This window comes from Brassica napus, chromosome A5, assembly GCF_020379485.1.
Source record: "Brassica napus cultivar Da-Ae chromosome A5, Da-Ae, whole genome shotgun sequence".
Classification (NCBI taxonomy): domain Eukaryota; kingdom Viridiplantae; phylum Streptophyta; class Magnoliopsida; order Brassicales; family Brassicaceae; genus Brassica; species Brassica napus.
The window spans coordinates 11471224-11543312 of NC_063438.1; the positions used below are offsets into that span (position 1 = coordinate 11471224).

Consider the following 72089-nt stretch of genomic DNA (forward strand, 5'->3'; position numbering starts at 1 on the left):
ATGTCTTGTTTTTATCACATTCTTCTTTGGATCTCGACAACTTGTAATCCTATATGTAGGGCCTATGAGCCACGAAATAAGACAACATTTTTCTCCTTTTATTGAGTTTATCTCCTTTGTTCTTTGTAGAACACTTCTTGTTTCTTGGTATGGTTAGCTCCAAATAAACTTCTCTATTTCGTTGGACTTGCGCGTAATATCAAGCAACGTATAGAAACCCTTCTTTTGTTGGACTTGTGCGTCATATCAAGCAACAACTGAAGTTTGATAGTATCAAGAGACTTTCCGCCCCTCTAGTGTCCCCATTTAATCCATCAGTTCTCCCTTTTGGTGAGTTCATATCCCTTAAGTCCGATTGAGTGATCCTTCCCTAATTTAGGGCGTATCACAATGCAACGATCCTCTCTCTCATTCCTAAATCAGAAGAGGCGCAGACTATGAAGGACTATCGACCAATTGCCTGTTGCAATCTGATCTACAAAGTCATCTTTAAAGTCTTAGCTAGACGACTCAATTTTTTTTCAGAAGCCTAATCAAACTGCTTTTATCGAAGGGAGGCTGCTATAAACCATAGTTAAAAGTGGGTGAAATCCATGGTCTATCAGGTAATGAACTCACTTTTATGGTTGTCTATAATCCCAAGTTCATGGTTCTAGTTAGCTACTCTAGAACATAAGCAGTTAGATCAATTCTGTGAAGGATCTTATTAAATCACCCTAGCAGTTTTATGTATCAATAATTCATCAAAACCTTAATAAACCCTAAATCTAACCTGATGATTACTCAGACGTAATTAAGCAAAGCATAAAGATTGACTGAATAAATTGCATAAATATATAGAGTCAGAAATACTGGAGTTCCAATACAAATCTTTGAAGGAGTCTTTGATCTTCTCTCCAAAATATACTAAATATAAAACTAGTTTCTAAAGCGTGCTGCTTTGTCTAAGCAATGGAAAAGTCTATAAATATTAAGTATAAAGTCAGCTAAGAGCAATATTGTAATATGTGAGACTTTTGGTCTTAAGTCAGTCTTGAATCAAGTCAGGCCCCTCTACTCGCATGGGCGTCGAGCGACACCAAAGAAGAGGTGTCGAGCGACCCCAAGGAAGATGTATCGATTGATGCTTCTTCTAAATCTTGGCTCTGATTTCTGACTTTTTGAACATTTACGAGTTTCTTCATCTATAAGCACTGAAATGCTCCATAATCTCCACATTGTTCTAATAATGTTTGGATCTGAAAAGATTCTAAAATATACTCCAAACATAAAATTAAGACTCTAAAAAAAGACTGATACTATAATTAAAAACTGGTAAAATCTATCGTACATCGCATTTTCACAGAACTCCAATGAAAACCGTGAATTCAGGTTGTTCAAACTCCCTTTAGGGCATGTGTATTTGCTCAACAAACGAGATTTATTGGAGCCATTTGTGCTCCCTTTTGCTTTTTAGTTTTGTCCACTTAGCAAACTTTACCATCATCAAGGACTGGTTCATTAACATTTTGATATCGTATTGGCTCTCTGTCTTACCTCTCATTCTACAGTGCACCAAAGCTTCAATCATTGTGACCATAGTGAAGATTGCTAGAAAAATTTCAACAGCTTCATTAAGTTGGTCACTTTCTTGGCCTCAATTGCTGTGTACTAGGCAATCTATCTCTTGGCATATGTAATAGAATTACTGCAGTTATATGTTACATTGGTGAAAAGAGAAGTTTTAGGCAGCAACCTTATGACATATCCCAAGCCTCTATTTTAGTCATCCACTTCAAAATCTCTTCTCAATATCCACTTTACAGTATATGAACTCTCAGAAACAATGGTTTATGTTTTCATTTGATTGGTTGTATATGATCCCAACTTCTTCTTTTTTTGTGATCCCATCAACAGCTAATTCATCCCGAGATTTAGTAAGTAGATAATATGTGTTGTACCCCCCCCCCCCCCCCCCCCCATTAACCTCTGAAAGATACACATCTACACGTTCTGTTAAGATATATATCGCAACCAAACAAAAAATTCACTTGGTGTAAATTCGTTTGATGAAAAGTACAAAGATTTAAGTAGTAATTGTAGTGTTTGTCGGAATTAAATTTGAAGTGCCCAAGCTAATCAAAAGATATAAGACATAGGAAATTCATCTTATCTAGTTGTTATATATATAAGTTTAAGTTTAATGAGATTATGAGTTATCTATCTCTATATAAGAAGATGCTAGGGTGTGACATAGCTTATGAGTTTAGAGATTGATTTTTGAAAGCTTAAGTTTTGAGTTATTTTCTTAAGCTAAGTTAATAAAGAAACATTTTTTTTTTTACAATATTCGAGTTCATACACTTGAGTTAGAACAATAGTGTTTAGCAAATTCAAGTTCTAGTATATAGAAAAGTAGGCTGCAATTTGCAAACAATTAAAAACCCAAACCAAGATCAAGTGATGACTGCGAGAAGTGCAAAGTCTTTTTATAGAGAATTTGTTACATTGGTTGTTCTATTTCGGTCTGGTTATCCAGACTACCTCAAGTTTGAGTAATAAAATAGTCGTTCGTTGTCAAAAAAATACAATCATTGTTTTCTTAATCAAATACAAACAATTAGTTAAATTTGATCTTATTGAAATAACTTTCACATAGATTCACGAATCTCTTAAAATTTCACTCTCATAATAGACACTCGAAGTAAATGTTCGCATTAGATAGATCATTCTTGGTCAAACCAATAGTTAACACTTAACAGACACATATCAGGCTAATCTCTCTCTCTCTCATATTTTTTTTTCCTCTAGTCGAAAACCAGGTATACCCAAAGATTCCAAAAATATGTAGATAGAGATTTGACCTTTAGAGGGGCCATGTTAGGTTGCAGAAGTGAGGCCAGCTCTGTGAATCAGATGTTTTAACATGTTAGGAATGTTAATGAGGATGATGGAGAAGACAAGGCATGTTAGAGGGATCATGTTGTCCCACTTACACTTTAATACAATCGCATGGTAAAATTTCTTCACATTACCTCACGTTAATCGTTATACGGCTGTACTTTTTTTTTTTCTCTTCTTATTTTATATTTTGGGCTGTTAACCAATTTTAATTTTATTGTTTTTTTTGAATTTTTATAGATCTTATTGATATCTCATCATTTTAATAAGTTTTAGATTCATCTTTTAGCTTATTTTGATCATTTTAGGTTGCATTTAGGTCTTTGTGTTGCATTTGCATACTCATTTGCATATCATAGGGGTTGGAATCATCATTTGGAAGTTTGGGGCGAAATTCAAGGGTTAAATTTCACATTTTGGACGTTTTGGGCCACTGTAATGAATAACAAGAATCCAGGGACCAAGGCTGCAAATTCAGTATATTCGCTTTGGTCAAATTGTACAATCCAAAATTCCAGGGGTTAATTCGTGTGGACTTTTCTGCATATCTAATAGTTTTGGGGTTGGATCGTAAATAGCCAAAAGAAGAAGGACTAGATGTGCAAAAAGTCTCAAATCCACCATTGTTGCTTCGTGAATCCTCCGTTACGAGCAGACGACGAGCAAGACGGTGGAGGCGGATACCACGGCCTGGAGATCCGATCACAGCAAGGAGGCGACGACCTGTACATGAGAGCTTTCCGATGAGGAGTATCAACGGTGATGCCGTGCCAAGGTTTTTGGAGACCCAAGGCGAATTAAAAAAATTTACATGATATTTTTTTAAAAAAATATAGTTTTGTTTAAATCGAATTATATAAAATGTTTTTTTTTGAATATATATATATATATATATTACCTAAACATTTTCTAAATTTTCTGCACTAGACTTTTATAAACTAAAAAAATAAAATAATGATAAAAGTAGGAATTCATAATATAAAAACAAAATACAAATTTTGGATTGAAATATTGGTCGCTGTTAAAAAGATAAATCTTAGCATTTAGTTTAAATACAATAAACTATATATTCAAAATATTATAATTTTTAATCAAATTCTATAAATATAAAAAATAAATCTAACTCATAACATATACAAAGAAGACAAATGTAGATCAAATATTTGCATTTAATTAGAAATAAAATCTTTATAGTTTTATATACAATATAGTAAAATTGATCATAAACTGCCATGTAAAAATATTTTTTTTTTGTAATTAGGGGCCCTAAAAGTTTTACAAAATTTGGGGGCCCTAGGCAAATACCTTTTTTAATAGCTTGTAAGCACGGCTCTGGGTGAAGCTCGATCACGAGAAGCGACGAAGAAGACAGAGTCCAGCTCAAGCGACCTCAGCGGCTTGATGTAGCGGTGTTGCTTGGCCGCTCGCTCTGCATCACCTCCCTGTCCAATATCGACTTGATGGAGCGGTCAAAGGTAACTGCTGTGGTCTCGGAGCGGTTTTGTGGAGCGGGAGAAAGAAGCCGCTCGGTAAATCCATTTGCGAAATTAAATTATTGACCGGTTTAGTCCGGTTTGACTTTGGTTTGTGGGGTCAAACCAGCTCGAGTTTTACCACTCTATAAATAGATTTAGACCTAAAAATCTTAGACTTATCTCATTTTCTCTCAAGACTTTGTCTAAACTTGTAAAAGCTTAAATCTTTTTATAATCTAAGAAAGTAATTCATCTTATATTTGTGTTTCTCTTGCTCATTAACATGATTAGCCTTGATCCTTACATGGGTTTAAGGTTTCTCATGGAGATTAGTGAGTAGTGATCTTGTGATTCATGGGTTAGATAGATTAGGGTGATTAGGTGGAAATTTTAGGATTTTTATGTCTAGATTAACATTGTTCTATGCTTGCTAAGTGCACTTAATGATAGATTAGACTTGATCACTCTCATCTAGACCTTAAGTTATTTTACGCCCAAAAGGTGTTTGTTAAAATGCTTGAATGAGCTTAGTATTGTCTTTTACATGCTTGGCCAACGACAGTTGATGTCCAAGATGTTTAAGTGGTTAGTAGACTTGTGATTCATGCATGCTTGATTGCGTTAGCCAACGACAGTTGATGTTTAATTCATGATTAGCATAGGGGTTTTTGCCACAACAGTGCATTAATCTATATTGAATGAGATCTAGACCTATAGACTTGTTGATTGTTTTGTTTGAACATCCTAGATTGAACCTTGATCACCTTATATCAATTATCATTGCCCATGGATCAATCCTTAGCATTTGAAAGTTCTTGCACTTATTTCTTGATTGGATTTGAGATCACCTTGTTTATATTTATAGGATATTAGCTTGTTACAAATCATCCATTTTCTTGTTTGCTTAGATTAGGAAAGTTTGTGTATTCTTGGTGTTATAGATCACTAGTTCCTTGTGGATTCGATCCTAAAATGCTACAATGACATATCATTCGACTGTGGTATTGTTGGCACATTAGGTTAATTGGTGTGTGCTTAAACGCGTAATCACTTATACAATGCACACAACTTATGTGAAGATTATTGATAGGCCTATTTAGCTCAGTATACAAATTGTGGGCGGTAATTGCAGAAGTGTGCATTTTTTAAAAATAATTAGCGAACCATGTCATTTATGCCCTGACTTGCTAATTCTGTCCTCGAGCTAAAACTTCTTCATTGCGTACGTGTTACCTGCTACCGGGACTGATGCCAAAAAAATTAAGTTCTATTGATACTGTAAGAAAACGCAAACTACATTTTGAAACCGGATAGATTGATGGTAATTGATGATATAAGAGCTTGAAACCGGATATAGCTTTAATAATTGAAGAGAGAAGAGTTGTAAGATATTTTACTAATTATTTGTCCGAAATGGGATTCAAAGCAAGATATTTTAGAAAATGTTGGTCGCTGTTCTGAACGTAAGGTGGGGAGTGCTCGACGCCATAGGACCATGGTTTCCTGTTCAGCTGCGTCCGTTCCCTGTCAAATAACGAAACTTGGATGTTAGATTTACCATATTAACGAAGCCAAGAGGTAGAGGGAAACATATATTTGTGACTATGTTGTAATGATTGTAGGATTACATTTTTTTCTCCGGATTTTAATATTAATAACTGGATATTTGAAAGTAGTGTGCATATCTACATTATTGAATCCTTACTTCAATATCTTCACGTGCTAGTGGAGTGAGTTGATGGTTGTTTTCACCCAGCCGACCACCCCTTGGTAGGGAAGAATTTTCTTCGTGACAAAGGGCGCCCGAAACCTGAAATTGCATTAACGAGACATAATTAACTGGTTACAAATATAGGATACTGGATCTCATAAGATGAGTCTCTGAGATACCGGATCTCATCTTCGTTCAGAGCATTAAGGATGGTGTTGATTGATCGGGAAGACTGGTAAGTCAGAACCCTAATGCCCACTGGTTCCTCTCCATCCACGAACATCATCTGAGGTAAATCGACTTATGTTTCATCTACTATGTTTTCTGGAAAATCGACTAATCTTGAAGCGACCATTACGGATTGGTAAAAGATATTTTGTAGACAGAACCAAGAAATCAGATGTTGGTTCAGAACGAGACGATATACTAGGAAACAAATTTATATCAAACTTCTTTGGGTTTTTGCAGTCAAGAGAAAAAGTTTTTGAACATTCCGATGCTTTGCATTATTATCACTCTCTCTCTCTCTCTCTCTGCAACCGTCTCTTCAGATTCTTTAATTTTCCAATTGTATTTCTTTTTTATACGACCAAGGACACTTTCGGTATTACTGAAAAATGCACAGTGCCTTATCCACTTACCTAATATACTTTTATATTTTTGCTATCTAGTGCAAAAACCCTTATTGATATATTCGTTTGTAGTACGGTTTTCTTCTAACAAAAGATTTTTAGCGGAAACCGTAATCCTACAACCCGAAAACAATATATAATATTGATATCATCATGTGGTTTTTGTTTCTGTTTAATTTTTGTCACATGTTTTACTGTTGTAGGGGTTAACTAAGTTCTGTTGATATGGCTGTCAATAACCAAACATTTGTAACATGATTGTACTTAACCAAAACAATCTGTTTAATTTGGTTTGATTATTAGCCAAAAAAAATTGGTTTGATTGAAAACAAAATTAACCAAGAACAAAAAAGCAACCCAAAACGGTTATTTTTTCTAAAATTATATCAAAATATAGACATGTAATTATAATTTATACTGAAATATATTTTTTGACGATAAATATTAAACCCAAGTCTATTAAAAAAACAGACTAACTCTTGGGTGAGAGGTGCAACCTACTCGAGACCCTCTTCTAGGTATTCATACGAACGGATCCGCAGCTGTAATGAACAAAATAATGTGACTTAGTTTTCGCAGCACGAAGATCGAACCCGAAATATTTTTCCGTTTAGAGCCCGTCCTCTACCACTAGACGACAGAGTCCCAATCCTTATACTGAAATATGCACATGACAAAATCCTGTTTCCATCTAGATTTGGTTATTTCATGCATTTCGCAAAACCAGTAAAAATAACATTAAAAAATCTAAAATTTTCGACTCGAGATATATATTTCAACACTGTTTCTTTGGGGTTATTTATAAATATTCCAAAAGTTTTGGTAATCAATGAACTCGTATAGTGTCCGAAGGACAATATGATAAGAGTGTAGATAGCATTACTATGAGAGTTAGAGATCCGTTACTAGATAGTTTAATGTTTTATCAGCTACACCTTTTGATGAATTATTTACATTGTCATCCTGTGGTTTATATTCGTTAGTTAAATTAAATAAAATTTGCTATATTATCATTTTGTACAATAGTATATTGATTCAATTATGGTTATGTTCCCTTTATTTTCAAAGATAGTCTTTTCTCAGTTTCTAAACTTGTTAAGAAAGTAATAAGACTCTGAATACCCAAAACAAAATCAAAAATCCAAAACACAAAACCCTAGCCGCCTCCTCCTTGTAGTCAACCTAATCTCAATACTTCACCGGTATCATCCTGTCGTGCCGGTGCCGGTGGCTCCTCTCTCTCTAATTTTGTGCTTTGCTTTTGTTTATCTCGCAAGCCTCTTCTCCTTCTCATGTCAATATGTTTGCTTGCTCTGCTATCTCGACGATGACGTCTCTTTTCGGTGTATAGGAGGCATTCGAAAGGTAATGGAGTAACTACGAGACATGCGTGAAGGCATCAGCGGCTTCAAATCCTTTTTCTAGGTTTTCACTGGATTTGGTGTTTGGTTTTGGAGTTTGTAGACCCATCCCGTCTTTGTAGAGATTCTCTTTGGTTGGTTTGGATCTGTCACTAGTACTTGCTTCAAGGGCCTTGTAGATTTGTACACATCCGAATCATCACTCGGCTGTGGATTTGGCAAATAAGAGAAGCTTTGTTTCTTCGGTTCTCGATGATGGATCGCGTAAAAAGTCACCGGCTCTTTTGGTCATTAAGTGTCGGAGATCTATTTAGTGGTGGCACATTTTAAGTGTGGATCCATCCCAGCATCATCGATCAGGCTGTGGTCCTTCTAGCTGATGGGCAAAACTCTTTTGTTTCTCTTTTGCAGGTATTAGAGTGGCAGCTAAGTCCCATCTGCCAATTGCTCTGTGTGTGTGGTTCTTGGAATCAAAGATAAGGGAGACATGACATCCGTATTTTCAAATTGATTGTTTCAACGTTCCTTGCCGTTTGTTTTCATATTACTGAAAGTTAAGAATCACTTCTCGGCTTTCAAGAACGAGTCATGGAGTGAGTATTTCAGTATGGTTGGTCATTCAAAGCTGAAGTACCCTTCGCGTGGACATTTCAATTGTTGTGCCATCCCAGGAACATCTTCGGACATCGGGTATGTGGTGTTGGGTTCAACAATTTTCTTATATTAGCAGATTGGTGTCAATGTCGAAAGAGAAGACTTATCTTTTCTGGATCATTTTCCACGATTTTCCTTCATTACAAGCTATGCTCTTCTCAAGCTGCTAGTGTGGATCAGGACATGTAAAGCAACAGTGTGAAGTAAATTCAACTTTGGACAGGGCAATTTTCCTTGATTCTCAGGTTTTCCGGCCTAGAATAGGATAGGTAAGATCATTGTGGTCATTTATGCTTATATTTTTCTTATCTTTCGTTTGTAATTTGCAAGTATGTTTCATCTCCATGTTTAATAAAAATCTAGTGTTAAAAAAAACTTGTGAAAAAAAAAAAAAAAAAACAACTATGTTAATTCGTAAATTGATACTTTTTTATCATCAAGATGCATATTCAATTACGACTCTGCAAATCACTTAGTTAACTTTGTGTCCATATCAACGAATTTATAAAAAAAATTAGTTAAAAAATAGGACTCTAAACAAATATAAACTCAAAACTGAAATTATTGTTATCTAAACTATTAACTAATAAAATATGTATCAAAAACTTTACAAGATTATTTATATAAACAATTAAAAATCTAAAAAAATCATCATTTTGAATATGGAGAATACAAATAAACCGGAATTGTAAACCGATATCCAAAAAAAAATTTCATGTATGATACAATAAAAGAAAGACTTCTTTTTTTTGGCAAAAGAAAAAGTTCTTTTTGGAAAATTTGGCTGTATAACACCAAAAAAATCTTAATTCATCATCTAACCTTTTTTCTATAAATCTTTCTATCTCTCTCTTCCTTTTTTCTATAAATCTAATATCTCTTTTTTATTTTGACTATTCCACAAATAAAACCCTTCTGTTTTCTATGAACAACTTAGATTAAAAGAATGATATTAAAAGAAAGACTTATTAAATAAAAATGGGCACCATGACTTGGATTAGATCATTGCAGGGATTCATTACATCCGAATCAGAACTGATCATTGGATAAAAATTCACTAAACTCTAATTTAGAGGGGAAAAAAAGCCACGACCACGTAATCTAATGTAAGATAAGGAGAAAGAACAGACACATGGCGGGCTCTAATACAAAGCTATACACATTGAAGGAAAAAAGAAGAAGAAGAAGAGAAATTCGAATTCCATCTGTTCAACGTAATGTAAATTACGCTGAAAGATGAATGAGAGTTTCTCATTTTTCGTTGTGAGAAATCCAATCAAGAAGAGAGATTGTTTGAAGAGTTTGACTTGTCAAGAATTGACCACATGACGAGGACATCTTCATAACCACAAGCCATGACGTCTCCTTGAAGCTCCTTCACCGATCGTCTCTCGTGTTCTTCTCTTGCCTTGGCGTTTGCGTGGCGGTTGTGTGGCGTTTGCTGCGGTTGGTTAAAGAACGTTGCCGCTTTCTTGAATGGCGTTGCGATTGTTTTCTTCCATGAAGTCATTTTCTTTCCAAAATAAAAAGATAAAATTGGTTTAACTGGTAATTGCTTATTTGCTTTCCTTTTGGAGATGGATTGGAGAGGAAAGGATTCTATATATTTATACACCACAGGTGAACACAAAACAGTTTCTCTCTTATAAATATTTTAAGAATTGTTATAATAAAATAAAAAATTAGTAAACGAATTAAAAGTAAATGATAATAATATCTTGCTTTTTGTTTTGTCACAGATAATAATATGTTGCTAAAAAATAAGTAAATAATATTGGAGAGAGAGAGTTGTCAAAAAAGCAAGATCCGTGTTAAGAGCATTCCCATAAACCCATCAATTCGATTTCTTATCCTCCCCACGTGATCTTTCTCTCCTTTGCTCACAAACTTACACAATTTTACATTTTGTCTCACCTTAACATTCATTTCGAACAGATAACCAAGAACTAGAGTAGTTTTAATTAATTATGGTTTGTAAAAGTTAATAATCCATTAATTAGGTTTGGTCGTTTTCGAAATGGGTAGTTTGGGTATTGATATGAACCGTAAGTTAGTTTATGTTTTTGTTCATGATTTTCTGTCATAAATATAAACTATTTTCATAATGTAATACTAAGATCTAAGCTATAATGTAATAAGCCATTCATGAATTAGTTTATGTTTAATCCATGATCTTCTGTCATAAAAAAAAAGAAGAAGAAAATATTAGCATAATTATAAGGTATAAATTATATTCCAGACTTTCTATTTTGTAACTATAAAAACGTTGTAATGAGTTTTACCAAAACAAAAACGTTGTAAAGAGTTAGATTATATCCTACCTTCACCTGCTAGACTTTTCTCACTCAAAAACAAACAACTAAGTAATTTCAAAGTAGATAACCAAAGCAGTAAACTAGACAAAATCAAGATTGGTTCTTCTAATAATTAAGCTTAGTAATAACACAAAAGTTTCTTGAGCTGATTTCTTATGTTGAAGATCGTCTTGATTGGTTTGTGGTGAAACATAAACGCTATTTCTGACCGTAAGAGCATCTCCAACCCATAACACTATTTTAGTGTCAAAACCACACTATTTTAGTGTAGTTTCAACACTAAAAACAAATTCATCTCCAACCACAACACTAAACTTCACACTAAAAGCTATTTTATAATATTATATTTATATAATTTATTTAAATTTTCGTTTTTAATAATATAATTTATTAATAAAATAAGTAAATAGTGTTTTAATAGAGTGAATAGTGTTTTAGTTGAGTGAATAGTGTTTTTAGTGTGGTGAATAGTGTCACACCAAATTTGGTGTAAAATTATAGTGTTACACTAAAATAGTGTGATTTTTAGTGTTGGGTTGGAGAAGATTTTAGTGTAAAATTCACACTAAAATAGTGTTTTGCAGTTGGATTGGAGATGGCCTAAACCATTAGTAGATATTTTTATATTCCATGGTACTATGCTAGATATTTTTTTAAGCCTGAGTGGTAGATATGACTACGCACATGACACATGAACAATGATGAGTAAAAGTCAAGAATTTGCCTTTCCGGTTTCGAGTACTGACGACAAACATAAACCACTTACATCAACTTTCTATGGGGTCTCTCTTTCTACTTATGTTTTTACCCAAATCTCCTTTTTCTTCACCGATCATTGCGCTACTTCTTGATATTTTTCTCCTATGCACCCAACTCTCACACAAATGCAGACACATGTACACATAAAAATGTGGTTAGTCAATCTTATGCATATGAATAATCATATATCAATACCAAAAAATAATCGACATGTGAAGATTTGAGACTAGAGACACCGTCGCACCGACACGATATAATTAATTACTAGTATTAAAATACCGCCTAAACTGTTAGCTTAATTAATATCTACTAAAACTAAAATATATGGATTCATCCAAGAGCTCTGGAGACTAAATGGTGTTAGAGTTAAGGGTGACTTTGATAACAGCATATGTTAGTATCTACTTAAGGAGAAAGATGCCAAATCGTCATCTAATGAAGATAAATAGAAAAAGAACAAAACTCAAAGAAAGAAAAAGCAAGTCTTTTGTCTTACGTATAATAGGTTTTTTTGGTTCATTGGCTAACTGAATACTCATGTTCTTCATATTTAATCGATATTAGACCCTGATCCGCACGCCAGCGCGGATATGAATTTTTGGTTTTTAGTTTTTTATTTAACTAAGTGATGTATTTATGATATTTGATGTATTATATTTACCAAGTAAATAATTTTTTGGTATCTTAAACCATCTATTTATGACGAATATTCGATATCATATAAAGAAATATAACAAACAGATGTAATTAGAGAATTGTAGACGATATATAAAAACAATAGTTATTAATGTAAAATATGAAAAAATATTATATTATGACTTAGTATGGCATAAAAGATTATAAATTAACTATACATGTTTAAAGAAAATACAATGATTTTTAAACTTCTACGAAAAATTTAACATATAAAAAAGGGTGATGAATTATTCATCAAATTCTAAATAATTTCATAATTTTATTAATAATAAATTATTTATAGTCTCTGTTTTTCGTCAAGATAATTATTAAATGTCCATAACATTAATATGTTAAAAGGCCATATTATGAAAGCCCATATTGTAACCGTTTTTTTTTCCGGGAAGTGTAACAAAAAAAATTAAATTTAACTCTTCATTTTGTTTACGTTCTATGTCGGTAAAAGATTAAAAAAATCTCTCTATCTTTTTCAATGTTCAATTTGAAGCTTATTATGCGAAAATCATATGCAAATATAGGCAGTTGGTTGGAATCTCTATATCTTTATATTCTTACAAATTTTAAATTTATTGTTTTCTCTTCTGCAAGCAAATCAATTACCGAAGTAATATATCAATTGGTTGTAATCATATATATTCTTATAATTAGTGTAATTATGGTTACAGTTTCTATATTTAATAGGTACATTAAAGATATGACATTAGAAATATCATGTTTTGATTAATAAAAGATATTGGATTTTGAGTTTGTATTTATTGATTTGTTTTTTATAAAGCTTAGAAAATCAATAGGATGATTGGTTGGTTGATACATCCTATAAGTAAAACAAAAACTATAGGTGGTTTGAATATTGTACATCGATCGATGCATAATGTAAGTTGACTATATAAAATTTGAGCATGATCATTTCAAACTAAAGTATAGGAAGGTTATATGCATTTGTTATATTGTAGTTAATATATTTTAAATATTACATACGTCAAGTGATTTACGTTTTCGTAAAAATAAATTCAAGTTCATTATTGGGCCGTACTCGTCCGTAATAAGCTACGTTAAATATAATGTATTTTTAGGTTCATTTAATGTCATTAAGTTTAAATTTGATTAAAGAAAACTCATTAATTTAACTGAAAAAGACAAGCATTAAAATATGTAGGTTTATTTAATGACGTTAAGTTTAAATTTAATTAAGAAAAAATCATTAGTTTAACTGGAAAAAACAAGTACTAAAATAGGTAGTTTAATTTAATTCTCAAGGACATGAAAGTGTAAATAAGTTAGAAAATTTAAGGGTATTTTTAATGGGTAATTCTCTTATAATAATATATAGATGATTAATCTCAGTTTAGTTTCATAGTGGTGATGTATGTTCGTTTGAACGACAAATTCTAAAGTTTTTGATACAGAAAATATTAGTTTCTATCACTGTTTCCCATTCCGTACTATCCGGAAAAAAAATATTTTGAATGTGATTTGTGTTATTTTCCTTCGTCTAAATGTAAAAAAAAAAAAAAACTGACGTTAACAATAAGAAATGTATTTTTATTAACCAAACGACTATTAAAATCTAAAAATTTGAAATATGATGCAAATTGGCAAATGATTAGGTGATAAAAATGGCGGAGCCAGAGATGGGTAAATGTGTATGATTTACAGGACCAATGTATTAGGAGTTTGAGGTGGGCAGAGTAATGCGCAGAGTAATACCATGTGATCTCCACATGCCTTCTCTCTTTCTCCACCTCCATCTTTATCAACTATTTTCTTCTCTTTTTTGGTTATTTGTTGTGTTTCCGTCGTATTCGTTTTCTTTGATCATATCCTGCTTGACATTTATACAGTCTAGATAACATACTCTAGTTTTCATTGGTACGACTAAACGAACGGAATACAATGATTTATAACTTTTTGTAGTTTCACAATCTTTCTTTTTCATTTTATTGATGTTATTGTTCCATTTAATGCGAAGTGTTCTTAATTAGTGGCATAACGTAAATCTACGTAGCAAAACCAACACTATTCATCACCTTTGTGGCGGTTGACTTCTCTGCTCAACAATGAAACTGATAGGCTATAACCACTGTGATCCAAAAATTTAAAGAAAAAACTGTAATTTATTTTAACAGTGTATCATTTCGCTAGTTCACCAATCCATGTTTTGAAGTGTTGTCTGGGATTTTGTGGCCGAATGGTAAGAGAAAGGGAAAGAGAAAGAGTTAGGGAAGCAAATATGTTTTAATCCACTTGATGCGCGAACTAAATCACATTATTCATGGGACACCACTCTTTAAGATTAGTCTGATCTCTCCATAAATTTGAAATATCTCCAAGTTAATCAAAAAAATGTTTTATAGTGCTAAAAAAATAAAAATTACTAAATCTTTCAGATTTTGAAAAATCAGGCTTTTAACTATAACAGTTTTTCGTAGTTGTAGAAATTCCAAAACTTACGTTCATAGTTTTCTAATCTTAAAATTATATTAAATATTAAATTTAACAACTATATTTGGTACATGAGTATTTTTAAATCGGACTACAGAAAAACTAACTTCATTCTACTACTAATAGTGATAAACATAAGGTTACTGTTCATCTGGGCACTGTTCATCCGGTGATATACAACACCACCTGCGGGGTGACAGAGATGATCGAAGTGCTCATACTTAAAGTTGACGAGAATGAGATGTTAAGAGACGAAGAAGGTCGCACTCGCAACAACGCATGACAATTGATTAATGCTCAGGGTGATGTGATTTCTGATGTGATTGTTGCTGCTGAGATGAATGACTTTGACCTGAGCCGAGCATGGTATGATTGGGTAAGTCAAGACCCCTTCGAGGGTCTTCTTCACCAAGATCCCAAAAACCACATCGAAGAGCTTGAGGATCTCGTGTCAAGGAGTGAGCAGAATGAAGTGTCTGAATAGCACATGCTCTGCAAGATCTTCCCCTATTTATCTATGGGGATGCATTCAGCTGGTTCAGTCAACTACATCCATGATCTCTAACCAGCTGGAAGGACATTGAAAGAGCCTTCCTTTACAAAATTCTTGATGATGCTGAAGCAACTCGAGAAAAGGAGAAGAATGATAAGTAGGACATGCTTGTTGAAAGTTTACATACAAAGAGGGAAGATCAGATTCCGAGACAGTTGCTCCACTACATTATTGTAGAGGGTGATAAACAACACAGATCTGAAGAGCTGAGCAGAGCAGAAGAAGCTGAGACTAGTGATCCGAGTTCAGCATCGATCACCACCACTACCTCAACATTGATCGACACCAACACCGCAACATCGATCGATGATATGTGGTGTTTTAGACATCTTGTATATATGCTTTTCAATTAGCTTTCAAGTCTTTATTGAGTCTTCCTAGTCCTTTACGAGTCATTACAGGTCTGGAGTTGTATTGGATGGGCGATGGCTGGAACACAAGAGGCAGAAAAGAGTGCAATTTGGTGATTTTCACGCAGAACAGTCTTGATGGTTGTTCCCGATCGCGCAGAACACCCCGAGTGTCTGTTCCAGCGGCAAAGATTTTTAAGGAAGTTTTCAAGTATTTCGGGATTTTACCTAGGGCTTCCTCCTTTTTCTCCTTGGCCGCCAGAGACCTGCAAATATATCTTTTCTTATTCTTTTAGACATTCTACGTTAGTTTTTGGAGAAGAAACCAGATTGGAGCTTTTGGAGATTTGTGATTTGATACTTTGTAAAGGGAGAATTCTATCTCTCTCGATTTAGAGAAGATCCTCATGAACCTTATTTTTGTTTTATCTACACATGTTTTCTTCATCTGTTATCTCTGTGATTTCTCTGTTCATGTCTGAGTAGTCGCTTGTTAGGTTTAGGGTGTTAGGGATCATGGATCAATGAGCTAGACACAAATAGGATTGTTATTCTTTGATATCTCTATCTATTGTTATGCTTACTGCTTATGTTAAACTGGCAATTTAGCATCTGATATATAGGTTTAATCTAATCATCAAAAGTGTTTTAGGTTGCTAGAAAAAGCATAGATAGGCGATTTGTCCTTAGCCAACGAAAGCTGATGCTAAGGCAAATCGTGAACCAATTGAATCTGAACTTAATGCTTGTCATCATTCTCTGATCCAAACGACAGTTTAGGCATTAGGATTGCTTGATAAATTGGTAGACACCACGACAGTGGGTTTATCTATTCTTGTTGTTCAAGTTCTAGATTGGCTCTTATTGCCTTCCTGAATAGTTGTGTAGCTCATGTTCTAAGTATTCCAATGAATCACCCTGAACCTAGCTCTTTTAATCATCTGAAATCTTTAATTAATCTTGTTACTTGCTTGATATTGATCCTATAGAAATAAAGTGTAAATTGGTCCTCTGGAAATGAATCTCAAATATTACATCTACACTATTAGCTTGCAGCAGTAAAGACACAATTTTAGTGTATCAACCGACCACAACACCTCAGCAACGACCGACACAGACTTTTGTCATCGATAGATACCACTTGAAATCCTTGAAAGATCAAGTTTTCCTCAGGACATCGCAGACTCGGCACAAAAGAGTACCGATGTATCAAGTTGTTATCCTGCCCCAGATGTAGAATAAGAGATCACCATGGAAGATTTCTTGGAGCTAGAAGAATTCTTGGAGTTAAAGGATGGAGAAAAGCTTGGAGATTTGGATTCGAGTAGGGAAGTCACTATGGGAGACTTCTTGGAGCTGGAGGAATGGCTTTAAGATATGGATACAAAATTCAAAGAAGAAGCTTGATGACGATCAGCATACTTCGAGAGGAGATCTGGAAACTTCACCAAAGGCTAGCATCGATCGACAACAACCTGATGAGATCGATCAAAAACAACCCCACATCATCGATCAACTCCCACCCTATATCATCGATCGACACTCAGCAGATAGCATCGATCTACACCCACACTCCATCATCGATCGACACCCACTCGAGATCATCGATCGACACCCACTCGAGATCATCGATCGACACCCATCGTTGGAAGAACTGCCAGGATACATGATTGAAATAGGACCGATTGAGGAGTGAGTGCACAAATCTGAGACCTCACACCTTGTTGTCCCCGAACATCTAAGACCACCTATCTGCACATAAGAAGCTGTTAGGATTCGCAAAAGAGTGAAGAGGATACATGATCCTGTGAGGATTATGGTTCCATGCGATGTATTTGAAGCTGAATCTCCTATTCCACCTAATAGAAGTATGAAGTTCAGTTCTTACATTGAGGTACTTGATGATCCTCTAAATGCAGAAGCTTCTCAGAGAGGATTGATATTTAGAAGTGAAGTCGATACAGGCCCCACAAAATCAGTATCAAACGATATCAATAAGTCGGGATCGATCGACACTACCACTTCACCATCGATCGACACTACTACTTCATCATCGATCGACAGTGGACGCGTATCAAAGCAGAAGGAGTTTGATGTGTGTGAAAATATTTTTGATGGATTTAACACCACGCGATCAGACAAGTTTGAGGGAAAGAAGAGGAGGAATTGGAAGAAGAGAAAAAGGATCAAGGACCTCAGTTATCATTGATTCCTCACTTATCAGATGGTGTCAGGAAATCCAGAGTGCACAGCAGATGCCTCTCAAAGCCATTTGCAAAGCTTCGAGCAATCCTTACGGCTGAGATAATAGACAAACGAGAAGAGTCTATGGAGGAGGCTTTCACAAAATAATGATAAAGCTTCCGAGACTTGTTTGGAGCGAGTTATCATTCTCATCCGGGCTGAATCAGATCTCCAGAAGTCAAGCTAAATGACTATAATAAAGCGCTGAGTAGGAGACAACCCTTTATTTGGTAATTTTATTCACTTTAGGTTAAAAAAATGAATAGTAACGACGACGCTGTAGCAGCGCCGAACGACACTGTAGCAAGAACATCGAACAGCACTGTAGCAAGAAAATCGAATGGCATGTAGCAAGAAAATCAAGCGACACTGTAGCAGAAACTTTGACTGACACTTTAGCAGAAAATTAGAAGTTACTGTAGTTGAGATACTGTAGCAGGGTACTGTATCAAAGTCACTATTCATAAAAAAAAATAAAAAATTTTGAATTGGTTTTATTAGTTATCTATTACTGACTTTTAGTGTTTTTTTATGTTAGGTAAAAACAAAAGATCCGAGGAAGACGAGTTTGCATAAGAATCGACTTTGACTAGCTAGCATCGATCAACTAAGCATCACAAGTATCGATCGCCACTTAACTGTGTTGATCGATACTCACATCAATGGCAAATCCGAGTAGATGATTCTTCAGCACATCAACCAATGAGACCAGCTTGATATCGATCGACAACGCTTCAGTAACAACGATTAATTGTCACTTCAGTGTGTCGATCGACACTGACATCATCGAGCAGGTTATCGTTCTTAGTTGTTAAATTGTGTACTTATGTTTATGTTATCAACATAACTCTGACTGAATTTAATCAATTTATACTGGGGACAGTGTAGTCTAAGTCTGGAGGGAGGTTTACTGATATTGGTTTATTCATGAGTCTTATTAAAATGTTTTCAAAAATAAGATTTTATTGAGTCAAGAAAGGGACAATGAACTTATTGATTTTGCTTGTTATCTAACCACACCATTCTAGACTTACTAGTTGCAGATAGCACTAAAGATACTAAATTGGATCAACATGTCAACTATGGTACACTTGCTGAGAATGTTTGAAGGAACCAAAGCTGACCTCCAACCTAACTGAACTCAACTTGCTTGTCTTGGGGCTTGGTATACATGGGATCAGATTCTTCAAACAAGTCTGGAAGGTAAAAGCCTTGTGTAGATATGTCACCCTCTCTCTCTCTCTATTTCAAAATTTAGATTAGACCAAATATATATATATATATATATATATATATAATTATAGATGATAATTTAGGAAAAGAATTCGAACATGACTTGGTGGCTACAACCATTAAGGCTTGATTTATAAGAATTCTATAGGTAAATGATTCGAACAGGACTTGGTGACTACAACCATTATGGCTTGATTCACAAAGAATCCTAGGATATAGGTCAAAAAGAAGTGAAAAGGATTTGGTAGCTAAAACCATTAAAGCTTGATTCTTGGTCAATGATCCTTTGATAAAAGCAGACTTTGATTCAGAGAGAAACTAGTAGAGAGAGAGGAAATGAACTCCCATTTACCTGCAGATCCAGATACTTGTTTGAGCATCCTTGCATCCTGTGATCGATACTCCCAAGGTAAAGCCTACACTTTTATTTATTCAAAAATGAGGTTGGTAGAGGGGATTGTTAGACATGATTTGCTAAATTGTTGACTAGGTAAATTTGGTTGCTGGACTAGGATATGGTATAATGTGCTTCTGAGATTAGGATTTTCTAAGTTAATGATTCTGAGTTTTTAATCTGTGTGTCCCTCCTATTTTCAAACCTCTTTCAGAGAGATTGTATGTATGTTTTGCTTGAGGACAAACAAAAGGATAAGTCTGAGGGAATTGAATTGATAGGCCATGGATTTTATCCACTTTTAGCCATGGCTTATAAGTGTTTTAATATATATTTAATATGATATAGAGTCTATTTAGAGTATTTACAGGTTCAGGGACAATTTAGAGGAATGTGGTGATTATGGTATCTTTTGGAGCCTTTTGAGTGCAGAATTGCACAGACGCGTCAGATATCTAGCTATGGATAGAGACTTTCCCACCATTATATTGAGCCTATCGTTTGACACAAGATATAGCTTTGAGTTATCTTTCCAAGGCCACCGGTTTGAGGTCAATTAACATCCTATACCAGAAGTTATGCATGTTTTACTGAAGAGTGGTCAGTCTGCCTCGCGAGAGGAAGCTGTCGAGGAGATGAAGAACTGTTGATCGACGGTGCACCCTTTGTGTCGATCGACAGTGATGCCATAATACGGCCGAGAATATTTTATGACCGACTGAAGCCCAGAAGCATCCACAAATTACCAGAATACTCTTAGATGACCTAAACCCCTATTTATGTATTTTCTAAGCCATTGTTGATGGCTATGCTTTCTATTATTCATAGAGAGACGAGAGGAACTCCTTGAGAGTCCTATTGGAACTCCATTGGTTTTGGTTTTAATATCTATTGCAATTTTTTATCTATTCATCTATGATTTTTGTGATAATTATCATGTTTGAGTAGATCCACCTGTTAGGTTTAGGGTTCTATATGGTTGTGATAAATTAGCCCCAAAATAGGATTGTTAGAGAATTGATACCAGTGATTAGAAGTATTCTTAATGCATGATTCTAGAGTAATTAACTAGATCGTGAACTTAGGACATAGGATACTGCGAGAGTAGATCTTTGTCTAATAATATTATGATTGAGTTAGGTTTGTTAGAAATACATGATAGCTGATTGACCATCCTTAGTGGTAATCAACTAGCCACAACCATCAATCAACATCAACACTCGACCGATAGTGTTATAAAGTGAGCGGTTGAGTCCTAGCGTATCAGCTCGCCTAGCATCTTATCTATTACTCCCTCTGTTCGATGTTTTACAAAATTTTGATGTTCTAATATATAAGATGTTTTCATTTTCCTAGGTAACTTTTACTGTATTAAAAACTGTGTACCCAATTCATTTATAGTTTTAATCATACTTTATAGACAAAAAGTAGTTTTCTTAATATGTATGTTTCTATCTAAACATCTTATATTTAGGAACAGAGGGAGTATAATTCATGTGCCTAAACCCTAAATCTAGCAACCATCCTTCCAGCAAACAACTCTCAGTGTCATAAGAACAACTACCTTGTTCGCCCCTGCAATTTACAATATTTATTGCATTAATAAACTATTAGCCTAGCTTAATCATATAACTATTAGATCTATTGTGTTCCCTATCTCCCTCTGAATTCGATCCCTAAGTACTACAATTCAACCTCTTATTTGAGAGATTATAAATCATTCGTTAGGGTAATTTGAGTGATATCAGTTTCCAGAAGCACGAAATGTCAACAAAAGTGGTGATATCATGGGTGTTGATATGTTCTTGGTGGATGAGAAAGTTATTTTACTTAAGTAAAACTCTGATATTTTTGCACCGAATGTAAAACTTCATATTTGTAATTGATGATTTTTTTATTGTGTCTCAGTCAACCCTCATCCAGGGATATATAAGCAGACATCGGTTGAACATCTTTCAACAAATCAGTAAAGAAGGTGCGGTTTATGAGCTCAGTCTCTTCGAGGTCACAGGGAGTAATCAGAACTTCAAAGCCTCGACGGCCCGTTTATAAAAAGATCACAGAGAAGACCACTTTTGTTGAGATGGCAGATAGCATTAACCGGGAGCGTAATGCATATGTCCTGACCTCGGAGCCACATGTGCACCCTTAGCTCATCTCATCCATTTTTTGTACTTCTAATATATTTAAGTTACTGATTCTGATGAAATGCAACCACATGCATGCAAGTTTCTCTACTCTGCGGAAGTGGACAATGACTGTACGAACAGGTGGTGCTAAATCTCATGTTTTTAGGTTATCCACACTAAACAGAGCATCCCTCATACCCTTTAACCAACCATATCTAATCACTCATATTATGTGACTTATGCAGGTTCCGTATGCAAATGTCTATCTCTGATGTCTCTGAATGTGTTGTGTATGTGGATTTCAATGGGTTTGTCACCAAGATGACAAATGTCACAGCTGCAGAGGTTGCACAGCTAATGGTAACATTCCCAAACAATACAATTTCGCATCTATTAGGCTCTTTACCAAATATGACATTGCTTGTTAGAATGTAATCTGCAGACAGAACCCATGTGTTAAAGACTCAGATGAGAGATCCCTCTCAGAATGCCTCAAGGATTTAGTTGGAAGGACCTACACTTTCCAGTTAAAACTGTCTGCATTTAACTTTACTTAACGAGAGCACTTCTTTGACGACGATGAGTGTCCACCACAACCCAACTTTTAGGAAAGTGTATGTTTATACATTCTCTGCAACTCAACTCACCTCACTCTGAAGATGTAAGATGTCTGCCCTGAAGTAGTCGTTGACGTAGTTGCTGAAGCAGACGTCGTAGTGAGTGGTGAAGACCATGTGGAATCAAGGTGCTGAGCTGGAGTCGTGTAGACTTGGAGAGCAAGAGAGTATCTTGGAGATATGAAAAGAGGAATAAACTTGAGGAGCAAATTTATAACTTAAAGAAAGAAGAATAAGTGCATTCCAAGAAAAGGAAAGTTGCACTTATTGTTATGGAAGATGTCCATACATGTTGCCTTGGAGAGTAGGGTTTCGGGAACATGGAGAATAAATATAAGATAGATATGGAGTCGACTGTATAGACATAGAGACACAGAGGCTGATCTTATAGAAAGAGAGAGAAGCTCTTGGAAGTGTTCTGGGTCGTGCTGAAGCAGTGGCTGAAGTACTCGACGGAAGAGAGACACAAGCGGGTAGCTTAGGAATCTTTCAGTAGCAGTTGTTAGGATTTAACAGACTGTGTAAAGCTGATTAAGCAGAACTTGTAATAGAGTGTACAAGGCGATTTCTAATAAAGCTTAAGGGTTGCTTGTAGTTATTTGTCTCTTGTTTTACTTTCTGCATTACCTTATTGTGTTTGCATCTTGCACTTACAAGTGGTATCAGAGCGGGATACCTAAGTTATCTGTGTTATCCTGAAGGTGAAGATGGACAAGATTATTTCTGTGCAGAAGGCGATCGTGTTGAATGCGGACCAGTATGGTCATTGGAAGGCTCGCATGAAGCACATGATTCGAGAAATCAATGAAGATGCGTGGACAGCTGTGGAGATTGGTTGGGAGGAGCCTACCATAGTCACAGGAGGTGAGAATAAGCCTAAACCAAAAGAGGATTGGTCAGAGGCAGAACGCAATGCATCAAAATTTAAAGCAAAGGCGTTGTCGATGATTTTTGGAGCTGTTGAAGCAGAGCAGTTTCAGCTGATTCAGGGGAGTACTTCGACTAAAAAGACGTGGGAGATCCTGCTGAATTCATTTGAAGGAGATGAGAGTGTCAAAAGGACACGTCTAGATCATCTTGGGTTGCAGTTTGAGAATCTCAGGTGGTCTGATAATGATTCTGTGGCGAGTTTTAATGCCAAACTCAGTGGTATGGCGCATGAAGCATTTGTACTTGGGAAGAAGTACAAGGAGAAGAAGCTGGTAAAGGAGTTACTATGTTGTCTTCCAACGAAGTTTGGAGCTCACAAGGCGGTCTTGCAGATGACTACAAACACGGATGAGCTCAAGTTTGACAAACTTGTGGGTATGCTGAAGGCACAAGAGATGGAGACAAACAATAGTTCAGTCTCTACATCAAGCAGTGCGCCAAGGAGTGTGGCGCTTGTAGAGGACAAAGATTCTGATAAGTTTCAGAAGATTGAAGATGACATTGGTATGCTGTTCAGGAATTTTGGTAAGATGAATTCTTCTGGTTGGAGGAATCAGTATGGTCGCCAGGGAGGTGATCATGACAATGGCAGAAGGAGAGAAAGTCTCAAGTGCTATGAGTGTGGAGGCATTGGTCATATAAGGGTTGACTGTTCTGTAGCACAGCAAAGAGAACTTAAGTGTTCTGAGTGCAGAGGTGTTCGACACACACGGCGTGAATGTCCAAACTCAAAGAAGGAAAAATGAGTTCCATTGCACTCGTCTGATGATTCAGAGTCTGAAGAAGATGGAAAGGTGATGAAGAATATGGTTGCATTTGGTGCACGCAAGGAGAAATCTAGTGAATCCTCGGATTCAGATGTTTGTACAGACTCTGAGGATTATCACGTGATGCTCAACAAGTGGTTGAATCTCAAGAATGAGAATCTGAGGTTGCAACACGATCTGGTGCAGAGTCGTGAGCAGTATGAAGATCTTGCTGAAGAACTTGCTGTTGTAAATGAGAATTATGAGTCTCTCAAGAAGAAGGTTAGCAAACTGAGGGAGGTTGCTATTGATGAACGTGAGAGAGCAATGAGGCTGGAACGTGATTTGGCTGAGAATCGCAAATAGACTAGGATGCTCAACAGTGGATCCAAAGAGTTGGATAAGATACTCTCAATGGGTCAACCAGCCAAGGCGAATTGGGGACTAGAATATCGAGGAGCTGAGAGTACTAAGTGAGTACAATAGAAGGGGCTATCACATTTCGTGCATGGGAGCACATCAAAAAGTGGAGCCAAAGGAGCCTGTCAGGAAGTGCGTCGGGACGTACGACAGAGAGTAAGACATGAAGTTCTACAACGCGTAGCTGTGAGTAACAAGCCGAAAGTAGTACATCAGTGCAACAACATGAAGGTCAGACAGGAGGTTCTGAAGCATGGTTGTGCAGCTGGTACAAGGAAGGAGACTGATCGGTGCATCAACAACTATGTCGGGCCAAGCAAGAAGCAGCATCAGATGTGCTGTTGGTTCTGTGGGAAGGTTGGACACAAGAAGGTGGAGTGTTTTGCTCGTGAGAAGAGCAGAAACATGGCCAAGAAGGTGAACAAGACGTTCACTAAGCCCAAGAGGGTTGAAGAGGTGTCCTTAGCCAAGAGTGGCTTACTTGATGAGATCAAGGATGAGACATCAGAAGATGGATACAGCTCTGTTAGGAGTGATCTTCAGGAAGATCAAGAAGCATCAAGCGTGGAGTCAGGACACGGAGTTATATGTGACACAAAGGGGAAGGAGATCGAAGTGCATCAGAAAGTGGTGCGAGATGATCTTCAGGGGTGTGATAATGAAAGCACTCCAAGACAGTAGCAACGAGTGTAGAGTGCACTCGGTGTGGATGAGGAGGGGCTCATGGTCAAGGAGACGACACATGAAGGTAGCCAGGTCCTCAATAGAAGTGGGTCGAGAGGTAGCTTGACAGGTGCATCAGATCGTGATGCAGTACTTGTTATTCCGCTGCAACAGGGGCTGTGTCATGATTATACATGAAGAAGCAAGCGGCTGGGTCTGTAAGGCTTGACATCTAAGCTTCTGTGTTTTAGCTTAGTATGCAATCAAGTAGGGGGAGAATAGTGTGGTGCACATCTGGTGGGGGAGAAAATCACATTTGGTGTGGAAGTTTCCAGGTAGGGAACGTGGTTGCAATGTGGTTGCTGAACCAGAAGAGTGTTGTGCTTGATCGGCACACAAAGCTAAAAGGGGGAGATTGAAGATGTAAGATGTCTGCCCTGAAGTAGTCGCTGACGTAGTTGCTGAAGTAGACGTCGTGGTGAGTGGTAAAGACCATGTGGAGTCAAGGTGCTGAGCTAGAGTCGTGTAGACTTGGAGAGCAAGAGAGTATCTTGGAGATATGGAAAGAGGAATAAATTTGAGGAGCAAGTTTATGACTTAAAAAAGAAGAATAAGTGCATTCCAAGAAAAGGAAAGTCTGCACTTATTGTTATGGAAGATGTCCATACATGTTGACTTGGAGATTAGGGTGATAGAGAATAGAAGTATTTTATTCTCTAACCGCCCAACCACACTCTCTTGATCTCAAATCGAGAATCAAGCCAATACAATTCTTAAGCAAAGTAGGCCTAAGCCAAAACTTCCATAATCCTCTATTAACTCTGGGTCCTCTTATATATACTAAGGCCCAGTAACATTTGATGTAAAACAACTCTAACCGCCACTCCCCACAGCTGATGCCAGCTCATCCTCTTTCTGATCCTCATCTTTCTTCTCAGCACTCTTCCTATCTCTTCTCTTCCTTGTATATACGCACAAAGGCATATCAATACCCCCCTCGCAAAGCTTCAGCTTGTCCTCAAGTGAAAATGAAGAAAACTGCTGTTTAAGTTCACCCACTCTCAACCATGAAGACTCATGATCCGGAAGATGCTTCCACTTCACTAACACCTCCAAATATCCATTCTCATCGTATCTCCTATCTAGAACTTCACCAGGTTCAATCAGTAAATCATCTGAACCTGAAAGCGTAGGAGGTAACGGAGTCACATCCACAGAAGCTCCCACCACTGGTTTTAGCTGAGAAATATGGAACACCGGGTGAATTTTTGAATTCTCCGGCAACTCCAAACGATATGCAACCTTGCCTATTCTCGCAAGCACCAGAAAGGTCCATAATATCTCGCTGCCAGCTTCTGAAATAATCTGCGACTCACTGACTGTTGCCTATACGGTCGGAGCTTCAGATAAACTTTCTCCCCCACCTGAAACTCCAAATCTCTCCTGTGTTTATCCGCATTACTCTTCATAATCGCTTGAGCACGCAACAGATTTTGTTTGATCGAAGACATCACCAACTCACGCTCCTTTAACATCGCATCCAACTAAAACTTTTGTGTAGCTCCATCCTCATAAGCCAACAACGTAGGGGGATCACGGCCATATACCAACTTGAACGGTGTACACTTCAGCGCTGTGTGATACGATGTATTGTACCACAACTCTGCCCAAGCGAGATACTGTGACCAATTCTTTGGATGAGTAGAAGCGAAACAACGAAGATACGTCTCAACACACCGGTTCAACACCTCTGTCTGACCATCTGTTTGGGGATGGAAAGCCGTGCTGAAACGCAGTCTCGTGCCGGACAAACGAAAACACTCCTTCCAAAACTTGCTCAAAAAAATCTTGTCCCTGTCCGAGATAATTGATTTCGGAAACCCATGTAATCTCACCACTTCTTTCACAAACTTCTGTGCAACATCCACTGCTGTAAAAGGATGTTTCAAGGTTATGAAATGGCCATACTTACTCAACCTATCCACCACAACCAAGATCACATTCACCCCTTGCGAAACCGGTAATCCTTCTACAAAATCCATTGCGATGTCTTCCCAAATGCGAACCGGTAACTCGATTGGTTGTAACAGCCCTGCTGGTGATAGCGTAGAATACTTGTGAGTTTGACACACAGCACAAGCCGCCACGTACTCCTGGATCCTCTTTCTCATCTTAGGCCAATAAAACAACGCCTTTACTCTTTGTAATGTTCTCAACACTCCCGCAAGACCTCCCATCACCGTGTCATGACATTCCTGCAGGATCAATGGAATCTGCACTGAGGAAGTGGGAATCACCAGTTTTTGTTTGTAAAAAAGCCTCCCATTGACCAAAGAGAATCCATGCTTAACCGTCTGACCAGTCTGCAACTTATTACTGATCGCCTGAATCTCTTCATTCTCCTCAATTTCTCGATATAAATCCTGTAACTGTAGCGTCACCGGAACAGTCATTGCTAGCAACAATAACCCTGCTTCACCCTCCACTGAATGATCAATCCTAGACAATCCATCCGCCACTTTGTTTTCACTGCCCACTTTGTATTCAATGTCAAACTCGTATCCCAAAATCCTTGTTAGCCAACGCTGATAGTCCAATGTGATTTCCCTCTGTTCCAACAAATACTTCAGACTTTGCTGATCAGTACGTACCACAAAACGCCTTCCCAACAAATAATGACGCCATTTCTGTATGGCCATCACTATTGCCATCAGTTCTCTCTCGTAAATTGGTTTCTGTTGCTCCCTCGCCGTCAACCCATGACTGAAGAAAGCTATAGGATGATTATTTTGCATCAAAACGGCACCTAACCCAAAACCAGAAGCATCTGACTCCACGATGAATAGTTGAGTGAAATCCGGAAGAGCCAGCACGGGTGCTGTGATCATTGCAGTTTTCAACTTCTCAAACGCTTGTTGCGGTAAAATACCCCACTCAAACTGATCCTTCTTCAACAACTCGGTCAGCGGTTTAGCAAGACACCCATAATATATCACAAACCGTCTGTAATACCCTGTCAACCCTAAAAAACCTCGCAACTGTTTCACTGACCTTGGTATTGGCCAATTCTTAACTGCTGCTATCTTCTTCTCATCTGTCGAAACTCCATCTTTACTGATCACATGACCCAAGTATTCGACGCTATCTTGAGCAAAAGAACATTTTTTTCTATTAGCAAAGAGCTTATGTTTCTCAAACTCCTCCAACACTCTGCTGACATGCTCAATATGCTCCTCCATATTCCTGCTGTAAATCAAGATATCATCGAAGAACACAAGGACAAATTTCCGCAGGAATGGTCGAAACACATCATTCATCAGTGCCTGGAAAGTTGCCGGGGCATTGGTGAGTCCAAACGGCATGACCAAGAACTCAAAATGACTGTCATGAGTTCTGAACGCTGTTTTGGCAATATCTTCCTCCCGCATTCGTATATGATGATACCCGGACCTCAAATCAAGCTTCGTAAAGATAGTTGCGCCATGAAGTTCATCCAATAACTGATCTATGATTGGAATAGGGTACTTGTCCTGTATCGTAGCTTTGTTCAGAGCCCTATAATCCACACAAAAACGATGTGAATTATCCTTTTTCTTCACCAGTAAAACCGGACTAGAGAAAGGGCTGTGGCTCGGCCTGATTAACCCTTTTCCAACATCTCCTTTACCAATTTCTCCATCACTTCCTTATGAGCATGCGGGTATCGATACGGTCTCACACTGATCGACTTCGTACCTTCCTTTAATACAATAGCATGCTCATTACCACGAACTGGAGGTAAACCAGTTGGTTTTTGAAAAACCGCATCATACGTCAACAACATCTCCGCCATTTCAGGTGGGATTACTTCTTCAGCTCCCTTATTCTTCTCCACATTCTTAAACTCGATATCACAACCTCCGTTTTGAATGAGTAACTCTGGTAACAATGTCTTGAGAGACACGTTAGGAGCATGTAAAGATGGGTCTCCTGTCAATTTCACTTGCCTTCCCTGATGACAGAAAGACCACTCATTCCTCTCCCAATCTACCGTACAAACTCCCAAAGTACGTAGCCACTGCACCCCCAAAATAACATCCACGTTGCCAAGGTCCAAAACCACAAAGTCCGCCTGAAATGACATCGTTGGTAAGAACACCTGCACGTCTTGACAAATCCCCGAGCTATGTACTGATAAACCGGTCCCTAACAACACTTCCCAATTCGCATCATTCGTCGCTGTGAGCTTGCACTGAGCCATTGTTGCTGGAGATATAAAATTGTGAGTGGCTCCACTGTCTACCATCACCACCACTCTATTCTTGTTAATCGTTCCGCGAACCTTTGTAGTCGTAGGTGAGGAATTACCTAAATAAGAATTTAAGGACAATTCCATCAACGTCGACTCTGAATGCTCTGATTCATCTTCCAACTCCACCAACGATTGATCCACTATCTCCATTTCAATTCCATTAATGACCGTGAGCACTTGTAAGGAGCGGTTTGGACACCAATGTTGACGTGACCACTTATCATCACAAGTAAAACAGAGTCCCAACCTCTTCTTCTCTGCAATCTGACTCTCTGTTAACTTCAACTGAGGTCGTTGCGCCTTAATCCCACTGTTCTTATCAACCGGTGTCGCTGTTGTCGCCGGTTTAACAAAAGGTTGTCGCCAATGTTGTTTTGATTCCGAAGATCTCTCACGACAAACCATTTTATAAACCGCGCTGTCCTCCATCTGATAAGCGGTAGCAATCATATCCGGAAGATCTACAGGCTTGCACATATTCACCACTTCCCGCATCTCCGGAGTTAAACCATTCATGAAGATCCCTTCTCGCTGTGTATCAGTCAACCCGCTGACCTGAGTAGAAAGATCTTCAAACTTATGAATGTACTGAGCAATCTTCCCAGTTTGTTTCACCGCAAAGAATGGTTGGCTCGGATCACGCAGCTTCTCTCTGCTGAACCTTGCTATCACTCTGCCTTTGAAATCCTGCCAGCTCGTGAAGTTGCTTCTCTGAACTTCACTATTAAACCAACTCAACACATCACCTGCAAGACTCACAGATACAATCTCCAACTTCTTCCGTTCATCATAACCTCCAATTCTAAAATATCTCTCAGCTAACGCAAACCAGCCATACGCATCATCACCAGAGAACGAAGGCAAAGCCACACGTTTTAGCAAACTGTCTCTACTATCGTTCCCTGTATTCCTCTCATGACCTTCCTCCATGCTAGAGCTACGGCCAGGTTCCGAGATCAGATTGTTTACCTGATAGTTGGGATGACGGTACGGTGGAGGACTCAGATCTGTAACTTCCACCGTTTTCGAATCCTTCTTCGCGATCAACTCACACAATCTCTCGAAATTGGAATCCATCTTCGCCTGCAAGTCATCGTATCGATCGATCGGTTTCTTCTCCAGATCTTCGATCTTCGACATCGTCTTCTCCTCTGACGAACGAATCGCAGCTCGAAACTCACTGTTAGTCTCAAATTGCGCCGCGGTGTGATCGCGCAACGTCTTGGCCAGCGATTCGAGCGTCACTGGATCGTCGTCGCTCTGATTGCGTAACGCCTTCTTCATCTCGTCGTCGCGATTGTTTTCTCCAGAGCGCTCAAAGCCGCACCAATTTGATAGATAATAGAAGTATTTTATTCTCTAACCGCCCAACCACCCTCTCTTGATCTCAAATCGAGAATCAAGCCAATACAATTCTTAAGCAAAGTAGGCCTAAGCCAAAACTTCCATAATCCTCTATTAACTCTGGGTCCTGTTATATATACTAAGGCCCAGTAACATTTGATGTAAAACAACTCTAACCGCCACTCCCCACAGCTGATGCCAGCTCATCCTCTTTCTGATCCTCATCTTTCTTCTCAGCACTCTTCCTATCTCTTCTCTTCCTTGTATATACGCACAAAGGCATATCATAGGGTTTCAGGAACATGGAGAATAACTATAAGATAGATATGGGGTCATCTGTATAGACATAGAGACACATAGGCTGATCTTATAGAAAGAGAGAGAAGCTCTTGGAAGTGTTATGGGTCGTGCTGAAGCAGTGGCTGAAATATTCGACTGAAGAGAGACACAAGCGGGTAGTTTAGGAATCTTTCAGTAGCAGTTGTTAGGGTGTAACAGACTGTGTAAAGCTGATTAAGCAGAACTTGTAATAGAGTGTACAAGGCGATTTCTAATAAAGCTTAAGGGTTGCTTTTAGTTGTTTGTCTCTTGCTTTACTTTCTGTATTACCTTATTGTGTTTGCATTATCCATAACCAGGTGTACAACCTACGTGATGACATGCCTAGAGCTGGAACTATGACAACAAAGCCCTCCTTTGGTGTAAGCAACCCCTGAGGCCAGTGTAGGGATGGATGCTTCCAGGATTTTTTTTAGGAGCTGTTTCTGCGAGTGGAGCTTCGTCTACTGAACCTATTCCAGGTGGAATAAACACTGAGAAGATACCTTTTCCGATTGAGGAGCCCGCGGGAAAAAAAAAGCTCCGGAAGACTTAGCTCCTTACATATCGAACTATTGCGACGACCGAACACCACTACTCCTTTTTCTTTTGATTTTTAAAATTTTCAATAATTTGAAATGGGCATGACTAATTTAAAACCGCTACTGTTAAATTATTTTGATTATTTACTAGCCTTGTTGAGGACGTAACTTGTGAATCAAGTTTCAGTAATTGAGGCAACCTTAGACACGCACAAAACATTGCTATTATTTGACACTGAAGAAAAAATCATGCTTTCAGCCTGACTTACAACATCGAGGACACGTTTATCTTACAAAATTATAACTTCAGAATTCCCATTTAGTCATCAGCCCCAAATCTTTCTATGTTCATGATTTGAAATATGCGCTTTAAACTTTCCTGCAATTAGCAAACCGAAGACTTATTAGCGCAAACCATCCCCTCCTACGTGAACATGGACATGCTAAAACGTAATTTTTCACGCACAAGACTATCCACAGTTTCCATTATTTCTAAAAAAAACTACCAACAACTCCAACAAACATGTTTCTTAGAAAATCGGAAACCCCACAGTTTCACCTGCAAACAAATGTGATTGTTACATTAGTTATACAAATAATATTATGGCTCCAAGCAAACATTTACCAAAGCATGCTTTCTGGTGCGAGGAACGGCCAACATCAAGAGCTTCCTGGCACGTAAAGAGCTCTAGTTCACAATAGAAATGAGAGCATTCCTAATTTATATTCCACTTTGTTTTGAAAATTATCTGTAATTCCACTTAATTTTAAGTCTATAATAAAATATAAAGTAGAATTATTTTAATTTTTGATTCATGATTCTACGTTATAGTAAAAAAAAACCATGAAAGTAAAACTCAATTCTATTTTGAAGTTAATTTATAAAGTAAGAATTGAAGTGATTTGTTGATGCTGTAAAGCAAATCTTTACGACACTATTATAGGTAAAGTTGACTACTATACATAAATGAAATTGTATTATATATGAATGATGAACTTATTTTATGCGAATGAAAAAAAGTGTTGGGGATGGATTTACATCCTCTTCAAGTCCCATTAGACATTGAACTAGGCTCATATTGCTAGGAAGCCATAGACTTCATCTTTCTATAAATAAGGAACTATTTTCTTATGAGAAAGGATCATCTTCTCCTCTTCTTAGACTAAGAAACATATTTTCATAGAGATTTTATGTTAAAAGGTTCACTTTGCATTTGTAATCATCTTTGTAATGAACCTTCACTCAATAAAATCTCTCTTATAAGATTTCTTCTAAGCCTCAAGAATATTCTTAGAGTCTTTTATTGTATTGATTCAACAAACATCACCAGCATAAACACCATTTTGGATCAAACAAAAGGTACAATCAATAACGAACTTATTTAATGTAATTTGTTCATATAAGAATGCTTAAACTGTAGGCGAAAATTATATATTTTAATCTACATAAACACTTAACTAGAAATGTAAAAGTAGCTTCTAAGTCTGCAAAAACTGTGTCCTAACGCATCATTTGCGTCTTTCTTCGGTCTTCGGATGATATTAATGTTGGGGGTGGATTTACATCCTCCCTCAAGCCCCATTAGACAATAAATTAGGCTCATTTTACTATAAAGCTCTAGTTTTTTCTTTGTATAAATAGAGATACACCTCTCTTTATTAAGGGGATCCTCTCTTTTACATTTAGACCTAGAACACATCCTATAAGGATTTTATACATTCTTTGATTCACTTTACACTAGAAATCATTCTTATAATGCAATCTTTGATCAATAAAGTCTATTGGATATTCTTTTTCCCATTTGATTCTATGAAGATTTCTCTTAAACTTCAAGAATCTAATCTTTATCATTAGGTTCTTTCTTGTATGATTCCAACAAACAACACCAACATAAACACCGTTTTTGGGTCAAACAGTTGGCGCTAGAAGGAGGGGACTAAGGAGAACTATCTTAAAAGTATATCAAATTTGGGAAAACCCTAGATCTAGCTTGACCACAAGTCATCTCGGTAAAGAAGGAAGCTTTTCATGAAGCCCGGCGGTTGATGTCACTAAAGGTCCACCAACGAGCCCAATACTCTAGGCTTGTCATCTCTGAAAATCACTTAAGGTTTCCCGTCTTCGACGATCTCCACTGGTGGACCGGAACTCTGGAAGAAAAAAGCTAGCGAGACAGGAGACGACGACGTCGATACCTAGGCCGAGACTCTCCATGGATTGCTCGAGTGAAGCTAAATCGGTGACGTCTGAAGAAGAAGACGATGTCGGAGCAGTCTCGAGATATGAAACTGGTTTGATTCTCTCTCTCGTGAGCCTAAGATTGTTAGACGTCCGGATCCATCCAAAGGACGCGGCAGCAAATCCAGAAACACGGCGAAGGCGAAAATCCAGATCTAGCTTATCACGAGGGTTCATCATCCTCTAATTTGTTTACTCTAGATGATGCGTGAATACATTCGTTCTCCCATCTGCACAACACCAAGATCAACACAAGGAGACAAAACCACAATCACAATCGATTCATCAAGCTCGACTTTGACCTGCCAATGAGTATAACTTGAAAGGATGTCCGAATTTGGGTTATGTATATGAACCCAAGCTTCCTTACAAGAGCGCAGATCCGTTGTTCGACAAAAAGAGAGAGCTCTATGAGCTAACGACGAAGTTTTAATGGTGAACGAAACAGAGAAACTCTCCAGAGCTTTCTCTGAATCATTGTTTGAAGTTTAAGAGAGCTTCGATTGGCTCCTTAGATTCAAGGTAATGCTGGCTTGCACAATGATGTATCTCTGGAGATTTTTCTCGGCCAAGTGATATCACTCAAATTATCCTAAAGAGTGAATTACTCTCTCAAATAAGTTGTTAATATATATTTTTTAATTAAATTTTCTAAATATCATGACAAGTATATATATTAAATATATTTTTTTAAGAATACTATATATATATATATATATCAATAGAATAGATTAATGTTTATTAATTATCTTAAATATCATGATAAATATATATAACAAGTTAAAATAAAACTTAAATAATAATAATAATTAAAAATATGATTTATCCTAAAATCATTGAGAATATGATAAATAATTAAATTCACTTTTAAAATAATAATATATAAGTTTATTATATGCCACAAAAGGGCCTTAATTTACTCTAGCCCATTAAAAGGGTTCAAGTCCCACATTCGACAAGAGAAAAAAAAAAGATTCCATCTGATAAGAATGTCTATCTGGTTTTGACATTTGGACTAGAGGGGAGTGGACCCCCGCTATCACTCTCAGTTTCAAAAATATTCGACCAACAAGACAATTCAACCTATCCTACCCACTTTGTCCCAGCCTTGGTTATTTCTAACTCCTAAGAAGACACTCACCTACCTAACCCCACCACAGATCGCACAAATGGATTCTGCATCGTCCAAAACCAAAGCTTTAGCCCTTCCGCTTCACATCTTAGGCTTCGAGATCGATGAACTGTCTACAACACGTGTCACCGGTCGTCTTCCCGTTTCTCAAATCTGCTGTCAGGTTCTTTGTTCGTCCTTCTTCTTCTTCAGTTTGATCATCAACCCTTTGGTTCCTTATCACAGTTCTGAGAAATTTCATTTTATTTCTCTCTCAAAAGCCTTTCAAGGTGTTACACGGTGGTGTATCTGCTTTGATCGCTGAGTCTTTAGCAAGTATAGGAGCTTACATGGCTACTGATCTCAAAAGGGTGGCTGGAATTCAACTCTCGATCAACCACTTAAAGAGTGCCGATCTTGGAGACATTGTGTTCGCCCAAGCATCTCCTGTAAGCTCGGGGAAAACCATTCAGGTTTGGGAAGTCAAGCTTTGGAAGTCAAGAAAAGAATCCCATAACAAAACCTTAATATCTTCCTCTAGAGTCACACTCCTCTGTAATCTTCCTACCCCTGGGTACGCCAAAAATGTATCGGACCCACTCAAAATGATCTCCAAATTGTAAACTACAAAGCTCTCTCTCTCTCTATATATATATATCTCTGAATACGAGTCATTGTATTCTATCGTGCTAATCACTGTATTCTATCGTGCTAATCACTGTATTCTATCTTGTTAATGGCATTTTTAATTTTCACTTGTATGGATCACTTATTCTAAACATTTACCTTTTGAGAGCCGTTTATTGATCTAAGAGGATATCCAGATTGTGATTTTGGTATCAACTTTCCGAAACAACCAACCCTACTCAACTAAGAAGCTTATTATGAAATTTATTCGTAATTATAAAATTTATTGCTATTTCAATATGTGGAGGCGAATCTGTTAAAACTAATTCTGGGTTCATATGTTTTTTAGTTTTTGTGGGAGGTTTTTTTTGAGAAGTTTTCCAGATAGGAAGAGCTACATCGAGATTTTGTCTCTGGAAATCTATTTCTGCAAGAAATCCATAGGTACCAACTGGTTATAAACCTGAGGTAATCTCAGTTGGGAAATCGTTTTGCAAGTCGAGAGAAAGTGATTGTTTTGGATTCCAGAAAAAACTAGGTTTTGCAAATTTGGGTTTGGACATGTAACACCCGGTTTCTCTTATTTAACTCAAATCTCCACTTTGGTAACTCCAACCCCATAAATTCAATATTTTATTATATAAAGCTTGGTTCTTCAAAATTGTTAAATAACATGATCGCGACACATAACAATTATATATTTAAGATTTTGACATGAGTTAATTTATTTCATAATTAAAAATATATACTAGGATATTAACAAAAACAAATTTTATTAAAAAGAATTTGATTTTAATTAAAGAAAATTATAAATATTATTAAAAGAATTATGAATATTATTTAATAGTAATTTTCTTTTTCCAGAATCCTAATCAAAAGATAATTGCAAAAGATTATTTGATACTAATTTTCCTTCTAATATTGTGACATGTGTTTAAATATATAACGATTAAAAATATATATAATAAAAGGAATTTTGAAAATGACAACTTTTAAAAACAGTTAATATTAACTGGAAATAATTATTTTATAGAAATTTTATTATTTTATAGAAATTTTATTTTTCTAAATCCGAGAAAAAATATAATTATAAAAGATTATGTAATATTAATTTTCTTTTTTAAAATCCTAAAAAACTGTAAAAGAATATTTGATAGTTGTTTTCCTTTTTATAAAAATAAATCCTAAACAAAAGAAATTTGTATCATATTTTTAAGTCATATCCAAAAGAGAATTGTACATATTTATTAGATAATATTTTTAAGAGAGTATTTAATGATGAACATGATACTAAAAAGTATTTAATTAACAAAAAAGTGTAAAATTTGTATTGATACGAATTGTCAAACTAGTAATTTTAAAATTATTTATTAATAACTAAAACTAATTATTTGATAGCAGTTTTATTTTTTTTTCTGAAATTTTAAAGAGAAGATAATTGTAATAGATTATATGACAATAATTTTCCTTTTCTAAAATCTCAAAGAAAATTGTAAAAGAGTATTTAATATTATCTTTTATATTTATTGTAAATAAAAAGGAAATTTATAAAATAGAATGTTTTACTTTTTTTAAAAATACTAGCAAATGTTTTTAAGACTTATTTAATAAAATATTAAATTAGTATATAAGAACATGTATAATATTGTCATTGATTCGATTGGTGTATTTGACTTTCATTTTTTTTTAATTTTCATTCAATTTCTTATTTCGGGTTGTGTTCAATTTAAATGCTTAGGTACAGTATTTTCTCTAATCCAGAGTACAATGTTTATAACAATTCATCTATGCACCATGATTATAACATACAAATATTAACTTGAATTTATATGTGAAAACTGGTTTAATTATAAAATAAATTTCAAACAACATATGCAAAATAAACAATCATAAAACTGTAATATAATGATTTATTATTTTGTGATTTTCATTAAATTAAAACATAAAAAATCTTGTTGCAACGCAACGGGCTCATATCTTGTTATTATATATAAAGCTTGGTTTTTAAAGTTGTTTATTAACATGATCGCATGATCGCGACACATAGCAATTATATATTTAAGATTGTGACATGTGTTAATCTATCTCATAATTAAAAATATATATATTAAGATATTAAAAACGAATTTTATTAAAAAATAATTATAAATATTACTTAATGGTAATTTTCCTTTTTTTTTAAATCCTAATAAAAAGATAATTGCAAAATATTTTTTAATAATAATTTTCCTTCTAATATTTATATGTGTTTAAATATATAATAATTAAAATATATATAATAAGATAACAAAAACGAATTTTGGGAAAACAAAACTATTTTCAAGAATTATTTAATACAAAAAACAATTTTTTAAAAAATATTTAGTAGTAACTTTTATAGAAATTTTCTTTTTCAAAATCCTAGAAATACATTTGAAAACAATTAATTTAATATAATTTTTCTTTTGCAAAATTTTAATGAAAATTTAATTATAAAAGATTATATTGATCTTATTTCTTCAAAATTGATAATTAACATGATTGTGACACATGTCAGTTATATATTTAAAAATGTGATATGTGTTAAACTATGTTATAATCAAAAAAAATATATACTAAAATAATAAAAAACGTTAAAAGCATGATCGCGACACATGTCAATTATATATTTAATATTGTAACATTTGTTAATCTATCTCATAATCAAAAGTATATATACTAAAATAATAAAAATGATTTTCTGAAAAATTAATTATATATGTGGAAGCCCCCTTGGTCTAGTGGTTTGACCAAAAGTTCATTAATGCTTCTACACCAGGAGGTATTGGTTTCAACTCCGGAGAAAGCGGAATTTTGCAAATTAAGAGAGAAAAGGCTAACAAGAGATCTGCAGCATGGCGCAAGGAGTACCGTCAAGCGTCGATCCCATAAGACGGCTCAGATGATGCAGTCAGGCGTGAATCCTCGTACGACAGGTAGAATTGTCAATTGTAGAATCGTCAACTAATATTTCTTATTATTATTACTGTTATTTTTTTTTAAGAGATATTAAAGATAGAGAATTATAAAAGATGAATATTAACTTTTAACAAAATAATGTTAAACAAAAAACGAATTGTAAAATCCTACAAGTGCAATAAAGTATTTAATAAAAAAAATAAGAAGAAAAAACAACTTTAAAATAAATATTTTTTTTTAAATCCTATTTAAAAGAAAATTGTAAAAGTACTCTTATTATTTTTTTTATAAGTAACTAATTTTCCTTTTCAATAGATAATTGTATGTTAAAAACTTATGACCAAAAATAGCTACAAATATTTCACATCTATATTTAGGTTTAAACTTCCAAATATTATTCTTACAAAACACAATAGTATTTACATGAAAAGTATTACCTGAGTATTTTATTTTAATTTATTGATACAAATCAACTTATATTATCCTTATTATATCTTATGATGCTAACATAATTTTTAATTTTGATGTTGTTGTCGTACATTAGTATGTGTGAATATGATGCATATGTGTTTGTATGTATAAGACAAAATATATAAATAATTAAACAGAAACTTTTCTATTAAAAATAAAATAGTTGTATAAAAATACAAAAGAAAAACTAATTATAAGATAATTAATTTCGTCGACAAAAAAAAGAAGATAATTAATTTCCTTTTTAAAAGTCTAAATAAAATAAAAATGTAAAAGTAATCTTATTTTTCTTATAATTCACTAACTTTAATTTTAATATTTTTGTATAATAAAAATATAAACAAAATTAATTTCAAATATTTCATCTAATATGACTGTTACATGTGTCAATTAAAAAAATTAGATAGTCAATGTGTTAATAAAAACATAAATTATGTGAAAATAACTTCTTATTTTCCTAAAATCCTAAATAAAATAGATTTCTCAAAAAAAAATATTATTTTCTAATCTTAACCAATCAAGATTTTTTTTTACCAGAGAGAATTGTAAAATTTTATTTAATATTAATTTTGAGTTAAAACTTAATGATAAACATGATAGTAACAATTATTTAATTAACAAGAAAAGTTGTAAAACTATTAGTGATATTGAAAAAAAAACGAATTTTTAAAATGGAAACTTTTTAAAATAATTAATATTAACTGGAAATAATTATTTGATAGAAACTTTATTTTTCTAAATCCTAGACAAAATATAATTATAACAAATTATGAAATATTAATTTCCTTTTCTAGAATCCTAAAAAACTGTAAAATAATATTTGATAGTTGTTTTTTTTTTATAAAAAAATCCTAAACAAAAGAAGTTTATATCATATTTTTAAGTTCTAACCAAAAGAGAATTGTAAAAATTTATTTGACAATATTTTTAAGAGAATATTTGATAATGAACATGATATTAAAAATTATTTAACTACCAAAAGAAGTGTAAAATTAGTATTGATACGAATTGTAAAAATAGTAATTTTAAAATTATTTATTAATAACTAAAAATAATTATTTGATAGCAATTTATTTTTTCTGAAATTCTAAAGAGAATATAATTGTAATAGGTCATATGACAGTAATTTTCCTTTTACAAAATCTTAAACAAAATTGCAAAAGAGTATTTAATATTTTTTTTTATTTTTTTAATTTTTAAATCAAAAATAGATTTATAAAATATAATGTTTTCCTTTTTAAAAAGTGCTAGCAAATTAAAATTTTAAAGATTTATTTAATAAAACAATAGTAGTTAGAGTACACTTTGAGAAAAATAGTAGTGTTTTTTTCACAAAATCGTTGAGATAATGGAAAACCGAAGTAGTTATGGAGAGAGTGGGGATTAAAAGAAGTTGTAATCATTGTATTTTACAAAATGTTTGTCAAAAATAAAAAAAAAAACTTGTTTTAGGTTTTTTTTTAAAGGACATATGTCACTTCCAAAATTGTCTTTGAATCTTGTTTTATAAAAAGTTGTAATCATTTTATTTTACAAAACGTTTGTCAAGTAAAAAACTTGTATTAGATTTTTTTTAAAAGGACATATGTCACTCCCAAAATTATCAATTGACTCTTGTTTTATAGTATAAATAAAAGATGATTCTTTTTATTGTTTTCCCAACAGTTTCTAGTATTCTGAAAGTGGTTCCAGTTGGACCTTAAGCTTATTTCACGCAACTTCTAATCTATTAATTTAGGTACTGTTTTTTATCTACTATTAACAATTCATAGTAATCCACTTAAAGAACTAGTTAATATGACAAATTTGATAATTTATATTAATAACAAACCAATTATAAATTTGAAATTTTTTCATTATGACAAAATTTGTTGAAAAAAAATCTAAGAATATCTTATTTAAAATTTTAAATATTTTTATAAAATAACATATAAATTAATTTTTTAATTAGCAATATAATATTATTATATATCAATGTTAATTAAAGTTTTATTATAAAACAATAAAATAAAAATTATATACTATTTTTTATAAGTTCTATAGTTATATATTGTATTAAAATAAAGTGCTATATGAACTAAATATAAAATTTTATATTAAATATATAAGTTAATAAATTTTATTTCTTAAAATTGTTTCATTCAAATAAATTATCATTCATCATTAAAATGAGTTAAAATTTGTAAAGTATATAATATTTTTGATACAAAAATTAATTTATTAACATAAGTTAAACTTGTATATATACAACTATATATTATGTTTTTATTTATTTTGAAAATTTCAGCAATATATTGTTTAAAATGTTTTTATACAAAAATATAATAGTATATAATTAAATTCATATACTATTTAAAAAATATGTTATTAGAGAACTACGAAGTTTTAGTAATTCATTTAAAATATTAATGATTAATCAAATTATATTTTTTTCATTATAACAAAATCTGTTAAGAAACATTTAGAAAAGATTACCAAAAATTCAAATATTTTAATAAAATAATGTATTACTGTAGTAACAAAAACAAGTTCAAAATTCATGTAATCTTCAAAACTCCTTCGCTTGTCCTTTCTCCTTCACGGTTTGGGATTCATTAGCGAACCGACTGACTGGGAATAGGACTGATCCTGACTGGTCGGCAACGCTGCATTTTGTGTGCAGCAATTTGCAAAGCATCGATAAGATCCTGATTAAAATGCTGTTCCAAGCGTGTATCTACAATGTATGGAAGGAGAGGAACACTCGCAGACACAATACTGGCTTTCGAACAGCAGAACAAGTAGTGAGAATCATTGATAAGGGGATAAGGAACAGAATCACTTATCTCCATTACAAGGTGGGTCACAAGTTGGAGGGTTTGAGAAGACGTTGGTTCGAAGTTACACTTTAAATCATATGAGTTCATTCATTATACAGCCTTGTAAATGTTCTTAGGTATCCATAGCATATGTAAATTCATATTCTTTCTACATGATCAATAAATTTCACATTTCATCAAAAAAAAAAACTTCAAAACTCAAAAATAATAGTGTATTTTTGAAAGTTTTCTTAACAAAATATAAAATTTTGAAAATATATATTCAAGCTCAAAATGATAATATCTTAAATTTTACAAACAATAAAATCATAGATACTAAATAATATTTTTTGAAATGCACCACGAAAAAACAAACTATATATGTTGTGAACATTAAAGCAATCTAATATTTTGAAATATTAATTAAATATAAAAAAACTTTATATCATAACATCCAAAAAAATCCTATATCAATACAACTTACTAAAATAATATGATAGATGCACTATGTATAAAATTTACTAAAATAACAGGGCTATATTGTTTAAAAAACAATATTTTTTACTTATAAATCCCGTAAAATACTAAAATAATATATGTTAAAGTATTTTTTAAGCACAACATGTAAATATAAATTATCTTAAACATATTTATTTTCTATAATATAAATAAATAAATTTTAAAAATGTATTATAGCAAAATGTACAAACTAAAGAAAAAACATATTTTCAAAAAAATTATCTATTAGATTATTTTATATTATTATTTTATTGTACCTAACTTGAAAATATATTAGTAAATAATAAAAATTAATAACAAAGTAAATGTATTAAGAAAATCACTATATATTAATAATGTCAAATAAAGATAACAATACTATTGAGTTACATGATATATAATCCTTAAATAGAAATAATATATTTAAAATATTTGTAATAATATCAAATATATTTAAAATGACAAAAATATCCTCATAGACGTGCTGACTAAATCTAGTTTTTTTTTTCCTTCAAACGGATGTTCTATTACTCAAGCTTGAGGTGGTCTGGGGAACAAGACCGGAACAGAACAACCAGCTCAGTAGAAAAGCTCGGCCATGCTTTAGGATCTTTGATCATCGAGATTAAGTCCTTGCAGTCAGTCCCAAAAGATTGACATGTCGATACCTGGACCATACACTCCATTGCCCAAGATAAAGCTTCAGTTCATAATGCAATGGTGAGATTCGTCGTCGTTGATTTCTTGCTCCCAATAGTTGCGTCACTCCTCTTGAATTTACCCATATCCATCCATAACCACTAAAGAGTGCGTCATGTGTCCATGACCCATCTGTCATGCATCGCTCGGAGATTGGAGCCCCTTCTGTATTTTGTTCTTCCACCGTTTCTTCCGGTCTTTGATTTGCGTCAAACCAAGCTTGGCATTCAGATTCATCGTGTCTGACAGTTTCCAAAGGGTCCCTGTCTATTCCTCTAAAGAGTTTGTCGTTCCTCGCTTTCCAAATATACCATATGATCCATGGATATGGGTCCTTGTCTAATTCTGGATCTTCAATATCATTCTTCCACCAGAAGAGGTAATCTATATTTGTGAAGTGACTTCCACTTGGGAAAAGTGTTGGAGGTGTTCGGGTTGACGCATGTGACCATGTCTGTACGGCAGGAGGACACTCAAAGATGGCATGATTTATAGTTTCATCATCTGCACCACAGCGAGGACAATAGTTGTCGCATCTTATATGACGATGAGTCAGATTACTTGTTACTGCTAGTTGCCATGATATCGTCTGCCAAATAAGATGTCTCATTTTGGGAGGAACTTTTATTTTCCAAGCAAAGGCCTGAAGCTTTGTAATACTAGGCTCATGCACCTCCAATGACTCTTCTTAACCAAGTTTGTTGCCACCCAATAACCTGATTTGACAGTGTACATCCCATTTTTCGTATAGCTTCAACAATATCCATCTCGACGGTAGTCTTGGCTTATGGCCAGCGAGTGGATCAATGTGATGTCCTCCTGATGGACATAATTCTCTAGCATTTCAGCATTCCATCTCTTCGGGTTTCCAATCATCATACTACTTACTGGCATCATTGGGTGAAGTACTGGTGCAATTGACCTAGCTGGTCTCTCCGGTATCGTTGGGATCCAAAGATCTTCCCACATCCTAATTTCATTCCCAGAGTGTACCTTTTGTCTAATCTCCAACGTTATTAATGGCTTTGCAGCCATTATACTCCTCCACCCATATGAGGGATTGTTTACATCGTTTAATCGCAGCGGTGAGCTATATCAAAAATATCGTCCTCTCAAGACTCTTGCCAGTAAAGAGTCCAGAAATTGCACTAATCGCCATAACTGCTTCCCAAGTAATGCGAGATTAAATTCATGGATCATCTTGAATCCTATTCCTCCTTCTTCCCTTGATTTTCAGAGTTTCTCCCACTTAACCCAGTGAATTCCTCTCTTAGGAGGGTTCGAGCTCCACCAGAACTGTGTAATGGCACTAGCTAAGTTCTCACAAGTCTCCAAGGGGAAAAGAAGAGTTGACATTACATATGTAGGTAGCGCCAGCAGTATAGACTTTATTAGCACCTCCTTTCCTTCCCTTGTTACCCATCTTCATGTCCAGCCATTAACACGGTTTTGCAGTCATTCCTTCAGAAAGGCAAAGAGCCTTACCTTCGAACCACTAATATATTCAGGGATACTAAGATAGGAACCCATTCCTCCCTCATTATCAATTCCAGTTGAATGTTTTAGAGTATCCTTGACATGTCCACATATCCTCTTACCAAAGACTAAGGAAGATTTTTCAAAATTAATGCATTGTCCCGAAGCTTTTCCATAGGTCCCCAGTGCTTTCATGATTTCATCGCATTCGCGTGGCTCCGCCTTGCAGAAGAACAGGCTATCATCAGCAAAGAGAAGGTGGGATACCGGAGGGCTAGCACGTGAAATGCGCATCCCCGTAATCTTTCATTGATTCTCTGCATGATTTAGAATGTTAACGAGCGCTTCCGTGCATAAGATGAATATGAAAAGAGACAAAGGATCTCCTTGTCGCAAACCTCGTTGTGGGGTTATGTTTCCTCTTGGTTGACCATTGAATAAGACATGGTATTTCACCGATGATACACATTATCCATTCAATCCATGTTTCTGAGAACCCCATCTTCTTCATGACCGCAATGATAAATTCCCACTCCAACCTATTATAAACCTTGCTCATGTCAGTCTTTATCGCCATCCGCTTCTCTCTTCCCCCAGAGTTCGTGCGCAGAGCATGAAATATTTCCTGAGCTATCAAAACATTATTTGTTATTTGTCTTCCAGCAACAAAAGCTGACTGGGTTTCAGATATTCGATCTGGTAATATTTTTTTCAATCTTTCGCATAGGACCTTAGATATAATCTTGTATCTGACATTACAGAGACTTATGGGCCGAAATTGTGACATCTCGTTTGGTTTCTCCTTCTTAGGTATAAGACATATATTTGCATCATTGAGCCCATTGGTCATTATTCCATCGAAAAGGAACTCATTAACCATACGAGTTAAGTCTTTCTTCAGAATGTCCCAGAACTTTTGGTAAAAAAGAGCAGTGATGCCATCCAAACCCGACGCCTTTTCAGGGTGCATTGCGAAGAAGGCCAATTTAACTTCCCATTTTGAAACAGGAACTGTAAGATCTGCATTTAACCGGTCAGATATGGTTGTAGAAACATTTGCCAAAGCTTCATCAATGAGTTGAGGGTTGGATGACTAAAACAAGTCTCTAAAGTAACTAGTAGCAATCTACTAATTTATCCTCCTCCTCTACAAGGTTGCTGACTAAATCTAGTTACATATTACAATTCTACGCTTTAAATTGTGTTTTGATACATGGCTCAGTCAATGATATATGAGTGACGGGTCCAATAATTGATCAAAAAGTCACGACTTTCTCCACATCGAGTTTTTATGGGTCAAATCTCCATATCGAGTTAAAATTAATAAAACACGAATGGGACCCTTTGTTTATCTTTCTTAACCTACTCGAGGAAGCCAAGTCCCACACGACCTTCCCACTAACTATGTTTTTCCCCTACTTAATTATATAATTTCTGCTGATCTTGTCAACAAAACAAGAAACCATTCCTACTAGAGGAGGACTTGTTTAATAGAAACGTTTCTGCATGCCTCTTTAAATATCTTTTTTATAAATCTAGACTATTGTTTTTGGGTTGTAAAAACCTTTATGCATGTCTCTTTTGAATTATTTTGTTATAAATCCAAACAATAATTTTAAATCTTTCTTAACCAGATTAGAAGATACACATGTAATACTAATAATAAACAAAAGATTCGTATCCGAAGTTTCTCATTCCAATGGATTTGTCTTCTCTTATTAGAAGATACATGTATTTGTATACAAGATATCCGAATCCAAAGTTTCCTTTTTTTTTTGTCACAGTCCGAATCCAAAGTTTCTCATTCCAAAGAATTTGTCGTCTCTTTGAATTCCAGTATATAAACAAAAATATTACCCAACGAATCTATTGGGTCTAAATCGTGGGCACATCATCGTAATATTTGTGATCGAAGCATCTGAACTTACATATTTTAAATATTTTTTATTTTCAATAGTATCTGGTCCAACTAATTCTTATCCTATATACCTATTTTTTCCTTTTGGTTTTATATACCTATTAAACATTTAACAACTTTGAGTTAAAAAATATTTCAAGAAAAATAAACAAAAAAGTTATGGTAGTTGTTAGTTTAGTAAGCGTGAGAAGTTTTTTTTTATTCTATTATTCAAATTTGAAGTCGGAAAAACCAGATCGGAACAGAAGAACCAATATAGTACATATCCATATGATAAGATTTTGCTATCTTAATTAAAGAGCAGACGATACATTTTCAAAACGAGAAATGAAAACAGTCGAGAAATCCGAGAATTTATTCTTCAGATTTGACAATTCCTTCGGTTTAGTAGAAAATTTAGGTCATGCTCATGGATCTTGAATCATCGAGACTAGGTCCTTGCAATCGGTGCCAAAAGCCTGACACATCGATTATTATAGCATGCACTCCATTGTCCATAAAAGCGCCTCAATTTTCGAATGTAGGGGTGAGATTCTTCTACGTTGGTTTCTTATTCCAATAGTTGAATTTCTCTTCTAGAGTCTTTCCATGTCCATTCACAAATACTGAAGAGTGTGTCATGTATCTATGATCCATCTATCATACATCTCTCTGAAGTTGTGACATGATCTAGAGATTGTCGATTGCTCTGCTGGTATTTCTTCTGGTTATAACAAAGATAGCTATTGTTGTTCATCGTTCAGAAGCCCGTTCGTAAAAAGTTTCCTTTAATTTTTATTCATTCTCTCTTACTTTACTTTTATTTTATATTTTATTTTAGCTTATTCAACTTCTGTATTAAATATGATTAATTTAAATATGATTAATATTAATAAAGTAGGAAAAAATGATAATATGATAAAAAAAAATGAAACTCCAGTCTTACGTTTCCACATCAAAGTGAAATAGAGAACTTCATTCTCTTTTTTTTTCATTTCATGCCTGTTGGCGTTCCAAAAGTACCTTTTCAAAGTCCTGGAGAAGGAGATGTTTACAATTCGCTTCAAATCAAGCATGGCATTTTAATTTTGCATGTCTGACAGTTTCTATTGGATTTGTGTCTATCCATTTGAATAACTTATCGTTCCACGCTTTCTAAATATACCTTATTATCCATGGGTATGGGTATTTGTCCAGGTCATGATCTTCAATATTAGAACAGATAATCTATACTTGTGTATTGGTTTGCGCTGAGAAATACCAATGGTGGAGACGGGGTTAATGCTAAAGACCATGTTTGTAAAGCTGGAAGATATTCAAACACGGTATGATTAACAGTTTTATTCTCTGCTTCAGTTTCCACATCTAAGATAGGATAGTGATTATCGCATCGCATATAGTGATGTGTTAACTTGCTTGTTACAGCTAGTTGTTCTGAAATTGTTTGCCATATAAAATGACAACTAGTAAATGTGAGAAGTTAGAACAGTTTATTAGATAGAAATTATTACGTTGATGAAAACTAAACAAATATACTAATGCAAAGTGTGAATGTGTAAAGCAGCCGCCAGCTACGATATTCAAAACACGACCCGAAATGTATGCTAATCATCATTCACTGATTTCAAAACAAGAAAATATGAAGTCATTACCAAAAACATAAATCTATTTAATAGTCGTCAAAAAGAACAAAACAAGTATTTGTTGCATTATGTTGTCATGATTCAATATATAATAAACATGTGAACAGCCGAGAGTTGATTTATCTGTCTTGTTCTCAACCGATTAATTTTGGGGAATAGTATGTGGTGGCTTTCTTCTTCCTGGCTCTCCGAGCTCTCATGTACTTCCACGGCGGTTATATCTGAACCAACATCTACTGTATCTATAGCAATCCAATGGCTGAGATTTGTTTTCCTCTCTCCGTGCCCTCAACGTGCTCTCTTCTCCGCCGTAGATATTTTATTCGTGGTCGTCCTTGTCTTCTTCGCCCTTGGGAAGCTCTTTTCTTCGTCTTCTTCCTCAACCTCAGTCAACGGAAACGCCGAGATTAGGAAACCTCTACTCGGAAGAATCCAAACAAGAACAACCGCATGGTTCAAATCCACGGTCGTAGCCACCGTTTTACTGTCGGTTTGCTCCGCTGTGGTCTGTGTTTTGGCGTTCACGGAGAAGCAACGGACACAGAGACCATGCAACGTTATAAACCCGATGTTTTGGCTAATCCACGCCGTCACAAACGCCGTCACCGCAGTTCTTGTCCTCCACGAGAAGAGATTCGCAGCTCTGAAGCATCCCTTATCTCTAAGAGTCTACTGGGTTTCAAGCTTCGTCGTGACAACTCTCTTCACCGTCTCCGGGATTCTCCACGTACTCTCCGACGACTCAACCGCCGCGGTCCTGAAAGCAGAAGACGTCGCATCGTTCTTCTCCTTCCCGTGGACCGCCTTTCTGCTCATCGCTTCCGTCTTAGGAAGCACCGGCGTTGTCACAACGGAAGGGAACAACAACTACAGTGATACGACACCATACGACGCCGTTTCGGAGAAAGCCGGTAACGTGTCTCTCTACGCCTCCGCTTCGGCTTTATCCAAGACGTTCTGGTTATGGATGAATCCTCTACTGAGCAAAGGCTACAAGTCACCGTTGACGCTTGAACAAGTCCCGACGCTCTCTCCAGAGCACAAAGCAGAGAGGCTCGCGGTTCTCTTCGAATCAAACTGGCCGAAACCTTCCGACAACTCGAGGAGCCATCCTGTCGGTACGACCATACTCCGATGTTTCTGGAAAGAGATCCTCTTCACGGCGATCCTCGCAGTCGTGCGTCTCGGCGTCATGTACGTCGGTCCTGTTCTCATCCAGAGCTTCGTCGATTTCACCTCCGGCAAGAGATCCTCGCCGTGGCAGGGGTACTACCTCGTCCTCATCCTCCTTGTCGCCAAGTTCGTGGAGGTCTTGACGACGCATCACTTTAACTTCAGCTCGCAGAAGCTTGGGATGCTCATAAGGTCGACTCTAATCACCGCACTGTACAAGAAAGGTCTAAAGATCACAAGCTCCGCGCGTCAGAGCCACGGCGTGGGTCAAATCGTGAACTACATGGCCGTGGATGCGCAACAGCTCTCTGACATGATGCTTCAGCTCCACGCAATCTGGCTTATGCCCTTACAAGTGGCTCTTGCTTTAGTGCTTCTCTACGGAAGCCTAGGCCCGTCTGTTGTCACCGCCATCATCGGTCTAACCGGAGTGTTCGTATTCGTCCTCCTGGGGACTAAGAGAAACAACAGATACCAATTTAGCTTGATGGGAAACAGAGATTCTCGGATGAAGGCCACCAACGAGATGCTTAACTACATGCGAGTGATCAAGTTCCAGGCTTGGGAGAATCATTTCAACAAGAGGATCCTTGGATTCAGGGACCTGGAGTTTGGTTGGCTCTCCAAGTTTCTCTACTCTATTGCCGCAAACATCATTGTTCTCTGGAGCACGCCGGTTCTTATCTCGGCTCTCACGTTCGCCACCGCGCTTTTCTTGGGAGTCAAGCTTGACGCTGGGACCGTGTTCACCACCACCACCATTTTCAAGATCTTGCAAGAACCCATCAGGACCTTCCCTCAGTCTATGATCTCTCTCTCGCAGGCAATGATCTCTCTGGGAAGACTTGACTCCTACATGATGAGCAGAGAGCTGTCTAGCGACGAGGCCGTGGGTTGTGATGGTAACATTGCCGTGGAGGTAAGAGATGGAAGCTTTAGTTGGGATGATGAGGACAACGTACCTGCACTCAAAGACATCAACTTTAAGGTTAATAAAGGAGAGCTCACAGCGATTGTTGGGACCGTTGGTTCAGGAAAGTCTTCCTTGTTAGCTTCGGTTCTTGGCGAAATGCACAGAATCACGGGCCAGGTGAGTGTTTGTGGCAGCACAGGTTATGTAGCGCAGACATCATGGATCCAGAACGGCACGGTTCTAGACAACATCTTGTTTGGTCTTCCGATGGATAGAGACAAGTATAACCAAGTTCTCAATGTCTGTTGTCTGGAGAAAGATCTGGAAATGATGGAGTTTGGAGATCAAACAGAGATTGGAGAACGTGGAATCAACCTCAGCGGAGGTCAGAAGCAGCGTATACAGCTCGCACGTGCAGTTTACCAAGACTGCGATGTTTACTTTCTTGATGATGTTTTCAGCGCCGTGGATGCTCATACCGGTTCAGACATTTTCAAGGTGACAAGGGACAAGACACACAAGAATCTTGATGTACTAATTTTAAATTATGCAACACAAGTTGATTCTTGTTTTCTTTTTTTTTTTAGAATTGTGTAAGAGGAGTTCTGAAAGGCAAGACCGTCTTGCTCGTAACCCATCAAGTGGACTTCTTGCACAACGTTGATTGTATTTTGGTAAGTTCTGACTGAAGTCAAGAGAGTTGAACATGTATGTATACTTATGAGATGGAGTTTCAGGTGATGCGGGAAGGGAAGATTGTTGAATCAGGAAGATACGACGAGTTAGTCAGCTCCGGGTTGGATTTCGGGGAGCTCGTGGCGGCACATGAGACATCAATGGAGCTAGTTGAAGCCGGTGCAGAGTCTTCAGCGGCGGCAACATCAATCATTACATCCCCAAGAGCACCAACGTCTCCTCGTGTCAGCTCCCCAAGAACGTCCATGGAGTCTCCTCACTTAAGTGATCTTAATGAGGAACACGTCAAGCCGTTTCTCGGCTCGAAGCTCATCAAAGAAGAGGAAAGGGAGACCGGGCAGGTTAGTCTGCGAGTTTACAAACAGTATTGCACCGAGGCCTATGGCTGGTGGGGCATTGTGTTTGTGGTGTTCTTCTCTCTAACATGGCAAGGCTCTGTGATGGCTAGCGACTACTGGCTCGCTTACGAAACATCAGCCAACAATGCAGTATCGTTTGACGCCTCTGTTTTCATTCGTGTATACGTCATTATTGCGCTTGTTTCCATCGTTTTGGTGAGTTTGCGCTCATATTACGTCACACACTTGGGACTCAAGACGGCTCAGATCTTCTTCCGACAGATTCTTAACAGTATCTTACATGCTCCCATGTCGTTCTTCGACACCACACCATCTGGAAGAATCCTCAGCCGGGTGAGAAAAAGTTTCACCCTATATGAGATTTGATTTTAGTAGAGATGTTAAAAGGTTCAATACTTTGCAGGCATCGACTGATCAAACAAACGTTGATATCTTCATTCCGTTCATGCTCGGACTTGTGGCCTCAATGTACACTACTCTGCTTAGCATTTTCATAGTTACTTGCCAGTACGCTTGGCCTACTATTTTCTTTGTGATTCCTCTTGGATGGCTCAACATTTGGTACCGGGTAGGCACATCGAAAATATGTTTCTTCTTTGATATTTAATGTCCTAACACATGCCACTTTGCTTTTGATCCTTCAGAACTATTACCTAGCATCTTCCCGCGAATTAACACGCCTGGACTCCATCACCAAGGCTCCTGTCATCCACCATTTCTCGGAGAGTATAGCAGGAGTGATGACAATCAGGTCGTTCAGGAAACATGAGTTGTTTAGGCAAGAGAATGTGAAGCGTGTCAACGACAATCTTAGGATGGACTTCCACAACAACGGTTCAAACGAATGGCTCGGGTTTCGGCTTGAGCTTATTGGGAGCTGGGTGCTCTGCATCTCAGCTCTGTTTATGGTTATGTTACCAAGCAACGTTATCAAACCAGGTAATGATCAACCAACAAAATACATACCTTGAGACGATCTCAATCATGAGGAATAATATTCTTTTGGTCTGATGCAGAAAATGTCGGGTTGTCTCTTTCTTACGGGCTGTCTTTGAACTCGGTTCTGTTTTGGGCAATCTACATGAGCTGTTTTGTCGAAAACAAGATGGTTTCTGTTGAAAGGATCAAACAGTTCACTGATATTCCTGCTGAAGCCGAGTGGGAGAGCAAAGAAAACCTCCCACCTTCGAACTGGCCTTTCCATGGCAATGTACATCTCGAAGACCTCAAGGTAAGTTAACAACAAACCAAAACATTTTCATGACTAGAAGACTCATCTTTACTGCTTAAAGTATTCAAAAAGTGGACCTCATATGAAATTATCTACAACAATAGGTACGGTACAGGCCAAACACTCCACTTGTGCTCAAAGGAATCACTCTAGACATCAAAGGAGGAGAGAAAGTTGGTGTAGTTGGACGAACAGGAAGCGGGAAATCGACGTTGATCCAAGCCTTGTTCAGGCTTGTAGAACCATCAGGAGGGAGGATAATCATCGATGGGATTGATATATGCAACCTAGGATTACATGATCTCAGGTCAAGATTCGGAATCATTCCTCAAGAACCAGTCCTCTTTGAAGGAACCGTGAGAAGCAACATCGACCCAACAGATCAATACTCCGACGAAGAAATCTGGAAGGTGATGAGCTTCAACGTTGAAGTTTCTTTCTATCTTAATCATATACAATAATATTTTTATCCTTTTATTCTCCAGAGCCTTGAGCGATGCCAACTAAAGGATGTTGTTGCTACAAAGCCTGAGAAGCTCGATTCTTTGGGTGAGTTTTTAGCAGATTATATACATTTTCATGAGAAAAGAATCTTGAATGAACATATACATACTTGATTCTTACAGTGGTTGATAGTGGTGAGAACTGGAGCGTAGGACAGAGGCAGCTTCTTTGTTTAGGCAGGGTTATGCTGAAACGAAGCAGACTTCTGTTTCTAGACGAAGCAACTGCATCTGTAGATTCTCAAACCGATGCAGTGATTCAGAAGATTATTAGAGAAGACTTTGAGTCGTGTACCATAGTTAGCATCGCTCACAGGATCCCAACAGTGATGGACTGCGACCGAGTACTCGTCATAGACGCAGGTAAGGCAAAAGAGTTTGATAGCCCGACTCGTTTGCTTGAGAGCCACTCTCTTTTTGCGGCGCTGGTGCAAGAGTATGCTCTCAGATCTTCTGGAATATGAAAATTAAAAAGGTTGCTAGAAAAAATATCTAAAGATATTATTTTAACTGACTGGAGAAAAAAAAATCGAGATTGGTTCTTATGTAATTTTTGTTTAAGCAATAAAACAGAATTTGAATAATCAAATGTTTTTGTAACCCAAACGACATCGTTAATTCAACGGTTTCATTTTAGGACTCTTGATTTATAGAGATACTTACTTGTTAATTGTTATGTTTATGTTAGCCAATTAACTTCGGTGGGAATCTAGTAGTTCCACCAACATGTGAATTTGGAGGGGGTGGCGGGTTACTAGTTACATATCAAAGGAAACAAAAAGTTGATTACACGGAAACTAACATACGGTCGATATTCAAAACTGAGGGGGTGTGTATTGGAATAGGAGTTTTAGAAGATTTTGGAATTTGATAAAAAAATCCCCTGTTATTCAAATAGTGATTTAGATATTTCTTTTTCAAATCATGTGTCATTCAATATAGAATTTGGGAAAAAATATTAAATACACTTGAAATTCTCTGTTATTCAATTGACAATTTATAAAAGTTATATCAAATTCTCGGTTATTCAAAGGTAAACAATATTTAGAAAGAACAGTTTGTAAAGAGGATTTGAGAATAGGTTACTGTCACTTTTTAGTTAAAAAATGTTCATATTGAATAACACTAGGGGCATTGCCCCGCGCAAGCGTGATATTGTGGACATAGTTTTTGTTTCATCTCAATATTTGCTACGGTTATTGTAGTTCTGAATTTTGTGTTTTTGGTTGATCATTGTTTTTCAAGTTTTTTTTATTGTTATAGGGTTAGAGTTGTGATGATGAACTGTGTATGCATTGTTCCCCATCTACAAAGGACTTAACTGTGTTAGTTATGTGATTGATATAGTTTGTGGAGTTGCTTGACGTGTACCTTTTGTTTATGTACATTTTTTTTCTCCAGTTTAGTTGTGTAAGTTGTGTGTATTAAGTAATAATTTTTATTATCCTTATTATGTTTGTTATATGTTTTATTTTTATTTTTAAACTTGTTGCTTTTACCGGATCTTAAAACAAATACACGAAGACTTGTAGAAATAACTATAAAACGAGTGATAATTCTGAGTATTTGGGCTTTAATGGGTTTTATATATTTCTTATAAGAAGAAAATAGCATTGGCCTGTTGATATTGGGCATGTAAGTTATTTTCATAAGACTAGAGGAGTGAGCAGGTGGAGATGTTGTTGCCGCCTTTGTGTCTGTCATGATTGTCTCTTGTATCTTCTGGTGTGGTTGTGTTTATTCTCTTTTATTTGATGGATAATATGTAAACAAAAAACATTGTTATTTGTATTTATCAAAGTTCGTAACTTACTCTACTTCTTTTTAGGTAATTTCACTGATTTTTGTCGTCGTCTTCGCAAGCATTTGCGAAAGTAAGTTTGTAAATTGTTAAATAGCTGGCCGTGTAGTTTGTGTTTGTTTAGCTGATTCGATGTTTGTGTCGTTGAGTTTAAGTTGAGGTGATTGGTTTGTTATATTTGTTTTGAAGTTTATTTGTAAGATTAGAAAATAAAAGAGAGGTGATCATTTATTCATCTTTTTTGGGATTCTAGTTTTTGGTGTTTTGATTGTTTGGGTTGTTGTGGTTTCTTTTAAACCGTAAAATAAAGCTTTGTGTAAAATTAGTTTGATAAGTAATGGAGATAGATAGACGACCACAGATCTTGAGTGATGTGGTCATCAGATCAGCAACTGAACCGGGGGTCAACCCAAAGCCCTACTCAACCAGCCAAGGCGCCAAGCAGAACATATGTACACTAAAAATGCTGTATCTTACAAACCAGGAGGGTTTAAGTCACGAGACAAATTTTAATGGACTCTACACTCAAGAACTTGAGGAGTCCAGCCCATTTTGAATCAGTCCAAAATATTCACGGAGCAAGAAGTTATGAATTTTACAAGTCAGAGGTTTTCCAGCCCGTCCATCTGCGAGTACCCGACTTTAGAAGGAGATTCCAGCCCAAGGAAGGAGCGGCCTGAACCAAAGCCCATCATAGGATTCAATAGGAATCTCTCAGCTTTCCAGAAAGCCTAATACCAGGAGAAATGGTCACGGAATTATGAAGTTATGATCCAATCTCCAAAACCGGCCAAACCAGTTCTACACTTGCCTCAATTGGAAGCTACCCGGTTCAATCAGCTTCAAACCAGAAATTGGCGACCAGGAGATCAATATATACATTCAGGAAGTCTATCCAGAGATCCAGAAGAGTTCTACAAGTTTATACAATGCACCAGCCAACAGTGGATCAGGAGGATCCTCATTTACTTCAACTTACCTTATTTGGAGTCTCAAGCATTAAAACTCCAACAGCTCTTTTTCCTTCAGATTAGGCACGACCTCAGCACATTCCAAACCATCAAGAAGGTTCCCAGGAAGCTTAGTTATCCCCTCAAACCGTCCAGATACAAGGAGAACACCATCTACATTCATTTGGCCAAGATTCTCATCATAAATGCAGATTATTGCTGGGACTTTATGTTGTCTCTTAGTAAATAAATTATTTATTTTAATAAGTAATAACATATAAAAGATGTGTTTAAAATAAAACATATAACATTTAAATTGAAAAATAAGAAAATTACAAAGTTGCCTACAAAAATAATAAAAACCTGAAATTATAACATTAAAAATTTTAAAAGAAAACATTGAAGACACAAATTAAAAACAGAAAATCATACAAACATCATAAATTAAAGCACAACATTTTATTCAATTCATAGAAACTTATAAATTATATGTTATTTGAAAGATGTCCAAATTTAGCCCATATATTTTCAATCAAATCATTTTTTTAATTGTTGATGGTCTTGCCTATTCTGAACTCTCGTTCGATGATCAATTGTATTGCCGAGATTTGTAGCCATATCGACGGAAAATGTAAGATCCACATCTTCTCCTTGTTGAAATTCTAAAACGTCATACTGAGTGAATGACTCTCGTTCTTCTTCGACAATCATATTATGTAGTATGATACATGCTTTCATAATATTTGCTATTTTGTCTTTATCCTATAACTTAGATGAATTTTTGACAACGACAAATCTAGCTTGCAAGACTCCAAAGGCACGCTCAACATCTTTTCGCACAGCTTCTTGGGTTTTAGTAAATAATGATTTTTCTCACCTTGTGGTAGTCGGATAGATTGACTAAACTTCGTCCATTTCGGATAAATACCATCCGTGAGATAATAAGACAAATGGTATTCCGTTCAGTTGACATAGAAGTTTACTTGTGGTGCTATTCCGTTAACAATGTCATCTTAAACAGGTGATCGATCAAGAATATTAAGAATCACCCGTGATGCTTATTGTTTTACAAGTATACATCTTGTGATACTAGCTTGTTTTCTTGTGGAAGAAACAAACAACCCATGTGACTCTTGAGTACATCTTGTGAAACTATAGTTTGTTTTCATTGGTAAAATAGCATGTGACTCTTGAGTACAAACCATGTCATAGTAGCTTGTTTTTTCCATTTTCTTACAATCTCTTCTCTTTTTCGCCTTGAGTACAAACCATGTGATATTTTGGTTCTCGGAAGTACTAGACATTACAAAATGGAGAGCATTGAATGATGTTTACGATTATATTATACAAAATGGAGAGCAGTTACTATAGTTTTTGGTGTCGTTATAAACATTGAATGATGTTTTTACGATTATATTATTTTGGTTCTTGGAAGTACTAAACATTTCAATGGTGTTTATTCTCTTGCATTGAAATGTTTTTGGTGTCGTTCGGTTACAACAGAAAACGATTGCAATGTTTGAATATTATTGGAGTCATTACACATTTAACAAAACCAGAGAAAGAGTTCATTAGAGTCATTACAAATTACACATAAGACATATTAGACATAACTAATCCGATTCATTACACATTAGAAATAAGACATAAGAGTTCATTAGAATCATTACAAATTACACATTAAACAAAACCAGAGAAAGAGTTTATCACAGTATGCAACAACCACTTGATGATTAACGTCATTCCATATTACACATTAGACATAACTCATCCAATTCATTACAATACAGCAGCTTAATTTACTTAAACATGAGCAGCATACCTATTAAAACTAATACCATAACCATTACACCAACAAAGTACTCAAAACCATTGGTAAACCTTGATTTTTTCTTAGCTAAATCACACACTGTCTTCTCTAGCCTAACCAGTTTCTGCTCAGAGTCATTATGGAGATCTTTAACCTAGTTAAGAGTTGTTTCATAGTCACCAAAAAAGGTTAGATAATCTATCTTTTCAGCTAATTGAAGTGTGTGTGTATCCATGGCTCTCATCTCCTCCATAACCACCACATCCCACCATTTCCAAACATGGCACTCTCCATCATCAACATTATCACAACTGTAGTATCTTCTTCCTGAATCATTTCAAGTGTGAGATGTTGCTAGAATAGGTTGACCACCATAGTAGCATGTCTGCGGGAATCCACTCAACCTCGGGTTGAGGAGGTTACAGAACCGGCGCACCATTATTGTAGCTTATCTCAGCTTGGTCCCGACGACTAAGATATTCTATACTGCTGTAGCCACTGTCAGCTGTCTCCCACCATACTCCTCTGATTCAGAAGGCTGGCTATAGCTATAATCATGTCCCATGTTTAACTAAACCTGAAAAAAAATTAGACAAGGTAAATATTATATAGACATTTAATCAACCAGGAAGATAGACAATTTTTTTATAAAAGATCGACATTCATTTATAAAGTAGAAAGCACCATTAACATAAGTGATTCTTTAATAAAGATAGACATTTAAAAGCAAACAAGTAGTACATTCATCACATTTAAGATAATACAAAGTACTTAAAACAAAATTTAAAAGACATAGTTATAAAGTAGAAACATAGATAGGCTCTAATTCCCAGAAATTCTCGGTGAGTAGCTTATTCTTGACAACTTCTTCAGCCTCACTTAATGGTTCTTTTTTGGCAAGGAGAGTGTCTAGTATGGCCAGCTTTGACAGTTTCTTTTTTTTTTGAATTATACAGAAGTATCTTGGTCCCACAGAAGTGATCCATACTAGTCATGTGTTGCCACGTGTCGGTCATCTGTCCCTAACGATGCCAAAATGTTAATTCCTCAGTGGCCGGGATTCGAACCCAGGTGGAGGTACTCACAGCTGTAAGCCCTTTACCACTAGAGCTAGAAGTCCCGGTTAGCTTTGACAGTTTCTCCTTCATCATGAGATCCTCCTTCTTCATTTCTCAAATGCTCGTATACTAAGCAACAGACTTCCCTTAAGCATTATTCCTTTTAGCTTTAGCAGCCTTGATACCTTCAAGACGGATGTCATGATCACCAACAGTGGTGCTTGAAGTTTGGGAACCTATCTCACCAGTTTTTCTCTTTGAACTGCCAGTAGGTTTAGGAGTGTTAAGGTTAAGTCATTTCTGTTTATACCTCAACACACACCACGCATGCTCAAGATTAAACTTCGTGTTGTGATCAGAGTAGAAGATGTCATGAGCCACCTTGAGAACATCATTGTCATTATGACCAGAACTGATATGTCTCTCTGCTGCCCCATATGTGCCACAGAACTTATTAGTGAGATCATTGATTTTGTGCCACCTCTGCTTACAATGGAGATGCTCTCTTGGTTCACCACCCTCTCTAGCATGAGGACTTGCTGCATAATATTATCCTACTCGTTTCCAGAAGGTCTCTGGCTTTTGTTCATTTCCAACGACAGCATCCTTAGATGTGTTTAGCCACCCACTGATTAGAACATCGTCATCGGCTAGGGTCCATTTCCTTCTCTCCATACAGTCCACTAGTGTGTCTTCACGTAGAGTTGGAGCGTCGGTTTGTTGTGAACTGAAACGAAGGATTTCTGAAGCTCCAATGTTTATAGTAGAAGGAAAACTTTCATAAAGAAAGTTTTGACTGTTAAGAAGGCCTACATAACTAGAAGACTCACTATATGAATTCCTTGAATCCATAGCGATTAGAACAGGGAGGGGATTATAGAAGAGAAACCAGAGAGAAGGGGCTTTCGCAAACAAGAGAGAAAGAAGATGATGGAGATATATGATACAATGAAGGATGGTTGGGGTTTAATAGGTGAAATTGTAAGAAGTAACAAGTTACAATCATAATGACCTAACCATAAACTACCAAAGTCTAATCAGAAGTTATTACACATTACACAACCAAAAAGCTATCAAGTAATTAAATTATAAAGGGATTTGGTTTCAAACAAACTTCTCTTCATTCAGACTTGACAATTTATTTTACTAACCATCAATTAAATTAAAAGAGGATTTAGTTCGAAACAAACTTCACTCCAATCACACTTATCAATTTACTTTTCGCAAAAAACTTACATATTTCATGTATTCTTTTCTATCTCCATGTAATCAAGCTCTTTTTACTAATGCTATGAGAACACACTCATAAATCATGAAATGAGTTTCAAATCGAATGAGTGAATGATCATATACGATAATATTCTAACAAATCTTGTATTCTACCAATATTTTGAAAAATAGTGCATCCATCTTACCCAATATCTAAAATTAGGAACCAACTCCAACGTCTTTCTAAAATGTCCACAAAAACTAGTCTGTAAATGATGAACTCATTTTATCCCAAAAACAATCACCAAGTTACAAAACAAAAACTGAGTTAAACTCCATCGACTACGTACTCATCAAGAAAAGGAATCTAAAACATGGCTTTATCACTGAAATCCCTAAATCTACCCTAATTTTCAATTAGATTTACTCAAACACCAAGCATACAATCACAAACATTAAGCATGCAATCAAATCGTCACAACAAAAACCAATCAAACCCAGATATTCATCGTGGAGATAGATCGACAATGACAAATAAATCCTCTAAATCTCAAAACGGAGGACAGAGGAGGAACACATACCTGGTTTAGATTGGAATCGGCGGACAAGCTTTGGATGACATGAGAGATCAGTGTGGAGTGAGCGACTACAGATCGGTGTGGTTGAAATTGCCGTCGAGAGAGAATAGGGAGACGATAAGAATGATTTCGAGACCGTAAACTCGACTTTCCCCTACCCCATTCGGTAAACCTATCGCATGATGCCACGTGCCCCTTCAAGACGTCTTTGAAAACTTCTTAATTAACCCACATCTCTACTTTTTTCTCCTAATTTTGATTTATTTTTGGGTCATTATTACTAAGGGGGCGACTGGTTTTCCCGCTACCACCCGCAAACGCAGCTTTTGCGGTTAGTAGCGGTTGTCGGTGGTTTGTAACAATCACTCAAATCGCTCTAAACCGCTTCAAACCGCTTTAAACAGCTCCGAATCTCATAAATTCAAAAGCTGGCTCCAGTTAGTGTTTGCGGTTGCGGGCGGTTGCGGGAGGCTAAAATTTTTTTCTTTTTTTTAAAACAATATATATATATATATAAAAGTAAAAATATTTAATAAAAAATTAAAATTGAAATTATGAAAATATTAAAATATATCTATTATATTTTAATTAATATTATAAAATTTTATAATAAAAACAATTTCAATAAATTTTCAAAAATTAAAAATATAACTTTCTAAATAGAAATTTTATATTTGTTATAATTTTATGATTTTTGATAATTTTATAATTATATTAAATATAAATATTGTTAATTTATTATTTGATTGTTACCTCATTTGGTAGTTAATCAGTCATAAGTCACCCGCAAACACACTAATTTTAACCGTAGTACTAATCGTACAAATCTCTTAAAACTGTTAGAAACCGCAACCGCCCGCATCCACAAACTTCCGCAACCGCAACCACAACCGCTGCGTTTGAACCAGTCAGGCCCTAAAACACTGCATTAAAAGGCGCCGAAAATGTTGGTCTAATACCTTTTAACATTGTCTCTTAACTTGAAAATAATAAAAAAAACCTAAGAACTCTAAAATTTGTCCTACCAATAATGTTGCTTTAAGTGAGACCTGGATGTGGCGTAATTGCTCTGCCTGATCTGTTGCCCTTCTCATCATCTAAAGCCACGAAACGGCAGCGTTTCAGATACAAACGGTAGCGTTTCATTTTCCGGTATTCTTTCTTTTTTTGCTTTTCTAGAAACGTTTTAAAAAAAGAAAAAAGGCGAAGACGGAGAGGGACGAGGGAAAGAAGATATTCGAGAAGTGAATCCGCCATTAAAAGACGAAGAAGTGTGGAGGTGGGATCGAAAATGGATGATGATGACTTTGATTTGACGATGGAAGAGATGGATGCCCTTGAAAAAGAAGCTCTTGAGAGAATCAACCAGAACAAGGTTCTCGCTTTCTCAATTTTCCTTATTGTCCTTACGTTGGGGATTAATCTCGTGTTCAGCCCTAATGTGTGTTATCCTTTTGCTCAGGTTCCTAATTTATCTCAAGGGTCCAGAAGCTTACCTTCATCTCTCGCCCCTAAACCAAACACTGGTCAGTTCCAGTAGCAATCGTCTGTTGTTTCTTCTTCTTACTCATTCTGTGCCTTATCTCTCTCTGCTAGCCTCTGCGCCAAAAGGTGAGGGCGTTAAGGTCCCTGTGAAGATTTTGCTGCATCATAGTGGAGATCTTGCTGCAAAGTTCCCCTATAACCAGGTAATTTACAAGTCTTCATGTGGAGGTGTTTTGTTCCTGAGACACTTACTTTATGTTTCTTATCATCCAGTCGGTGGTGGATGCTGTGCGTAAAATCCCTATGGCTCTTTGGAATGCTAAAGAAAGGTAGGATTCTTATCCATGCTTCATTTTGTTTCAATGGTCCTTGCCATGTAATGCCTTGTTTATTCTCTTCCAGGTTATGGATCTTTCCTCAATCTTCATTGTCATCAGCAGAAAATATTCTACGACAAGTTTCCAGCGTTAAAGTTGAGGTAAGCCTTAAAGTTCAGCTTCAACTAAAGGTACATTGCTTTATGTTTTTCTTCTGAAATGTCAGGTAGAGAACTTAGATCCTCTTGTGCAACGTGCAATAGCTTCTGCCTCAAGAGTTCCAGATCTACGGCGTAAGTCAACCATCCCATACCCTGGCATTTTGTGTTTTGTGTTTTATTACTGAAGAATATGTTTATGTTTTGGACTTCTTTTTCTCTTTTCTGATTCCCTAGATCTGTATGACAAGATACCAAGCCACATTGAGCCAAAGCTTCTTCCGTTTCAGCGAGATGGCATAGAGTATGTCAGCTATGTTTAGTCTTCTTCATTAGCTGTGATTCTTCACTAATATCTACTCATTAGTAACGTACTGGCCGTTTTGCTGCCTGATAACTGTTTCCTTTGCCTCATGCTCTGTTTCTTCCTTTCTGGTCAGGTTTATATTGCAGCACGGAGGGCGTGTGCTCCTAGCGGATGAAATGGGTCTGGGAAAGACTCTGCAGGCAAGTGGTTTTCTTTCTCATATTATTCAATATATCCTTTAATTTCTTTACAAGAGTCTTATTCTCATTCATAGGAGAAGATTTCTATTGTCAATTGCTTAGTAGATATCCTTGACATTAGAACACATTTATCATAATATTCCTCCTCACAAGTATGTCTCCTAGAAAAATCAACAAGACACTAATTCTGGAGAATCTTTTTGTCATTCACTCTGCTTGTAAATTCTTTAAATCAATTTTGATGCCTATTGTCTGTGCAGGCAATTGCTGTGACTACATGCGTTCAAGAATCTTGGCCAGTTCTGATTATTGCACCATCTTCCTTACGTTTACATTGGGCAACGGTAAGCTCATGATCTTTGTTTGAATTTTATTTGACGTTCTGTAAGTCACTTAAAAGTTCACTATGTTGCTTTCTTGCAGATGATTCACCAATGGCTGCATGTACCTCCGTCAGACATAGTTGTATGTGGTTTGGTGTTTGTATAACGTTGAGTAGCTAGGATATAGCTATTCTTTATATGTTGCTCTCTCTCATCTAAGTCATCCTTTTTAGTAGGTAGTTTTACCGCAACCAGGTGGATCAAACAAGTGCGGATTTACTATAGTTTCCTCGAATACAAAGGGCACAATCCATCTTGATGGTGTCTTCAACATTATCTCTTACGATGTGGTCACCAAACTGGACAAACTCCTGATGGCGTTGGACTTTAAGGTAATTAACTAGACATTGCTTCATAGTATTAGCAACTTTTGGTTAATTGTTCCCGTCTTCCTGACATCTTGATTTATAGTGTTACTAATCAAGCACGTGGGAGTTAGTTTTTTTTTGTTTTTGAGTGGAGGGGAAGAAAGCATTTATGGATTCTGCGTGCCGTATCTTGCAAATAAAGCTTTTTTTTTTTGGTTTTAGTCTCATATGTTTGGAGTTTCACTATGAACTTATCCTTCTTTTCAGGTTGTCATAGCAGATGAATCACATTTTCTTAAAAACGCTCAAGCAAAGAGGACAACTGCTACCCTTCCAGTCATAAAGGTAATATTGATATATCATCCACTCATCGTTTTAGGTTCTGCCAACTGATGGAAAATCAGTTTCTTTTTGGTGCTATTGTAAAACTTTTGCTTCATTGTTAATATTCTCGGTATTTTTTATTCTCTATAATTTCAGAAAGCTCAATATGCAATCCTACTGAGTGGAACTCCTGCTTTATCTAGACCAATAGAGCTATTCAAACAGGTTATCTATCCAGTTTTACTAGTGTCGCATTCCTTCTCATTTATTAGGCTTTGAATTTTTGATGTAATTTGAATCAACTACCAAAACCCTTCATTCTTTATCTCTTGTCAGCTGGAAGCTCTATACCCAGATGTATATAGAAATGTTCATGAATACGGTAGCAGATACTGCAAAGGCGTAAGTTACTGCTCATTGAGAAACTGCCTAAGGGTTTCATGTAGGGGGTAGTTACTGTGCATCATAAATTTTATATTGTTTCAATTTAATTTCAGGGAGTTTTTGGAATATATCAAGGCGCAAGCAATCATGAAGAGTTGCACAATTTGATGAAGGCAACAGTAATGATTCGAAGACTTAAAAAGGATGTCTTGTCTGAACTTCCGTCGAAACGAAGACAGCAGGTTATTAGTAGTAGCTCTTTCTCTCATGTCCCCATGCATCTAATCTGATGTGATCTTTTACTGCTTGCTATTGATTTATTCTCACGTTCTTATTTATATCTTTGTGTAAATAGGTCTTCTTAGATTTAGCCGAGAAAGACATGAAGCAAATCAATGCTTTGTTTCGTGAGGTAACATTGGTGTAGTTTTCACTATCGATGCATTTTACACTCCTTGAAGGAACTGATTTTGAGAAAAAGAATGGCGTTTCTTTCTCTTTTACAGCTAAAGGTTGTAAAGGCAAAAATTAAGGATTGCATGTCGGAAGATGACATCAAATCTCTTAAATTTACAGAGAAGCAACTTATCAATAAGGTATTGATTTGCTTTTTCTAGATTGTTTCTTCACATCTTCTATATAACAATGGGCCTACTTCTTGATTCAGCTGGGTGTACTTTTAGCTGATAAGATATGTTCTTCTTTTGTTTCGTTGGATCTGCTTGTTATTTCCTAGTGTCTTTAACATCTCATTTTATATTTTAGATCTACACTGATTCCGCTGAAGCCAAAATCCCAGCAGTGACTGATTATCTAGGAACTGTGCTTGAGGTAATAGCGCCTATTTGCAATAAGCTGTTTCGAAAATTTTCTCATACATGTGTGACATCTGTTCTATCCTTTCTCTTTGAGCATTATGATGCAGGCTGGTTGCAAATTTCTAGTATTTGCTCATCATCAGTCCATGCTTGAAGCATTACACCAGTTTCTAAAAGTAAGGCATTGAACTCTCATCAAAGCTTTCCCAAAACCCCCCACCACTGTTTCTCAAACGAGTTACAAAAAAAATGCAGAAAAAGAAAGTGGGCTGCATCCGGATTGATGGAAGTACCCCTGCCTCCTCTAGACAAGCATTGGTTTCAGACTTTCAGGGGAACGATGAGATAAAAGCAGCAGTAGTAAGTATTTTCATCATTTGTTAAACATGAGTTTCCTACCCATCTCTCACCATGCCACTGTAGTAGGAATTATAATTTGTCCTTTTGTGGATAGAGCTGACTTTCCTGAGATGCATCCTTGGTCGATTCTCCTGAAACCATATAATTTGTTATTTTATTCCTTTGAAGGTTGTTTTTAACAATTTAATTGCAAAACGATACTTTAAAAGCACAGATAAGTAATACAAGTAAAGAATTGAATCTTATTGCTTTTTTTTTTGTTTTGGTGCAAAATTTATATTTTATGTATAAGTCTTACTCCTTTAAATCTGTAGTAAAGATTACTAGTCCTTTAATTTATTGTTTGTTTGTTGCAGCTGTCAATACGAGCTGCTGGTGTTGGGATAACTTTGACAGCAGCAAGCACTGTTATCTTTGCGGAGTTGGCATGGACTCCAGGTGACCTGATACAGGCAGAAGATCGTGCACATAGGATTGGTCAAGTGAGTCATGAAAGAATAGTTTAATGGAGTCACAGTCACGCCCATATATCTAACTGATCGTTTGCAGCGTCATTTTTAAACCCTTCCTATGGCTTTTGCTTCATTTCTACAGGTCTCCTCAGTTAACATACACTACCTTCTAGCAAATGACACTGTTGACGACATCATCTGGTTCTTTCTCATTAACATTTACAGTTGATAATTCAATAATTTATTTTATTTTTTGTTTGTATGTTCTTGGAGCATTACGCTGAACTTGCTCACTCTTTTGTACAGGGATGTCGTTCAGAGCAAGCTGGAGAATCTAGGACAGGTATTCTCGTTCTCTATGTCAACTCACCAGGAGAGAAAATCTCTTGGTGTGATATAATTATGATTATCTGCAGCATGCCGTTGACCATTATTACTTTGTGAACGATTTGCAACACAGATGCTTGATGGACAAGAGAATGCTCTGGAGGTTTCATCTAGTCATGTGATGAACAGTCCACTAAAACCGAGAAACAGCCCCTCGAAGCAGCAAACTCTAGACCCGTTCTTGAAGCGCTGCAAGAGATCATTATATGATGACACTGAAGAACATCCGACGCCTAAAGTTCCCAGAAACTGAAAGTAAAAAATGTTCAAGATCCCATCAGCATTTTTTGTTGCTTGCAGAAACGCATGACTGTGTGGGTAAAATGACCATTTTGTAATATTTTTTGGGCAACCAAATAGCCGTTAGTAGTTTTAGGCTTCCATACAATTTGGATCCTCAGAGTTCATGACCTTGCAAAATAACTTTTTGTCAAAGTTGATCTCTACAGGTCTTTATCACAACAGATTTTATTTGAATGAGACATAATCAAGACGTTCTTGACCAAAGAATTTTGTGACAATAGTTTCCACATCAGTCATCAAAGCATTAGTCTCCTTCAATTTTTGAACCATCTCAACACTTCCCTATGCAGTTGCAAGCCACAGCGGATCCTTCCATGCCCGCCATTGCCTTTTGAAACTCATCCAACAACAAAGCCCCTCCTGACTTCTTGCATTTTCTTCCGATACAATTGGAACTGCTTCTAAGTCTTCATTGTTTGTCCAGGATTAACAATTGAGCGAAAGGCTGTGGATGCAGCAGAGCAAGCTTCAACGCTTCATCGCGTTCTTGCAATAATGTGCATCTTCTTCGAGCTTATTAGGAAGGGTTCCTGCTCAAGAATCGGTTTAGCCTTGTTTCCAAAAGAACTCATGTCAACTACTTTTCCTTTGCTACAGACACTGCCACTCGATTCAGAAGAAGATGATGATTTAGAGTTCAATTCAGTCATCATTTTCAATTTTTCGTGGCAATGCGTTTCTGCCTTCTCTTCTTTCCTTTGTTTCTTCAATAGCTTTTTCCTTTGTTTTTTTTTTGAATAACCCGGTGTAATCCTAACCCCCTCGGTGGATCCAGACTAGACAAGTGTCCGTAGCAGCCTACATTATCGGTTGGAGTATGCCTCGGTCACCGGACGCTGGGAGAGCCCGGATGTTAAATTTTGCCCCCAATGGCCAGCAAGATTCAAACCCAAGTCTGTATTGGGGAGAAACTCCCTCAATAGCTTGTCCTCTGTGTACAACTGCTCCAGTTGCTTAACCAAGATCTCTGTTGCTTCCTGCGCAAACAAAAACAAGATCATTCCATTTCTAATTTTCTATCTTGAATCCAACAAAACGGTATCAAGCTGATTGAAACTGGAAATCACTCTTACCGGATCAAGACCAAACCCTATGCTTGATAACATGTTCAAGTTTTTAGAAAGAGAGCTTTAACCTTTAAGAGCCTTAGCTAATACCACATATGTACTTTGTTTCATAGTCTTGTTTCTTGAAACCGTAGGTGTTGAATCAAAGGGGATACTATCTCCTGATTCTAATAGGATCATGGCATTTGGCAACCGTATTCATGATTTTGTTGTGCCAGGCCGTAAGATCTTCTGGCTCTCAGCTCTTGACGTGGGAACAGCTGGCACTTAATGGTAGCAAGACCATGCAATAAACACCAATGGTAAAAGTTCTGCACACATCTTCTTTGCTCATCCTAATTTGCTTGTTCAACTCAATTGCATATGGTTTAAACAGCAAGCTATCCATGAAACATTCTCTTTTGTTTTGTTATATATAACTAATATAATCTATGAAGGCAGATTGTCCTAAACTGAAACCCTTGGAAAATTAGATTCTTGTCGGAGCTGTTATATAGACGGCTACCAAGCAATTTATGATGGTCTCACTCAAACCAGCAATGTTCAATAACTTTTCAACATTGTGTTACATGGAGGGATTGGTCGCCTGAATATTAACTGAAACCCAGTTAAAAATCAAACCTTAGTAAAACAAGCTTTTTTAATGACAAACAATAAAGATAAGAAAATAACATTAACACAACGTCCTTACAAAAGTATCACCTCTTTTACATGCTATGATCAACGCATTGAAAGTGACTACATCAGAGGCTAATTTTCATCTTCATCATATAGATGAGAGCGAAAGCTTAAAAACAAATGCTGATGTAGTCACTTTCAGTGCATTGATCGAAGCAATAAACAGGTCAAAACCCGAGTTTTGTGATCTTGCCAATATAAGAGGGAGCAAGATAGGGTTGATGATAGCTTTGGTACAAATTTTTTCTCTGTAAGAATCTTACATTCTTATAAGAGGCGAATCTTACTATGAGAGGGAAAAAGGAAAGAGAAAGGTTGATATATAGAGAACGAAAGAAAAGAAAGAGAAATGAGAGACAGAGAAGAAGGCGGCGGAAAAGAGTTGAAGAAAGGAAACCCTACAAGAGTAAAGAAACCCTAAACGAGTAAAGAAACCGTAAAAGAGTAAAGAAAAGTCTCAGATCAAATAATGGGCCGAGATATGGGCACATGCGACCCAATTTTAGTAAAATTCCTAACGATAAGCTGGTTTTGTTTCCATTACGGTTTAACTTTCTTTTTTTTTGGTCTGGCAAGTAACTGAAATTCACAAATTTCATGGTGAGCAACAAATGTGTAGATTTAGATTTTTTATTTTATTTTCATTGGCTGGGTTACAAATTCTCTGGGTTATATGGCAACATATTTGATTTAACATTTTACCCAAAATTACATATTGTTTGCCTCATTTACTGACAGTAATGTTTAGTTTTTCTTTTGCAAAACAAATTTAAGTTTTAAGTATTAATATTTATTTATTTGCTCTCTACATAATATACAGTAAAATAAAAACAAAACTAATGCTAATTTGTTGTGATGTATTTTTTTTAGTGACGCTTTAACATTGAAACAATAAACAATGATTACAGACAAAATATTACAATGTTTTATTGATGATTGGTAACAAAAAATGTTTTCTTACCAATCATCTTTTGTCCTGTATATTGTCATCTTTAGGCTATTTATTCTTTTGTAAATGCCTATTCTTTTTGCTATGATTAGTACATTTCACATTTCATCAATTTTTTTTTCTGAAAAAGATTAATTCAGTTAAAAGTATGATATTTTTTATTGTCTCTTTGTCGGGCCTTTTATAGTGAGGTGAAACCCGCCTCCAAAAATAGCCCCCTAGAGTCCGGTGTGTCTCAAATTGTCGGATATGTTGGGTATTTATTTCGATTTGGGTGGTGTTATCTGAGACCAGTTGTTTATGAATTTCAAAACCCAGTTTGAGATTTTGATTTTTTTGGTTTAATTACGAGATTTGATTGATGTTCAGTTTGGGGGTCGAGATATTCTTGTTGAAATACGAATCACTTTGTTGTTAATAATCATTATGTTTCTTAGTTTGCGGGCTCCAAAGTGTGGTCACTTTGTATTCTTTGTTTTTTCGTTTTCTCTTATTCTCTGGGTTGTCTTCTCTTTCTTTGTTGGTATCCTTTTTCTGTCGATTTTCTTCCTTCCGATCAAATTCTGATGGTGTCTCCTATGGAAGTAGTAATTGGCTATCTTTTTATAAATCAATGGAAAATCAAATCCTTTGATTTATATCATTTAAATCTTGTAACTAATCCAAGAGAGATGATTTTTTTAGTTTGTGAGAGGCGATTTGTATAAGTTATACGAGAAGCGTTTCATAAGATGTTTTACAAAAATCTTTCATATATGTTATGTATTGTAGCTGAAGAGTTTTAGATTGGCTGATGGCTGTGTTTAGCCATATGTTGGAGGCACTATAGGTTGAGGGTTAGACCATGCCATTTTTTTGTTAGCATTAAAGTCATGTTAGTTTGAAATTTTCCTTAAGGATGTACCCACAATTGGTTTGAGCTTTACAGAAGGAGTAATTTGCCAAGGGCCAAAGAGTTTGAGTCGAGAATGTTAGTCCTTTATGAACACTGTGTAGAGAAGCTTTGTCGAGATACATAAAGGTTGTGTTTTAACCGTAGATTTTACGAGAAACATTTTTCTTTTGATTCTGATCTTTCCTAAAAGTATTTTTGTCTGTCTCATTAAGTTTCTATGAAAGTTATCTCAGGTTTTATGAGAAACATTCCGAGTATATGTAATGAAATTTTGTTACTCGTGATGTTTGTGGGATCGATGAGCAAAATGGCTTCATAAACTGATGATGATATCTGGTCCACTGTTGTGGAGAAGATTTTTCTCTTGTTTATGCTCGATGTTCCAGACATTGCTGATCTTGTTTTTCTGCGAAATAATTTTGAAAAACTTTTTGATGTTTTCCCGTAAATCATTTGGCTCTACGGAAATTGGGAGTGACACTTTTTTTGTTTGGAGATATCTAAATTGATTTTTGATTTTTTTTATTTATTTTGGTTATACAAGACTTATTTCGTCAAGTCAAATAAGTTTTATGCCTTAACGTTTGGTTAATTGTTTTGTTATTAGTCTGATGTTCGTATAAGGTTTGTCCAAATGCACGATTGCATTAAGAGTTGCTAGACAGTTTAGACGAGTCTTAAATTATCATTTTTCGTTGGACGATTTCGATGAGGCATTGTCTTCCCTAAGTCGTTTACTTCCTAAGGCTACAAGAGTTTGTTTCTTGATGCTGAGATAAAACATTTTTGAAAGTATGGGAGTACGAGTATAGTATATGTTCTTTACTCTATGCTCATACATACTCCGTACGCACTCTAAAACATATGTCTCCCACAAACCACACTCTCAAAGCATGTTTGGGTACTCTTCCTTTGAACCAAACAGAGTAAGTCCATTACTTGACAATTTGGCGATGACTGATAATAACTTCCCAAGTGCCAGACGTTGATAAAGCTTTAAGGTTCTCATTTTTTACTTTCCAGAAGACAAAGGGTATGAATGGTGACCAAGGAACGATGAGGAACAAATGCATTCCCTAACATTCCTTAAAAAAATCACCATTCATAAGGAATAATTTTTCCTTCTCATTCCCTACCATTCCTTTTTTTGTAGAGAAATAAAGAACAAATTAATTCCTTGTTAAATATGGGATGGAACAACCATTCCCTTTCATTCCTGCAATTCTATGTCTCTACATTCCTTTCCTATTCGTTCCTCTTGTTTTCAGAATGGTCACCAGTCGAACCCAAAATCAAACGGAGCGTGCGGAACCGGTAAATGATTTGTGGTGAGGTGCATTTGAAGAAATTCTGATGCATGAGAATGAACACCATTTTGGTTAATTGGGTTAGCAACCCCGATGTGTGTGAACTATAAAAGTTAGATAACTATTGAATCGTGCACTAAGTTACTTTCTTCAAACAATATTTCAACCATATTTCAAGCTTTAGGTTACACGAAATATCTTTGTAGGATAAAACAATCAAAGTCTCATTCTTGTTCTAGTCTAAGATACAAGAATAAAAAATAGAGGTTTAATGTTTATATATGTTTCTTCAAATATTTTTGATGATCTTTGAACAATGAATCTCTCTATTTCTCTAACTAACAATTAGTCTCTAATTTTCTCTTGTTCAATTAGTATAAGTTATCATTTGACCTTATATAGAGTACTACGGTTTGTAATGGTTAGCACTTGCAATGGTTAGCAAAGAGTTACAACTATTAAACAACAATTGCAATGGGAAGTCAAAAGACCTAATGGTTCATTACCAAAGGTTTTAATCATCAACGGTTGAAATGGTTTATCAACAAAGGTTGCAACGGTTCATTTCTAATACTTACACATCACAAATAGTTACAATTATTTATCTAAACAATTGTAATGCTTCACTTTA

At 35.9% G+C, this 72089-nt stretch overlaps 5 protein-coding genes across 7 annotated transcripts; 3 read left to right on the forward strand and 2 right to left on the reverse strand.

The window, feature by feature from the left end:
* Positions 1–9681: 9681 nt before the first annotated feature.
* On the reverse strand, positions 9682–10384 carry LOC106345175. The gene has a single exon (XM_013784417.3). The coding sequence runs from the start codon at positions 10221–10223 to the stop codon at positions 9990–9992; it is 234 nt and encodes a 77-aa protein (XP_013639871.1). The 5' UTR covers positions 10224–10384; the 3' UTR covers positions 9682–9989.
* A 24458-nt stretch (positions 10385–34842) lies between these two features.
* Positions 34843–35810, forward strand: LOC106345174 (1,4-dihydroxy-2-naphthoyl-CoA thioesterase 1). The gene is made up of 2 exons (XM_013784416.3): positions 34843–35233; positions 35331–35810. The coding sequence occupies exons 1-2, from the start codon at positions 35108–35110 to the stop codon at positions 35670–35672; spliced, it is 468 nt and encodes a 155-aa protein (XP_013639870.1). The 5' UTR covers positions 34843–35107; the 3' UTR covers positions 35673–35810.
* Positions 35811–42907: 7097 nt separating this feature from the next.
* Positions 42908–44114, reverse strand: LOC106453855. The gene is made up of 3 exons (XM_013896056.1): positions 43968–44114; positions 43162–43668; positions 42908–43048 (listed from the first exon to the last, which is right to left on the reverse strand). The coding sequence occupies exons 1-3, from the start codon at positions 44112–44114 to the stop codon at positions 42908–42910; spliced, it is 795 nt and encodes a 264-aa protein (XP_013751510.1).
* Positions 44115–48102: 3988 nt separating this feature from the next.
* LOC106451806 (ABC transporter C family member 4-like) lies at positions 48103–53611 on the forward strand. Its single transcript, XM_048779611.1, has 9 exons — positions 48103–50679; positions 50769–50855; positions 50919–51569; positions 51640–51804; positions 51881–52175; positions 52253–52467; positions 52572–52877; positions 52953–53016; positions 53094–53611. Exons 1-9 carry the CDS (start codon positions 48256–48258, stop codon positions 53432–53434), a joined length of 4548 nt encoding a protein of 1515 aa, XP_048635568.1. The 5' UTR covers positions 48103–48255; the 3' UTR covers positions 53435–53611.
* Positions 53612–61497: 7886 nt separating this feature from the next.
* Positions 61498–66739, forward strand: LOC106451805 (SWI/SNF-related matrix-associated actin-dependent regulator of chromatin subfamily A-like protein 1). 3 transcript variants are annotated; one of them, XM_022719469.2, is made up of 25 exons: positions 61498–61751; positions 61839–61902; positions 61973–62064; positions 62135–62190; positions 62264–62339; positions 62405–62471; positions 62574–62640; positions 62777–62843; positions 63104–63187; positions 63267–63308; positions 63403–63558; positions 63802–63879; positions 64015–64083; positions 64195–64260; positions 64356–64484; positions 64598–64654; positions 64749–64838; positions 65008–65073; positions 65168–65236; positions 65316–65420; positions 65777–65902; positions 66015–66073; positions 66179–66215; positions 66333–66540; positions 66571–66739. In XM_022719469.2, the coding sequence occupies exons 1-24, from the start codon at positions 61668–61670 to the stop codon at positions 66510–66512; spliced, it is 1986 nt and encodes a 661-aa protein (XP_022575190.2). In that variant the 5' UTR covers positions 61498–61667; the 3' UTR covers positions 66513–66540; positions 66571–66739. The 3 variants fall into 3 exon arrangements, with proteins under 3 accessions (XP_022575190.2, XP_013749239.2, XP_013749240.2); XM_013893785.3 differs by having other exon boundaries at positions 66333–66739; XM_013893786.3 differs by having other exon boundaries at positions 61988–62064; positions 66333–66739.
* The last annotated feature ends 5350 nt before the right edge of the window (positions 66740–72089 follow it).

Coding starts and splice junctions, on each gene's coding strand:
- LOC106345175 (XM_013784417.3), bottom strand. CDS start 10,223: ATGACTTCATGGAAGAAAACAATCGCAACGCCATTCAAGAAAGCGGCA.
- LOC106345174 (XM_013784416.3), top strand. CDS start 35,108: ATGGATTCTGCATCGTCCAAAACCAAAGCTTTAGCCCTTCCGCTTCAC. Junction 35,234..35,330: donor TTTCTCAAATCTGCTGTCAG/GTTCTTTGTTCG, acceptor CTCTCTCAAAAG/CCTTTCAAGGTGTTACACGG.
- LOC106453855 (XM_013896056.1), bottom strand. CDS start 44,114: ATGGCTGCAAAGCCATTAATAACGTTGGAGATTAGACAAAAGGTACAC. Junction 43,669..43,967: donor TACTTCACCCAATGATGCCA/GTAAGTAGTATG, acceptor CTTATTTGGCAG/ACGATATCATGGCAACTAGC. Junction 43,049..43,161: donor GTGGTTATGGATGGATATGG/GTAAATTCAAGA, acceptor TGTATGGTCCAG/GTATCGACATGTCAATCTTT.
- LOC106451806 (XM_048779611.1), top strand. CDS start 48,256: ATGTGGTGGCTTTCTTCTTCCTGGCTCTCCGAGCTCTCATGTACTTCC. Junction 51,570..51,639: donor CTGGAAGAATCCTCAGCCGG/GTGAGAAAAAGT, acceptor AATACTTTGCAG/GCATCGACTGATCAAACAAA. Junction 53,017..53,093: donor TGAGAAGCTCGATTCTTTGG/GTGAGTTTTTAG, acceptor TGATTCTTACAG/TGGTTGATAGTGGTGAGAAC.
- LOC106451805 (XM_013893785.3), top strand. CDS start 61,668: ATGGATGATGATGACTTTGATTTGACGATGGAAGAGATGGATGCCCTT. Junction 62,191..62,263: donor CTTTGGAATGCTAAAGAAAG/GTAGGATTCTTA, acceptor ATTCTCTTCCAG/GTTATGGATCTTTCCTCAAT. Junction 64,084..64,194: donor CAATAGAGCTATTCAAACAG/GTTATCTATCCA, acceptor ATCTCTTGTCAG/CTGGAAGCTCTATACCCAGA.